We start from the raw sequence: 60,948 nt of genomic DNA, 5'->3' as shown, positions 1-60,948 counted from the left end.
TACTACTATTGCTATTAGTACTGTTGCTGCTGCTACGACTGCTACTGCTACTGCTATTATTGCTGCTGCTGCTGCTACCACTACTTCTATTACCTCATTTGTATAATTCTTTCATATTTACAACGTTCATTACAAATACTATCTAATTTTATCCTATCAACAACTGTAGGAAATAAGTGCTATTGTAATCCCCATTTTTACTGATGAAGAAACTGATGAAGACCAAGGGAGACTTGCCCATGACCCTATTAAGCTATTGTCTATTAAATCATAGCCAATAAGGGTCTTAGTCCAGATTTGAATTTACATCTTCCTGATTTCAGATCCATCACACTCTTAAATCTTTGCTTTCTTGTACCAATTGTTTTAGATATATCTAGGCAATGTAGTGGTTATGTGAGGTGAGGTAAAATGAGGTGTCAAGAATTAAAACAGAGTTTGTGCACCTGAGACATCACAGTACCCTTAGGGTCAATGGGGAAAATCAGAAGAAGAGTAGGTTTTTTGGGGAAAGACAACGATTTCTACATTGAATGTTGAATTTAAGATATCAACAGTACAACTAGTTTGCGAAATGTCCAATAGCTGTTGGTGATACAGCATTTGAAATCTCTCTAATTAGAAACTCCATGACATCAGGCACTATGACATATTTTTTCTGTATTCTATTTAATGTTTATCATGGTGTTGAATATATGGTCATCTACCGCATTAGATTGATGAGTTCAGCATGAACAAAGTTAATTATACATTATTATTTATTGTTATTTTTATTATTATCATTTTATGGAGCCAGCCTAACTACCCATTATCTTAGCATATTCCCAATATAATTGCTAAAAGGGAAATTTAAAATCTCAATAGAAACTGGCTGTTTCCCATTGACCTCTTTTAAAAACACTTGTCTTTTATATACCAGTATGTTTATTGCAAACCCTAGAATTAGAGGATTGCAGTTGCCTGCCACTCTTGCAAAGCCAAACAATATTGTCCTTATAAAACCAATAAAGTAACAAATACTCCCAGGTGTTTTGTGTGTAGTTTGGGAATTGGGGAAAGAAAAAGCCCTGTAAAGGATGAAGTGGAATCCTCAATCATTATAATGTGGAGAACTTTATAGATCATCTAATCCAATATCTTCTTTCCATAGATGAGGAGGCTTAAAGAAATTAGCAGCCTAGCAATGGTCACAAAGGGAGTTAATGACTAAATATAGATTAGAACTCAGGTATCTTGATTGGTCTGATAAATGGTCTTTTTTATTGTATCAGACAGCATCTGACAAATTGCCATTATAATTGATCCAACATTTTATCCACAAAGCAAAAGAGGCAAAAGGTCACCAACTACCACAATCTCTTATTTCCAGAGTTGGTTACAGGTTGCTATGAGTATTCACTGGGGCTTCTACAAATCCATGGCAAAAGGAAGAAGAAACCCATGAAGAGAACTTTCTCCTTTGCTATGTTCTCACCTAATCATAAGTAAGACTGGATTTTTTGCATATCTCTTAATCCTTTCATCCAATCTGAGGGTGAAGTACAGTGCTCCTAGAATGGATGGACATCTTTCTCCTTGCTTCTGATGTTCCTTCCTGCATAGATTTATATCTCCTAGGCACAACTAGTTCAACTCTCAGTGTCAGGCCCCTAGTACAAATTTAACAGGGCTTGCTCATAGAAAATAGATGTGATGAAGATGTTAGTATGAAGATTATAGGGAGATTATTATATTTAAGACAAGATTTTGGGCATATGCATGCTGGGATATCTGATTCCTGATAACTGCAGCAGGGAAAAGAACATAGGTGATGAATAATTGGATATACTATATTGAGGTTGGTATACCCTGCAAAAGACTCAGTTTTCTTGTCTCTTTAAAAATAACCAGGAAAAAATAAGCTCTGAATAAGCTGTTGGATCATAGCATTCTAAGGCCCGCCCTAGGAGCACATAAGACCCAATTTTCCTGGGATTTGATTTGACATCTGTCTAGAGAGCAAGGGGATTAGTCATTTGAAAACACCAGGAGTCTTATCTATTCTGATTGTGCTCTGTTTGTTGGCAGGAGGCAGAAGGTCTTCCCCCATGTCTTCATGGGCCTGAGACTAGATGACCCTATATTCTTTGTGGCTTTGAATTTCTGTGATTCTATGATTAAGTATCCTAACAACTAAATAGGAACATTTTTTTTTTCCCTCTCTTGGACTGATTAAAGAGGGAAGTGGAGGAATGGAAGCTTGGGAAGCCTAGAGCTTTGTAACAAAGCAAAATTACCGAATAGTGTGTATGGGTGTTAGAATTTAAAAAGCAATGTTTAATTGGTGAGGAGGGACTGTTAGATTTTTGTATTTTATCTTTGTTCAGACTGAGTTAGATTTGGGATCTTCCTGAGCTAATAACCACTTGCAAAGACATAACCAAGATTCCCACATAATAAATAAGCTTGATATATGAGGCAATTTAAACCCATCCTGCCGGAGGAGGGAAATTATCCTTTGCTTAGTGTGACTGGCAGCAGAGATGACCAAACCAGGGGGCCATTTGTTGGAGCTCATTATGTGTCATATTGCTCTGTTCAACTGTGTAGACAAAGATGCCCAAGGACAATTTACTTGTCTGCCCATCACTAAACTGACATGCCATATCCGTGTCTGTGTGGCTCTGAGAAAAACAATGTGTCCTGAGAATGTGCGGTAGTTGTTTGTGATGTCACCTCTAGAATGTTCTGAGTGCTTGGGAGACCAATACCTACAAAGAAGATGCACCTGGAATTTCACTTTGGTATGATATTATCTTTCATTTTGAAAAAAAAATATTATTTAAAATATAAGCATGTAGGCACCAAGATAGTTGCTCCAAAATATTATATAGGTATAGGAAAAAAATTAAGTCCACTGGCATTTTCCAAATCACATACTATGGAACCCTAGTGTTCTGACTAAAGGGAACTATTAGAGGGTCATAGAAAAATAGTATTTTTTCTTTTAAAATATGAAATATAAAATTATATATTAAAATAGTAATTTTTTTTGGAAAAAATATTGGATTAACACCCAACTTTCCTCAAGCTTTGCCTTTTTTCTTGGAAGGGGGAGGTGGATAATTCCATTTTGACACACCCCATTCCCACACTTCTTCCTGGGTCTCCTGGAATAGCTTTGATTTGAATTCATATAGCTCATGCCTCCAAGCAGTTCATGGCAGAATCATTTTAGGAAATACTGTTCTAGATCATCTAGTTATTTAAAGCAAGAGTCTGGATGATGAGGTACAGTGATGTGCATGTTCTTTCATATTCAGATTTCCTTTCTTAGAAGACAAATACTTGAAAGTATAGAGGTAAGCAAAAGGGCAATATTTTTCTTTTGTGGGTTACTGAGGTTTGAATGCATATGTGGATGCAAAAGTAAATCACACTTTCTCCATTGAGCATCTTTCTTGGACAAATTAAAATCCAGAGGAAGATGGGTATAAGGGGAGGTGTCAAATCTGAGAAGCTTTTCCATTTCACTTATGATTGACAGATCCAAGAAAAATGCAGTATGTGGTTTTTAGTTGCACACACTTCTTTTTCAAAAATTACTATGTAGTATCATGGAAATAATTTTGGATTTCATCAGAATTTTGGGACTTCAGCCCTAACTCTTTCTGCCACTACTTTGTTTTATAACCTTGGGAAAGGGAGTAAATCTTTCTGATTCTGAGCTTCCTTATCTGTAAAATGAGGCAGATAGTTCAGATGACTGGTTTCCCAATATGTTGACCTCAAGGGAGTTGTGACTTGACCTTAAGGGGTGAGTTGATCAAAGAGTCAGCAGGTAAAATAATGGGTCCCATCCTTGTCTCCCCTCGTCTCCAGATAATGGTGCAATTTATCTCTAACACGGTCCAACCACTTCCTTTAAAAATTTTTTTGAGTAACTTTACTCTCCTCCTTGCAATCTGGTCTCAGATGATTGTACACAAATGTCTTGATCCTTCATGGAGGTTATAATATCATAACTTAAATCTAGGCATCAGTAGGCATCAGGCAGTTTCTGTGCTGGCAAAATTCCATCATTCCTTGTCACCCACTGCCTGCATCAGTTATCTTCTGAATTGTGAGCACTGCAGTCTTTGAGCTCTGGGAAAAGTAACTATGCACCATCACCCTTGCACAAACTTTTCATTTTTTAGTGGGAAAGATTAAGTAGTTTAGAATGAACAGATACAGTTGGATTACAATGATATTGCTCTTTTGAACTCCTGTATTCCCATCACCTTGATTCTCAACCTCCATCTTAGTCTTGATTTCTCATTAAATTAAAACTATTCTGTTCAAAGTTATCAGCAGTTTCTTAATTACCAAATCAGATGGTCTTTTTTCAGTCCTCCACCTTCTCTGTCTTCTATGACTATGTAATCATCCCTTTCCTTCTGGATAATATTCTCAATTCTTTGGGTTGTCTGAACAGTGCTATCTCTGTTTTCCTACCTCTATGACCCCTCCTTAATTTCCTTTACTTCATATCATACTACTTCCTAACAATAGGTATTTTCCTTCTCTCTCCGTCCCTCTTCCCCCCCTCCTCCGCCTGCCTCTCTCTCTCTCTCTCTCTCTCTCTCTCTCTCCTCTCTCTCTCTCTCTCTCTCTCTCTCTCTCTCCCGTTCCCTCTCCTTCCCTCCCTCCCTCTCTTTCCCTCCCTCTCTCTCCTTTCCTCTCTCTCTCTCTCTCTCTCTCTCTCTCTCTCTCTCTCTCTCTTCTCTCTCTCTTCTCTCTCTCTTCTTTCTCTCTCCTCTCTCTCTCTCTCTCTCTCTTCTTTCTCTCTCCTCTCTCTCTTCTCTCTTCTCTCTTCTTTCTCTCTCTCTCTCTCTCTCTCTCTCTCTCTCTCTCTCTCCCCTTTCTTTCTCTTTCTCCTTCTGTCTGTTTGTCTCTGCCTCTCTCTGTCTCTCCCCCACACACACACACATATGCACACACCTATTATATATCCAGTCATGATCTTTCTCCTGAACTACAGTCTTATGTCATGAAATACTGATGAAATATTTTAATGTATAATAGGCATTTCAGATAATAGGCATGTCCAAAAGAGAATTCATTATCTTTTTCCATGTCCATCCTCCCCCCTCAATCTACTTGTCTTCTGGACATCCCTATTTGTTTTGAGCATACAATCCCATTCATTTAGTCACTTAGGCTCTGCCCTGGTATTATTGATTTCTCCCTATTCTTTCTCACTCCAGATATTGAAATCCTGAATTTTTACATCCCTAACATCTCTTGTATTTTTCCTCTTCTCCCTAATAACACAACCATTACCTTAGCTCAATGCCTCATAATCTCTCACCTAAACTTAAATAAGTTTCCTAATTTAGTCTTGTTGCCTCAGGCCTATCCTTTTTCTAATAAAGCCCCGACACTGCAACCAAAGTGACTTATTCTTATTTCTTAAAGTGTAGATCTACCCATGTCACTTCCTTACTCTTCATTAACTCTACTGACTTCCTATTGATTTTAGGATCAAATGTTATTTTATCTGTCTCATTCCACATTCCCCTAAGATCACTTCCCTAGTGACATCCTTGACCTCTTGTTCTCTCTCAACCCACATATGAATCCAATGCCAAATCTTATTTTTTACCCTTGCAACAACACCTCTTATCGATTTCCTTTTCTTTTTATTCACACAGCTATCACCCTATATATAGGCTCTCATCACTTTGCTTGGATTATTACAATAGCTTCTAAATAGTCTCCCTATCTCCAATCACTTCTTAGTCCCACCCAGTCTTCATTCAGCTGCCAAAATGTTTTTCCTAAAGCTTCTAAGTCAGCCTGTGTGTGTGTCTCTCCCCTTCTTCCTTTCATTAAACTTCACCAGCTCCCTATTATTTCTGGGATCAAGTATAAAATCCTCCAACATTTTTAAAGCTATTCTTTACTTGCCCCTTCCTACATTTCTAGTCTTTTTTACACTTAATTCACTCCCCATTCTATGACCTATGTTGACCTATTCACACACAATACTTTATCTCTAAAGAATCTTTGTATTAGATGATTGATTCTTATCCATAGAGAGTTCTCCTTCCTCACCTCTAAATCTTGGCTTTTTCAAGATTCAGCACAACTTCCCTTCTCCAGATCTTTCCTGATCTCCTCAGCCATTAGTGCCTTCCCCTTTAATATAACCACATATTCTATATATGTCTTCTCTGTATACATATATGTACATTCATTTTTCCACATAAGAATCTGAACCCTCTGGGGCATGACAATTTTTGCCTTTCTTTATATCCTCAGTAAATGATTAATAAATGCTTTTTGATTAACTGGCTAGTGTATATAGTAACATGTATATAATTTATAAATGGTAATTACATAGAGGTATGTACAGAATTTTTTTTTTTTTTTTTTTTTACTGATGGAATAGTGCAATCAAAAAAGTTTGGAAATGACTGGACTAGATAACTTATTTTAAAATATAAATGTTTTATCCAGCAGTTTTTAAAATTAAAGGAGGTCTTCGTGACACCTCCTCAGTATAACTCTCCCTTGTAACAAAGAGCACAATTAAGCAAAACAAATCAACACAATATCCTTATGTAGACAGCACATCTGACATGCCTTATTGCTTACCCAGAATCCATCTTTTTTTTTGCTATTAGATGGAGCGATGTTTCCTTGGCTATAAAGATGATCTTTCTTTATAGTCCCCTGCCAGCTCTAAATTTCTAATCATACTATAAAGTGGTCTATCATCTCAAAACAGTTACCTGAAAACTTGAGTAAGGGGAGAGTCAAACTGGTCTTTTGCCTAACTTTTTGCCTAACTTTTGCCTAACTACAAAAGAATAAATATATGTGAAGACATTTTAGGAACACAAGGTAAAAGCTAATGTTAAAGGGACTCTCATTTTGATAAGTCAAGTCAAGTCACTATCTTCATGCCTACTTACCAAGATGAAGAAGGTGAGAGTTGCAGATTCTTTGGGAGCTATGGAGACATCAAAGTCTATTGAGCTGGTAAAAAAATATTTCTGGTTCCCAATTTACCAAAATACTCTCCATTTGGTTGCTGGTAGATGCCATCAGAGGTTTGGATTGTCTCCTGTTATTATGTCACAATGGGGGTTGCCTTATTCCTCTGCTGTTGCCCTCCACCCTGTTTGCAAAACCTTAGCCACTCAGGCTGAAATGTGGAATGAAGGAGTCAAACGAGGAGGTAAAGTTCAAAATGCTTGATATAGGAATGACCGGGGTCAAAACAGCTTTTCAGTGGGCAGAGAGTGACTTCTAAAGCTGACTCTCCCAAAGAATTTTCAGAAGACAGGTAGAAAATAGGAGGAAAATGATTGAAATTCTCTCTTAGTAGAAGCAATTGTAACAATTTGGGGCGAGTGTGACCAGTTGGATTGTACAACATACCAAGAGAGCATTGGCTATTCAGGACCCTCAGATTCAAATTATATTTGCCTTAAGATTCAGATTTTATTTACATTGACTATTCACATTGAATAGTTATCTATCAACTTCATGATCTGCTGATTAATCGGATTAATCTGTATCTCATCTCCTTTTGAGGAGATGCTGCTGCCTTTGGTGGTGGAATAACCATAATGGCTGTATGGAATGCGGGAAGATTTATGACTAGAATTTAAATACTGGTAATTTTTTTGTTTGTTTGTTTTGGAGAGCTGGCAAGCAGCTCCTGGAAGAATCTTGCTGTTGGTAGTTCACTCTTTGGGGTTCCTGTCTACTTACCCTATTTGATTTCTGCAATAATATTTGAGAAACATCATGATGCGATAAATACACTCAGCTTCAAAGTCAGGAAACTGGGTTCAAGTCCAGCTTGATTGATGATGTAATCCTACTCAAATCAGTTAACTGCTTAGTGTTGGCAGGAGAGCAATTCTCTGAAGTTGCTGACTTGCCTTAGTAGAGAAAGTCCTCTCAGATTTGGTAAAATACCCTCTTCCACCTTCCCCCACAACTTATTGACAGGTGACAAAAATGGAAGATGCTCATGGAAACCAGAAGAGAGAAGGAAGGGAAATGATATGATTTAGAAGAATTTTTACCTGAAAGAGCTATCCTGGATGGTAGCTACTTCTCTAACTTGGCAGCCAATTCACAGGAAGTAAGGATGAAGGATTTTGTAGATGTTTAGACAAACCGAAGAATGGGAGGTGGGGAATGTGTTGATCCTGTTCTTGGGGTAAAGGAAGTATTGATTTCTTTTCTCTATAGGATAGGAATCCATGGAGGATTAGGTGTGGAACTCTCAGAATGTTTTCTGGTGATATATGCTGAGAATAGGATTACATCTTCCCAAGGGCTCATTGACAAGGAGGACAGGGTAGTGTCCTGGGCATCTAACATTATTTTCCTTTGCTATTCACGTTCTTTTTCATGAAACTGGAGATAATCTGTCCTCTTGCTGTGTAAGGAATACTTCTAGGAGGAAGAGAGGTTACTTTTTTCTAAAATGCTTTGAATTACTATTGTGTTGTGTTAAGCAAAAAATTGCCTGATGTATAGAAAACAGCTGGAGTAGAATTTCTGGTCCTGGCTCCATCAATTACTAGTTATATGCCTTTGGGCACATCAGGTCATCTCAAAGACTTACAGCTCCTAATTTATAAAATGAAAGAGCTGGGTTAAATCAAGAACCAGCAATTTTTTTCAGGGGAAAAATTTATTTTGTAAGATGAATAAAATATATATATTTTTGAAGAGTTACACTCTTGTGGATATAAATCCTAGTCATAGATTTAGAACTAGGAGGGATCTTGTGCAATCTTTTATTTTATAAAGAAATTGAGATCTTTCGAAGTTAATGACAGCCCTCAAAATCACACAGGTTGCAGAGTATAAGATTCAAATCCATGATTCCAAATGCCAAATTATTGGGGTGTTTTTTTAATTGTCCCAAGCATGGTTCAGGTCAGAGGACACCTCTTTCCCGATTTTCCTAGTTAGTATGTATCTTTGCCACCTCAAATTATATTATATTTATTCATTGCTTTAAATTTTGAATCCATCCTTCCTCTCCTTTCACTGTCCAGTAAAATGTCAGCTCTGTGAAGTATGGGATGATTGTGCCTTTAATTTTTGCTTTATTTCTTTTAGGTAATTGAAATTAAGAGTCACACACATAATGAGTGTTTAAGTGTTTAGATCACATTTGAACTCAGATCCATCTGACTTTGGGGCTAGTATCCTATCCACTGAGGCATCTAGTTGATTCTGCCTTTAACTTTTTATTCCCAGATAGCAAACAATGGCTTGTACATAGTGGACACTTAATAAAGACTGTGCAAGAAAAATTAGACCAAAGGGGAAAAAACCACAACAATGAAAAAAACCAAAAAGGTGAAAATCCTATGCTTTGATTCATATTCAGTCTCCATAGTTCTTTCTCTGGATACAAATGGCATTTTCCATTCCAAGTCTATTGGAATTGTGTTGGATGATCACATTGCTGAAAAAAGCCAAATCTTTCACCTTTGATCATCACATAATCTTGCTGTTGCTGTGAACAATATTCTGTTTACTTCACTTAGCATCGGTCCATGTAAATCTTGCCCAGGCTTTTCTGAAATCAGCCTGCTCATCAATTTTTTTTAAAAAATTCATTTTACTAAAAAAAAAAAAAAAACAGACCAAAACAGAACATTTTCAAGTGCCCAGCAGAACATCAGGAAGGATTCAAAATATATAATAAATTACTAGTTCAAGAAAGAATAACAGTAGAAGAAATTATATTCATGAATGTCCACCTTTTCTTTGCTTCCTTGTAGGTTATTCTTTTGTTCTCTGCTATGCATTTTTTTTTTTACTTTATTCTTTTTCCTCCTTTTCATTTCTCCACCTCCCCCTTGCTTGGGGAGATATAGTTAAGCCCAGATATGTTATATATATGCACACACACCCCAAATACACAACAATATGTGTATCTTGTGTATATATGTGTATATATATATATATATATATGCATATATACATACACATTCACACTCACCCACAGACTGACTTACACACACACACACACACACACACACACATGCATACTGCTCTAAATATACTCAGACACATAAATATATATGCATTCATCTATATATAAATATGCATCTAAAACAAGATCAGTATGGCAGACATATAATATACATTTCTCTCTTGATTGAATCTTTAAGTTTGGCTTCTCCTTTTTTTTTTTTAATCCCTGCTAACTCTTTTGCTTTAATTCTGCTCCTTAGCTCACTTGCCTTGCTATTACTTAACTTCCTCCACCCATGGATCCCTTTGTCTTCTTCTGCCCACCTTTTGCTTCTACCTTCCCCTCCCCTCTTCCTTATTTCTTTGTAGATTTTGAAGGTGCTATACCCTTGATGGTATATATGTAGTGTTGCCTATTTAACACATTCCCCATGTGAGCAGGTTTTCAGAATCACAGGCCTTCCTTCCCCCTCTAATACTTCTGTCTATTCTTCTTCTGCACCTCATTTGTATAATATAATTATTACTTTTGCCTTTTTCTAGGCCTTTTTGCTTTTTAGAATCAGATTATACTCAACTCTGCCCCAATCTTTCTTTTGAGCTCTACCTAGTTGCTGGTGTCAATCTTAATCATATGATATACATTTTCATGTACAAAACATATACAATTTGTCCATGTTAAGTTCCTTGAAAGTGTTCTTTGATATTGGCTCTTATGTTAAATTTTCTATTGAATTCAAGTTTAGTTTAAAGGAAATCCTGAAATTCTGCAAGTTCATTGAATGTCCATTTTTCCATTCAATATTATGGATAATTTTGCTGGATATGATAATTTTTGACTGCAGGCTTAATTCTTCTGACTGCCAGTATATATGATTCCAGGACTGCTATATTATGACTGCTGATAAGTCCTATATAAATAGAATTGTAGCTCCAGCATATTTGAATTTTCTTATTTTTTTGCAGAAATTTCTCTTTGATATTTCAAAATTTGGCAATAATATTGCTATGTGTTTTTCATAAAGGATTTTTTTGGGGGTAGTGATAGGTAAATGTTTTCTTTTTCTGCTTTTCTCTCCTGTTCTATCACTCCAGGACAAATTTCTTGGATTATTTCTTGCATTGTTGTGTCAAAGTTCTTTTTGGGGGGTCACATCTTTCAGATACCCCAATTATTCCAATTATTTTTATATTTTTCTTCTTGATCTGTTCTTTCTGTTGTTTTTCTTATGTTTCACATTTTGTTCTTTTTTTTCCTTTTTAAATTCTGTTTTCTTATCTTTTGGTCTTTTGTAGCTTTATTGGCTTCCTCTTGCCCAATTCTAATTTTTAATTCTTTCAGCTTTAAAACTTTGTATCTCCTTTTCTAATTGACTTTTTCGTAGTCTTCTTGATTTTTTGGGATGGTTCTTATTTTTTTTCCCCTCAATGTCTCTCATTTGGTTTTTAAATTCTTTTTGGGTTCTCCTATAAATTCTCTCTGGCAAGGAGTCATTTAATGTTACTCTTTGGAGAAGAAGAAGCTTTTTTTTATTTCAGTGTCCTCCTCTGAAGTTGAACCCTGATCTTCCCTGTTCCCATGGTAACTTTCTATGGTTGGATTCTTCTGTGCTGCTTCATTTTTTTTTTAAATAAGAAATATTGGTTTAAGTACCTCTAATTCTGGGGAAGGGGATGGTTCCTCTAGCTTCACTTCAGCTCTCCTTATGCCCTGGAACTCCAAAGCAAAAGCTCCACCCTCCAGCAAGTGCCTGCAGCCAACAGTGTCCCTGCACCATTGCATTTGCACTCACTGGGTATGCTGGCTCCTTCTCGATCCAGGGCAACACAACTGGGCATGGTGTTCCTAATCAGCCAAGGTTCCTTCAGTCTTTCTGGACTCAGACTCCTGACTCCCCAAGCAGTTTAGGAGGTAGAAGTTCCTGTGGTTCCTGCTGAGGCTCCAGCCAAAACCAATTCTTCCAGGGCTTCCACTGGCTGTTTCTACAGAGCCAACACAGAGGTGTTTGTACTTCACATAGGTAAATCCTGGGCCTAGGTTTTATCAGGAGTACCCCTGTTCTTCTCCAACTCTTTCTAATTTTTCATCAGTCTGTGTTTGCCCTGAGGTACAAATTTGTTCTGTTTGTGAGGGAAATCTGGAGAGCTTGAGATTTGCTGACCTATTCCTACATATTCCCAGAATTCTCCCCCCATCATTTCTTATAGAACAATAATATTCCATTACATTTATATACCATAACTTATTCAGCCATTTCCCAGAAGATGAGCATGCACTCAATTTCCAGTTCCTTGCTACTACAAAAAGAGCTGCTACAAACATTTCCCTCCTTTAAGATCTCTTTGGGATACAAGCCCAGTAGGGACATTGCTGGATCAAAAGGTACGCACAGTTTGATAGCCCTTTGGGCATCTTTCCAAATTGCTCTAAGGGAGACCCTCCTATCTCACTCTGGTTAAATTTTCCTCTTCCTTAGTCATTGGTACTCTTCCACTTCAAAGTGTTTCCAGGATGTCAGGAAGTCAATATACCAACAGTGGGAAAAGCTTGGAATTTAAGGTTTGAAGTTCAGGGTTCAAATCCTACCTTGGCTATTATTGCCTTTGTGACTTTAGTTAAATTGCTAATTGCTGAAGACTTCAATTTTTTCACCTGTAAAATGCAGGGGTTGGGCAAACTGACCTCTGAGGTCCTGTCCAGCTTTAAAGCTATAGTCAGCCCAATGGAGCTTAGGAGGGTGAGAGTGTCCACTATTATGTCAACAGGATTTACAGGACTTGTGCTCCATTTCACTATACAAGCACCTCTGGGTCTACAGCACATCAGATCTTTTCTTTCTCCTCTATTACATTGCAAATTCACACAGTTTGCTATTTGTTATCACCTCTAGGTCTATTCAGTCTTTATTGATTTCCACTTTTTCTTTCTCACATTAAATATTTGTGTTTCTGATTTATTTCCCCCCAGTGCATTGACTCGCAGTATTTTTTTCCAAGCTGTCATTGTTATTTCTTGCCTGGATGCCTGACCTGTGAGTTCCCTTTGTAGAGAGCAGATTCAGTTCTCCCTGGTATTTGCAACATTTCCCAATTGGAGGAGGCTCTGCGAATTTCATTAAAGCATTGTTTACTCCTAGATCTTTAATGAAGATTCTAAATAAAACTGGAATGAACACAACCAGCTATTCCCTCCTAGACCGCTTCCTCACACATTTCCATTTCTCATTACCCTTTGTGTCTGTCCTTCAGACACCGTTGAGTCCCCATGACAGTACTCATATCCATGCCAATTTAAATAAATGTTTGGAGTAAGATTTCATGAGATTCTGTGTCAAATGCTTAACTAAAACTACAATCTATGACATCTCCTTTATCCTCTGGCTGCTTATGTTGTAACTCTGTGAAAAAACACACCCTGCAATCAAATTTGTCTTCCTGGGATTTATGAACATATGCTGTTTATTGCCGATTATCCTTCACTTGTCTGCAATTTTTTTTCTTCTGCTAATATATAGACTTGGTTATTGTACCTGGAGCCAAGTTAGATTTAAAGGCCTGTGTTAAGGGAAGATCTCTGTCTCTCTGTCTGTCTCATGTGTCTCTGTGTGTATGTGTCTCTGTCTCTCCCATTCTGTCTCTCTATGTCTGTCTCTTTAGTTCTCACTCTGTCTCTCTCGTTCTGTCTCTCTCTACTTTATCTCTCTACTTCTAACTCTGTCTCTCCCAGTTTCTGTGTCTCTGTCTCTTCCCTATCTTTCTCCTTTTCTCTCTTGTTTCTGTGTCCATTTTTTTTTTCTGTCACTCTATTTCTCTCATCTGATCATCTGTCTTTCTCTGTGTCTGTCTGTTCTGTCTTCCTGTCTCTTTTTGTCTCTTTCTTATTCTCTATTTCTCTTTCCAGAGTGAAAACTGATGCCATCTTTGGTTTTTCCTTCTGAGTTTTCAGCCTCTCTAGTTCTGCAATTTACTTTTATTCAGTTTAATAGACATGTATAAAACATATGTGGTATAATTAGAACTGGGAATGAAAAGATGAAAAACTATTCATGGTCTCTGCCTTCAAAAGGTTTGCAATCTAATGGGGAATGCAACATCTCCCCATTAGTTTATTACATAAGTATGATATTATAGAATCTTAGATTAGTAAGGGAATCTTGAAGGTCGTCTCATTCAAGGTGCTTTTTTAAAAATTAGGATTTGTGATTTCCTTGGCAAAGGTAGCTCGCTGTGAAGATAAAACTCTAGGCAAAGCAAATAAGCAACCTTTAAAATTTAGTCTACAAGAGTTTAACTATAGTTGAATAAAATCTCCTCTATAACGTTGCTGACAAATTCTCATTCAGGAGCCAGGTCAAGAAGATCTGAGTTCAAATTTTGTCTCAAACATTTACTTAGCTGTGTGACCCTGAGCAAGTCATTTAACGCTACTTGCCTAAGTGTTCTCATTTGTAAAGTAAAGAGGGAACTGGCAAATCAGTCCTGTACTTTGGAAACAAAAACAAGCCATCGCCAAACAAGCAAACAAACAAAACTAGAACTTGAAAAGGAATTAAGTGGGCCAAGAGGGCATTCTAGGCAAAAGTTATATGAACTGCATAAAGGCATGGAGAGGTAGATACTACTGATATCTGAGTGATATTGAATGGATTGCTGTGATCTTTATAATAATTCTAATTCATGATCTTATTTGAGGTTTTCTTGACAAAGATAATGGAGAGGTTTCCTATTTCCTTCTCCAGTTTATTTTATAGGTGAGGAAACTGAGATACACAGAGTGAAGGGACTAGCCAGGGTCACACAAGTTAGTAAGTATCCGAATTTTAGTGGGAACTTGGAATCCAAAAGAGTTGCCTGTATGATATGATTTGAAGGGGTTCCTTGAAAAGTTCCTCTGTCCAAACTCATTTGCACTAATGTTAATAACTTAATGACAACTCCCTCTTTATCTTATAAGATGACCCAAAGGAATGAATTCTTAATGGTGGATTTTCCAGCCCTTTCTAGAGTATGTGTGGGTTATGATTTTGACAGAGTACTTCTCAAATCACATCATTTAGGCAGCTCTTTCTGATTCCAAGTTCCCACTAAAACCCACAATTACATAATTCTGATTGGCTGAAAGCTGACTGGAGGTATGTCTGTTTCATGATGCAATCAAAATCCAGGTAGTAATCGATTTTATACACACACAGAGATACACACACCTATAGGTATACATATACCTATATAGATGTACACACGTGTATATCTACATACAAATTATACATATCTACTTGCACACATGTATGCATATATACATGTGTGTATGTATGTGTACATATGACTACATATTTAGAGATACATAGTTTTTATATATTTGACAACACCCCTCTTCTTCAAAATCCTATTCTTTTTTCTCCAAATTGGGGAATGTGTATTGAGCATTCATTCCCTTGTACAACATTTTGTTCAACACAGCCTTTTTCCCCTGTGAATTAGCTTTCCTTACCTCTAACAGAGAACATTGGTTCATCTAGCTTTAATTTTTTTTTGAAAATAATTAGTTCTAACTGCTTGAATATTTGATCAGTTGCTGCATGGGAACATTTGTGGTGAATGGACAGTCTGGTACTGTGACAGACCACAAAGCTTTTCTTGGGATTAAATGAATATCCAAAGTAAAACAACACCAACTGCAAAACATGTCCAGAGTTATCCCGTCTGCCAGAAATACACAAAATTAGTTGTTCACTCAAAGCCCAGGGCTAAGAGGTTTATCCTTGTGGCATTTATTCCAAACATTCTTTAATTTGTTGTGGCTATGGCTGTGCAGATGTCCCTATGAGCTATTGTAAAATGCTTTTTAGGATCTTTGACTTGCAAAAAAAAATCCAATGCAATTACACACACATCCTGTTCCAAAGTATTATGCCAGAGATTTTCCACTTTCTGAAGTACTAGAGCAGCTTTTTAAAAAATATTTTTCATCCTGAAATGCCATCCTAAGATATTCAAAGTAGCAGAATTATAGACTCAGAATAAATATATTTCCTGGAGTGCAGGTTCCTTTAAGGAACTCTCAAAATGTATATTTCATGAAATGAAGATAGAAAGCTACTGAAATATGAGACTGATAATGCAATGTTACTATTGTCATAATTTCTTAAGTATGTTTTGATATATGATGGGAAGTACACAAAATGAATGTAAACTCAAATGTAGCATAAAAATATTTTGAATTCTTCTTTCCATAATTTACTTTGCCTAGACTTTTTGAAGCCCCTGCTGGTGTGAAAAATTGACTTTTGGGAGCAGGAACACCAAAAACACAATATTTTAAAACATAGATTTCATTGATATGGGTATTCCCTTCATATAGTTGGATTATAATTTTACCATGCCATAATGGACAATTTTGTGAGTTGATGTGGGAAAATAAGTCATGTTCTGGACAATTTGGTGGGGCAGAGAGTGTAAACTATTCTATTCTTTCAAAAAACTTAGCTAGTCTGGTCCCCAGAGAAAAACTCATAATTCAGCCTGTACTCATTTTGAACCCTTTTCATTTTGGTAGTAAGACATGACAGATTTTGTGTTGTAATAGCCTTGAGCAATTCAGAGTTCCCAACCCACCCAATAAGGAATACACACATATGTTAGAACATATATAATTCTATATTATTATAACACATGAAAATGTCCATTTTATTTGATGCCTATTTAGTGCAGGATAAAAACAAAATTTAAAAGATTTTTTTGCCCTCAAGGGGTTGGTAATTTAATTGGGGAAGAAAAAATAAACATATGAGAGCAACAGTGGAAAGAATATTTTACTTAGAATCAAAAGGTCTGGTTTCAGATCCCATCTTTGCCACTTATTATCTGTGTGATCCTGAGCAAGGTTACCAACGTTTCAATATTCTATTAAAATGAGAATTGACATTATTTGACTATTATATATGAGACACTGTACTAGACGTTGGGAACATGAAAATAAAAACAAAACATCCCTGGCTTCAGTAATCTTCTCATTGTACCTTGTATCGTGTTTTACATATTGATAATATGTTTATATCAATGGCATTTGCTAAAAATTCAATTGTTTTTACTTTGCTCGATTGATGCTGTGCCTGGGATGCGTCTTAGAAAAGAGATATCCAGCACTCATTCTCTGTGCCACATGAGCCCCAAACCAGATGAAAATGTAATTGGAAACTATTTAACAAAATAAATAAAACTATAAAAAAGATAATCTTATTAGGTAGTCTTCTAAATCATTATGCAACCTTCAATGATCCTTAAATATGGTTTGTCCCTTTTTCTCTTTGCATTTGACACCATTATCTTAGAATCTTTGTTTTGATCTTCAAAGTAAGGAATCCAAGTTACAAATGCCATATGAAAAAAATTCTCCAAATCACTAATAATACAGAGCTAGGTAAATTAAAGTAATTTTGAAGTTCTACATTGTACTCATCAGATCGACAAAGATTCCCCAAATGGAAAATCACAATTGCTGAAGGGATTTCAAGAAAATAGGCATTTAATGGACTTTTGGTAGAGTGGTAAATCGATGCATTCATTTAAAAAAGCAAATTGAAACTATGTTCCTTTGAACATTACACTAAGTATACCCTTGGACTTAATGATTTCATTAGTAGCCCAGTAATCTAAGATCAAAAAAGGAGAAAAGGAACATACATCCAAAAATATTTATAGCAACTCTTTTCTAATGTCACAGAACAGAAAATTAAGAGATTGGCCAATTTATGTTACATGAATGAAATGGAATATTATTTTGCCATAAGAAATGATGGATGATGCAAAGCACAGTTTTAGAACAACCTGGGAAGAAGAGTTGTATGAATTGATGCGAAATGAAATGAGCAGAACCAGAAAACTAATTTACACAAATACAGCAACTTTGCAAAGACAAACAGCTTTAAAAGACTTAAAAATTCTGAACAATTCAACGACCAGTCATGATTCCAGAGGACTGATTATGAAGAAGGCTACCCACTTTTTGACAGAGAAGTAAAATACTTAAGATACTGAATAAGATAACATTTTCAGAAATGGCCTTTGTAGAAATTTGTTTAACTTTATTTTGCATATTTGTTGTGAGATTTTTGTTTGTATCTCCAATTTTTAGAGAAAGAATGTTAGGTCTAGTATTATCAAGAAAGAAAAATAAAAAGAAGATGGCCATTGAAGGATTTTTTAATACACAGAAGAGAATGAAAATATTCAGACAAGTAGGATGACTTTAAAAAGTTACATGTGAAATTTGTTCTATGTTTTAAAATAAAAGAAAGGGGTTTTTGTTTTAGTTTTAGTTTTCAGCATTCATTTTTGTAAGATTTTGAGTTCCAAATTTTTCTTCTTTCCTGATTTTTCTTCCCCACTCCTAAGATAGCAAGCAATCTGGTATGAAAATTATATGTGTACAATCATGTTAAACATATTCCCATATTAGTCATGTTTTGAAAGAAAAATCCAGAGAAAAGGGGAAAATGATAAGAAAGAAAAAAAAATCAAAATAGTATGTTTGATCTGCAATCATCTCCATAGTTCTTTCTCTGAATGTGGATGGCATTTTCCATCACAAATCTATGAAATTATCTTGGACCACTATATTGATGAAAAAAGCTAAGTAAGCTAAGTAAGGCTGATCATCACATATTGTTGCTATCACTGTGCACAATGTTCTCCTCACTGTTCACTTTCCTCAGCATCAGTTAACGTAAGTCTTTCCAGGTTTTTCTGAGATTTGCCTGCTCATCATTTGTTATAGCACAATGGGATGTATTCCATTACATTCTTATCCCACAATTTGTTCAGCCATTCCCCAATTGATTGACATCCGTTCAATTTCCAATTCTTCCAAAGAGAGCTTTAATTAAAGAATACTAGAACTAGAAGGAACCTTGAAATCATCCATATTGTTGCTCAGTCATTTTAGTCTCTCTATGACCCCATTTGGGATTTTTTGACAGAGATACTGGAATTGGTGTGCTATTTCCTTCTCCAGTTCATTTGTAATTCTCTCATTTTACATCTCTGAATGTAGATGGCATTTTTTCATTTCATACTGGAATTGGTGTGCTATTTCCTTCTCCAGTTCATTTGTAATTCTCTCATTTTACATCTCTGAATGTAGATGGCATTTTTTCATTTCAAGTCTCTTGGGACTGTCTTAGATTACTTAACTGCTGAGAAGAGCTAAATCTTATCATAGTTGATCATCACATAATCTTGTTACTTTATTTAATATTTTCCTGGTTCTACAGACTTCACTCAGCATCAGTTCATGTAAGTTTTTCCAGGTTTTTCTGAAATCCAGCTGCTATCCTTTCTTATTGCACAATTACACATATTCCACAACTTATCATTCTTCAATTGATGATCATCCCTTCAAATTCTAATTCCTTGCTACCAAAAAAAAAAAAAAAAAAACAACCCAACCCAAAAACAAACAAGCAAGTTGTTTGTAAAGGACATTTGCAGCTTTATGCACAATCCTTTTTTCAAATATACATATATATGTGTCAGACAAATATGTTAGAATATGTGGAAATATCCATTTTCTTTGATGTCTATTCAGTTCAGGATAAAAACAAAATTAATTTTTTTTAATAAAAAGTACTCTTTACATTGCAGAGAGCAATAATATAGAAAAGAACCTTGAATTGGAAGAGACTTTATAGGCTATTTAGTCCAAACTCCTGAGGCCTAGAGAGGTAAATGGCTTTGCCTAAGATCATAAGGAGCAAATGACCAATGCCCTTTCAACTTCCCACTATTGCTCCTCTAATATAAAAGAAGTTCCTGTCTTCTCTGGTCTATAGAGTCATTGGCTTTTCTTTTTTTCCAAATTATTTTTCTTTATACAACAATTTCTTAATACAACAAATAGAGGTACAGGATGAAATTGTATAGAGAGGATTGGCTTTGGGTATGGAGAAATCTGAATTCAAATGCAGCCTTTGACACTTTTCCAAGACTTTGAGCAACTCAATAATTAAACTCTCTTAAAACATGTCATAGCGAGGGACGCTACCATACCATACCAAGGAAATCACAGATTGCTGATATATTGTAAGAAAATAGACTATATGTCATTAGAAAAAATTTTTTAAAAATTTTGCACAACAGACTGTTCGTGAAATAGCATAAATAGGAAAGTATATTTAATTTTATTACCTTGGGACATAACTTATATTGTGACTGGGTCTGGCTGAGGGAGTCCTCATAGAACTTTATTAAATAAAGTCAGTATTATCTAGAGTTCAAATTAAAAAAGAAACAGATGAGTGAAAATACCCATTTATAAAGTTGTTTAAGTTATAAGATTATTCATCTTTAAAATGTATTTTTAATTCTAAATTTAAAATGAGCATTTTCATGTAAAAACTGGAACAGATAATTCTTTCCCATTTAAAAAACAATAATCATTTCCCCTGAGATTCTTGAGCTTCTCTTCCTTCACATAAATTTTGTCATTTTTTCTATCTCTAAAAATATTCCTTGAATAATTTGATTGGTATAGAACACCAAATAGATAATGAATTTAGAGTGGTATTGCTGTTTTTACTATATTGGCATAGCCTAATCATAAACAATTTATATTTTCAAATTCTTTAAGTCTGTTGTTGTTTCTGTAAAGGGAGTGTTATAGTTTTATGCATATAATGTTGTATATCTATTAGTAGGTAAATTCTGAAATATTTTATTCATTCTGTAGTTCTTTTGAATGAAATTTGAGAATTTTTTTCAAAGGAATAGACCTTTGGAATTGTGTTGGCAGTATATGGAAGAATTCATGATTTATGTGGGTTAATTTATATTGTTATTTTGCTGAAGTGTTGTGAATTACTTCATTTAAATTTTAGGTGATTTTTTAAGGTTCTCTAAATAGAACAATATCTGTAAAAATGTATTGTTTCCTTTTGATCTATGCTTATTCTCTCAATTTCTTTTTCCTGTCTTTATTTCTATAGTTAGTATTTGCAAAATTTGTCAGATAACAATGGTGATTATGGACAGCTTTGCTCTATGATTTTATTGGAATGATATTTCTCTATTTAATGGTGGCCCTTGCTTTTAAAAAGATAATTGCCATATTAAGGAAAGATCTGTTTATTCCTATGCTTTAAAAAATTTTTAAAATAGAAGCAGACATTGGATTTTTTCAGAAACTTTTCCAGTTTATATTTATATAAACATGTGATTTAATTACTTTGTCATTAAAATGGTCCATTATTTTTATAGTTTTTTTTATATTGAACCAACCTTATATTCCAAGTACAAATCCAAACCAATCCCAGTGAATAATTTTAAAAATATATCATTGTGGTTTCTAGGCTAATATTTTACTTAGTATTTTTGTATCATAGATCACTAGGTATATTGGCCTCTAGTTTTCTTTCCCTCTTTTTTCCTCTCCTTAAGTTTGGTTATCAAGACTAATTTGTTCATAGTTATTGCGTTATAAAATTTGTTAACATCCATCATTTGATACAGGGAATTAATTTTGTTTGGGAGTTGATTTATGGTTTGTTTAATTTCTTTTTTCTGAAATTAGATCTCTATTTGTTGTGAATTTTCTTTTTCTCATTTTTGATATCGACAATTCAATTTTCCTCCCTTTTAAAAATCAGATTAGTTGACAGTCTTATTTTTTTTAAGAGGGAATAGAAGGAAATAAGTATTTACTTAGTACCTACTGTGTACTAGATATTGTGCTAATACTATTTCAGTTGATCCTCATAACATCCCTGTGATGTAGGTGCTATTATTATCCTCGTTGTATATCTGAGAAAATGGCAGAAAATGGCTAGAACACTTCTGGTTCACATAATTAGTAGGATTTGAACTCACAGTTCTGATTTGAAGCCCAGGATTCTATCTGATGCTTTTTATTTATTAATTAAATGATGTCTCTGCCTTTTTGTTGTTAATCTGTTCTTTCTTCTTTGATTTTCAAGTTTTCTGGTTTTGTGTTTAGAAATTTTTTGTATATACTATTTCTTTTTAAGTTGCATTCTCAATTTATTAGTTTGTTTTTTCTCTGTTTTGTTAATGAAGGTGTTGTTTAATGATATGAAATTTCCTCTAAGGACTGCTATGACTACAATCCCCCAATTTTTGTATGTTGTCTCATTGTTGTCTTTTCTTTTTTGAGATTGAGTGTCCCTATCTTTTCCAGACTGGAAGAGCAGGAGCCAGTAATGAAGCTGATTCTACTATGATGAACACAGGAAATTTGACCTTCTGACTTGGGCTGGTTTAGCTTAAGTCCACTAGTGGCTCTCCAGTTCCTGGGGATTCACCATACTGATGTCAGACTGATTAGATTTTGTCCACTGAATATTTGAACTCCCAAACTCAAAAGATCCCCAGTAGCAGAGATCAGAGCTATGTGTCACTAAGCCTGACTGTTGTCATTTTTTTTATGAATAATCTGCTTCTATGATTTGTCCTTTGACCTACTAATTCTTTAGGCCCAATGTAGTCTCTGATTTTTAATCCTTTCTTCAAAGTGTTTTTATTAATATAATTTGTACTGCATTGTGGTCAGTCAAGAATTTGTTTAATGGATGTGTTTTTCTGCATTTGTGAAGTTTTTAATTTCCTGACATGGTCATTTTGTGTGTTTGGTACAAGTGCCATATACAACTTGATCTTGTTCTATTTCTAATTAGCAAAGCTCTATCATGTTCAAATTTTCTAAAATTCTATTTAGATTTTTAGTTTCTATTTCTTATTAAATTTGACTCTGAAAGGAGGTTCACAGAGATCTCTAATTATTAAAGGTTTACTATTTCTCCTGTTCAGTAGATTAACTTTTCTTTTGTATATTTAGATCGAAGTTCTGAACTCTTTTTAGGTCATGGAACCTTAAGTTTCTTCTTAGAATAGTATTTTAAAATGCTAAAAATAAAAAAATGTAACATTGAAAAGGAAACCAATTTTACTTGAAATACAATGATCAAAACACGCACTTTAAAAAAGGTTCATAGACCCCAAGTTAAAAACCCTTGATTTAGATCTTATGTCATTTCTCATTGTTTCATGGAATATTGATTTCAGTTGGGTTCATTCCAATTTTCAGACATTCTATTACTTGGATAAGATTTTCTACATCCTATCTGAAATAACTTATCTTTTTGATTTTTCTCCTTTAGATTTCTTATTTAATTTATAATACATTTTTAATCTCTTAATTTATCTCTTCCAGGAATTCTAATAAATATGGTGATCAAACCATATCTTTATCTGAAGCTCTGGCATAATGGCTATGGAGACATTTTCTTCCACCAGTTAGCGGTCCTGGGTGTTCCTCCATGCATAAACTTTATTTATCATTGATGTCTTGTGTTTTTTTCATATTCCAACTTTACTTCTTAAACTGGAATTCTTTTCTCCCAAGGACAGGATCCAACTAATCCTGTATTCTTAAGTGGAATAATGGTCCCTATTGGTTACTAGACACTCCCTTCTGCTAATGTCTGTTGTAGGTTAAGAGTTGAGAGATCCCTGGTTTGCCCATATCCTCTGAATACAAAGTATACTGAGCCCCTTGAAGGTCTTTCAAGGACTAGTTCATATCGGATTACTACAAATCCAGAATCATTAAGGTATATGGACTGGCTATTTCCTACTTGGCAGGAGCTTTGCCACTTGGCTCCAGTGGGGAACAGTGGGGAACAGTGGGGAACAGTGGGAAACACCAGAGTTCTATAGGGTCCCTTCTGGGGTTTGATTCCTGGAGCACTTTGAAGCTGTTGGAACTCAGACTTTTTAGCTCATATTTTCCCTAACAGGTTCCTCTTCCTGGACCTTGTTTCAAAGTCAGTTCTCCAAGGTCATAGTGAAGGGAAGTAATCCCTGTGTAGAGAAGGTTCATTTTCATTGCCATCAGCAACACCAGCTTCAGGTAAAATTCCAAGAAACCCAGGATCAGCAGCATACTAGAACATGAGTAGAAAGTCTAGTGTGGTCTCTCTCTCTCTCTCTCTCTCTCTCTCTCTCTCTCTCTGTCTCTTTGTCTCTTTCTCTCTCTCTCTCTCTTTCTATATATATATATATCAAATTTTTATTTAGTATTGCATTGTTAAGACAAAACTTAGGAATCAATTTGGGCACTAACCTTTGCTTTTTGTTTTTGTTTTTAAGAAACGAAATGATTGGATTTATTAGTGAGAAGTTAAAAAAATCATCTGTAACCTCTTTTTTGTCTTTGTTCTAGATACATTGATTCTATCCATGTTGAGAGCTCACTAGTGGGGAAACTCCTTTAACTCTACAATAAACTGCCCTTTAGGGTTTTACAGAGTTTTCTGCTACACTGATAGATTAAATGACTTTTCTTGGATCACAAAGCTAAGTATGTGCCAGAGGTATGACTTAAACCATAGTCTTCCTGATTCCAAGGCTTTTTTTCTCTCCACTACTCCATGTGACTTCTTAGTCATGGAGTTAGTCTTTTAGAGACCAGAAAAAAGATTGATAGACATAGTTATTTAATTCCTCTTCCATTCTCCTATATGACACGTGTAGAACTCTCCCATGCTTCGCTACGGCTCAAAATTCATCACAATATAGTCATCTTACTGATGATAAAACTCTCTACATTTAGTGGGAGGGAACAAGCATTTATTAAACACCTACTATATTCCAGACATTGTACTAAATACTTTACAAATAGTATCTCATTTGATCCTCACAAGTTTGGAAGGCAAGTGTTTATTATTATTCTCACTTTATTGTTAAGGAAATGGAGGCAGGCAAAGGTCTAGTAAATGTCGGAGGTCGTATTCAAACTCAGGACTTTCTGACTCTTTCCTGAACTTTTTCCACTGTACCACTTATCTGTCCTTGGACAACATAGCCTGACACCAACATCATATTCCAAATCATGTAAGTTTGAGACATCCTTCCAGAACTTGTGCTTGTTTCCATACAGCTAGGTATAGACTTCCCTGAGGCAAGGCTCGTTCCATCTTCCAAAACATTTTGCTCTTAGGATATTTTGCCTTGGAGATTTTTTCCATTAACATGGAAAGCATTGACTGAATTGACTCCAGTTGTACCTAATTTTGGAGGAATAACTATTATCATTGCAAAGATAAATGAAACCCATCTGGATTTGCTACTCATTAATCCTGGCCATTCTTCTCATCCCCTACCATCTCCCATCCCCATCATTAAAGAAAATATTTTTTAGAGAAGTTGACTTTGAGTTTCAATATGATGACATACTTTCATGACTGCAAAACCTATTGTGCATCTCACTGATTGTAAAGTCTGAAAAACATGAACGTTGAATTTATTTGAAGTAAATAAGATGCTGATTGCAGAATACCCTTTTTACCCTTGCTATTTGGAAGATTAAGTCTGTCGTTGCAAAGTTAATGACATTCTTTTATTGCAAAGTTAATGACATATTACAATGCTTTCTATTTATCTAGCACCTTTATTTCTAAATGATTCTAGAGAACTTTATATACCATGAAGTGTATACACACACACACACACACACACACACACACACAACTTCTACAGAGTAAAACTGCACTAAGACTTTTGGAATTTTATATTTTTATATATATAATGTGTGTGATATATTTAATGATAGATAATGATTCATTTCACATCTTTTCAATCTTTAAAATTGTTAAAGTAGTATAAGAAGCAAAGAATTGATATACAGAAAGTATTTCAATGTATCTAGATGAAATATATTAGGTATAAAGTAACAATAATTATTATCATTTCCTTATTTAAATATATTATAGCATTTATATTCTTTCCCCATCCTATTCCACCTGCTCAAACCTCTTTCAAATGCCTCTCAAAATCCTTTTGTCATTTAAATCCACTTAACTTAGGTCTATTCTTCTCCTAAGAATAAAATATTTCTATAGTACTCTGCAGATTACAAAGGGCTTTTCTCATGATAATCCCATCAGCAGACATCTCTATTTTAAAGAAAGATGAAGAATCAGATGTTCTGGGATATTAAGTGATTCACCCAAGTGATGCATGATCATAGCACATCAGAACTAAAGTGACAAATAACTGAGTTCAAATTCTGCCGAAGACATTCACTAGCTATCTCAGTGTAAGTCATTTAATATCTTTCAAACTCAGTTTTGTCATCTATAAAATGGGAATAATAGCTAATATTTATGTAGTTCCTACAAAGTACTTTATATATGTGTTAACTCACTAATACTGGAAACAAGTGCTATTATTTACCTCCCATTTTACAGATAATAAAACTGAGTCAGAAAGAGGTCAAGTGATTTGTCTCAAATCACAAAGTACTAGTATAGGTGTCTGATACAGGTTTTGAATTCAGGTCTTTCTGATTCTAAATTCAACACTTTATCCACTATAACCTCTGGTTCACAGAATCAACATAAGAATTAGAAGAGATAATACTTATAAATCTTGAAGTACCATATAAATACTGGCTATTATTATGAGCAGCTAAGTAATAATGTGGATTAAGTGCTGGGTCCGGAGTCAGGAAGATCCATCTTCCTGAGTTCAAATCTAGCCTCATCCAATGACTAGCTGTGTTTGATTTTGGATTAAATCACGTAATTAATCCTATTTCCCGTTTCCTCATCTGTCAAATGAGTTGCAGAAAGAAATGGCAAACTATTCTAGAATCTTTGCCGAGAGTACCCCAAATGAAGTCGGGAAGAGTTGGACACAACCTAACAACAATTATTATTAGTTGTTAAATAACAAGAAACAAGATTTTAAAATTAAATCTTCTGATGACCAGTCCAATGTTTATTTTACTGGGTCACCTAGTTATTTTGAACAAATTAGCTGATTTAAAGAAGGGTCATAATTTCTTAATGTGTGCCTAAATAAACTTAGAATATTCAAGAGTCACTAATCTAATATTTTTTTCTTCATAAGAATAAGTTCCTTGATTTTAGCAGATACAGAAGACAAAAGGTAAATGGGTAAATATGTATAAATATATATATAAATCAGGTGCTAAATGACCTTTTTTGAGGAAAGGAGACACTAGCATCTAGAGGACTAGGAAAAATCTCATGCGGAATGCAGAGATTGATTTGAGTATTGGAGGAAGCCAGGAATTCCAAATCATGGAGGTGAGAAGGGAGTACAAGTCAAGCCCGAAGGTTATTCAGCATGAAAATACATAGAAGGGCGAATAGAATATCTTGCATGAAGAACAGCAAAAAAAAAGGCCAGATTGACTGGAACATGCTGTTCATGGAAGGAAGTGTATATCTCATATGCAATGAAGTATAAGAAGACTAGAGAGGGATATTGTTATAAATTATAAGTTGAGTATAAGGGGAAACTGAGGACTTTCAGAATAGTCACTTGATAATTCCAGACCCAATTTCAAAGCTCTGCTATTCATTAAGAAGGCTCTAGGAAGGAGAACCAAAGACTTCATCTTCTAGTAGAGATATCTGAGGTGATCTCCTGGACCTTTACTTAACTACTTAAAGAAGAATCTAACTATTTAATGTCCTGGAGATATTCTAAGAGGTCTATAAACTGACTAATCTCTATTTTTTGATTGTGGAAGCCTGAGGTAAACTAAGTCTCCTTGATTATTCTAGCATAATGGAGTACTTGCCTCCAAACAAATCTCCTTATTGTGGGGGATTATATGGTTTCTTATAAAATTATTAACTAAGGTAGATGGAACCTATAACTTGAATTCAGTTTATCTGAGGGGTTTGGGAAAATGAAATAGGATGCTCATATTGGCTCAAGTTAACAGTTATAAATCTTGTGAAACTGATCACCATAAATCCATAAGCTTAGGAAAACACACCTGCACACAGTAAAACTGACCATACGGGCCTGACTGGAATTTGGCAAATTCGTGCCATTAAGCAGGAGCGAGAATTAATCGATGAGGGGGGTGTCAAAGATTCTTGTGGTTTGTGACTATATAATTCCTCTGACTTCTGAGGAGGTGACCTCCTCTTTACTGGGGAACCCCAGTTAGTGGATGTCTGCTGCTCATGAGATCCTAAATAAACACTTCTATTCTTCACCTGACATACCTGAGTATTTTTTAATTGGATTTCTCATACCACACATAAAGAACTTTAAATGCTAAACAGCAAAGTTTATATTTGATCTGATAGGTAATAGGGAAGCATCAGATTTTATTAAGAAGAATGATCATGGTCAGAGATGTATGGAGTATTCAGGGAAGACTTGATATCTCTGGTGTGAAGGCTTGCTGAGCCCTTTACAAGAGTGTTTATCCACCTTTGGCTTAGTTTCTCTCTTTTTAAAAAGCAATTATTTACTTTTAACTTTTTCTTTACATTTTAAGTTCCATATTTTTTTCCTCTCTTTAGCTCTGTTCCCTCACCCATTGAGAAGGTAAGTAATATGATATCAGTTCTAAATTTGAAGTCATGCAAAATATTTCCATATTAGCAATGTGGCAAAAGAAAGAAAAATAAAGTGAAAAAAAGCATGCTACATTCTGCACTCAAATTTTATCAGTTCTCTCTCTGGACATGGATAGCATTTTTTGCCATTGATCCTTTGAAAATATCTTGGATCATTGTATTGATTAGAGTAACTAAATCTTTCACAGGTGATCATCATTACAATATTGCCGTTATTGTGTGCAATGGTCTCCTGGTTCTTCTCACTTAATTTTCCATCGGTACACATAGGTCTTTCCAGATTTTTCTGAAACTATTCTCCTTATCCTTTCTTATAGCATAATAGTATTCCATCAAAATCATACATGACAACTTGTTCAATCATTTCTCAACTAATGGGCATTCCTTCAATTCTTTGCTATTGCAAAAAGAGCTTCTAGAAATATTTTTTAGTCTTTTTCTTAATGTGTGGACATCATGAATTGCCTATTAGACACTGCAAATTGTATATTGTTCCATCAGAATCTCAATCAACATATCCGAAATAGAACTCATTATCTTTTCCCACTTCTTTCTGAGTTCCTCTTATACTATCAAGGTAATTATCATCTTTCTAGTTATCAAGGTTTGTTACCTCTATCATTTCTCAGTTCTTCACTTTTCCTCACCACATATTCAGTCAAATTATCTAATTTTGTCCTTTCTATCTTTAATGACATTTATGGTTCACATAATTCAACTTTCTCCACTCACACAGCCACTTCTTAAATACAGGGTTTTATCACTTTTTTGATAGTTTCTTAAAAGCTAATTCTATTTCTTTTTTTGAAATTGGATAATTTGATTTTCTGTTAGTTTGGGTATTTTGTATCTTTGTAAACATCCTTCTATTTCTTTTATGTTTTCAATTTTAGTAGCAAATAATTATCCATAGTTAATTCTGATAATTTTTTTTTCATTTCTTCTGGTTTTGTAATGGTTTTGCTTTTTTTTGTTGTTGATTTGATTTACTACCATTTTTTATGAGCTAAAGTTCTTTTTATTTTTAATAATTATTTCTAGAGGTTCTTTTTTTGGGAGTAAGATGTTCTAGTATATCTATTTCTCCTCTAATTTTTAGCATCTTTTTCTTAGTGTTGATTTTAGGTTGGACTATTTGTTGGTTTTCTAATTTTTTTATATTACATATTTAATTCATTAATCTTTTCCTTCTCTATTTTGTTAATGTATGTTTTTCAGAATATAGCTTTTCCTCTGAGGGCTCCTTTAGCTGCAACTCAAAATTTGTGGTATGTTTAAATCATTATCAATGTTTTCCACATAATTATTGTTTTTTAAATTTTTTTTGACTCACTCTCATTACTTAATATTTCATTAAGTCTCCATTTGAGTCTGTGTCTTTTGTTTTTGTTTTCCTTATACAGCCAATTACTTTTTTTTTATTGTATTATGGTATCTATAGGATGTGTTTACTATTTCTGTCTTTTAACATTTATTTGCAATATCTCTATGCTAATTCATGGTCATTTTTTGTAAAAGATCCACATAGTGTTGGGAAATATATGCACATATACATGTTAAGGTTGGGAATGGGAACCTTAAAAGATTGGGCTTATATATAGCAAAGTGTCTCAAGAATTTGCAGACTTGAATTCATTTCCTAGTCAAGGGGCAAAGTTTATTATAATTGTAATGCCATTGCAAGTGGGCTGAATTCCAAAAGAAATTAGCAAAGTTCTAACGGAGAGGAGACCCCTTTATCCAGCTTTCTATCATTGACATGCTAATTCTATGGCCAAGAGGAGTGGTGTCTGGAATTTGGTTATTACTGACCAACAGATTATCTGTCTGACAGTCAGCAAAGAACTGAGAAGTGATGTATTCACTATTGTCTCAGGAGTTTGATTTATGGACTATCCTGAGGCCAGAAACTATTTGCCTGAAGAGTTAGTCTATTCAGAATCAGACAGATTGGGTATGGGAGTTTCCTGAGGCAGACTCTAAAACCAGAAGATTTAGGATTACTGATTTAACAGAAGCCCCCCTGAGAAGGGGACCACAAAATCATATTATATCATACATGCATTCTCACTCAACAGATCTCATAATTGTTTTAGTTTTAATTTTTCCAGCAATTTGCTCAATTCCATATTTTTTTGGTTAGATTTGCCCCAAACAAAAATTACATTATTGTATTACTATCTATTTTTTTTGTAACTGTTAGTTTTTCCTTTGTGAATTTAAGGAATTTGGAGCATGTAAGCTAAATATTTATATTGACTTGTTCTCTAGGGTTTCTTTTAGTATAACACTGTTTACTTCTCTTTTTCAGTCATGAATTGTTATTATTTTTTACTTTGATAACATAATTACAACTCCTGCTGTTTTTTGGCTTCACCTGGAGCATAGAAAATTTTGTGTTAAAATCTCATTTTTATTCTGTATATATCTTTACTTTTTAGATGTATTTATTGCAAGCAACAGATTATGGGGTTTTGTTTTTCTTATCCAATCTGTTACTTTTTTTATTTAATTAGATTGTTTAAGCCATTCATATTTAAACTTATGAGTTAGATTAAATTTTTCTTCCATTTGTCTCTAACATTTATTTCCTTCCTCCCCAAGTTAGTGTTTTCCCTCTTTTCCTTTGTAAAGAAAGCACTTTGTCCCTTCAGTTATTTTAGGCTAATTTACTTGAGGCTATTATTCCCAACGGCTTTCTTCTCCTTCCCCTATTTGTTACCTTTTCCCCTAGCTTTTGGAGTTTTGCTCAATTTATTTGTTCTTTTTTCCTTTATTCCTTTGATCTAGTTATTTAATTTCTTCCCTCTTTTTTTCCCTTCTTAGTTAAGTAGTCAAGTAAAATTATTTTGCCTCTTTTACCTTTCAATTTGTTTTGTTACTTTTTAAACTTTCATATTCTGTATCTTTTCCTCTTCATTGTTTTCATTCTTTGATTAATGATCCTAAACTTATTTATTCCTTCATTAGTCTTGCATTCTATGTGAAATTAAAGCTTCTAAGGTACCTCTCTTCTAAATAGTTTTGGCCTCTGGTTGCCCTTTTCTCTTGTGCATCACTCAGAAAAATCAGTTTCCACTTTTCTGCGCTCAAGTAGAAATGGGGCTCATTAACCCACATTTTAGGATTCCAATAGATCACACATTGACTTTTAGTAATCATATGTTAACATTATGTTCTATTGCATTTTTATTTCTTTTGTTAAATATTTACCGATAATATTTTGATTGGTTTAGGCTAATGGGCTAGGTCTTTGACACTTCTGACATAGAGGATAATGGGAGAGCTAGGTGGGACAGTGGAAAGAGTGCCAGGCTTAGAGTCAGGAAGACTCATGTTGATGAGTTCAAATTTAGTCTCAGAAATTTACTAGCTACATGGCCTGAATAAGTCACTTAACCCTATTTGTGCCTCAGTTTCCTCATCCATAAAATGAGATAGGAAATGATATGATAAACTAGTCCAGTATGATAACCCCCAAATGAGGTCATGAAGAAGTGGACAAGACTAAATGATTCAACCAGATATGAAGCATAAAAATATTGTCTCATGTTAGGAATTTCCCATGTCCCTGGCTGTGTGCTTCATTATTAGCTTTTCCCTTCTCCATGATAATCCCCCCACACCCCCCACACCCCCTCACACCCCTGCCTCCACCACACTCCTGCCTCCACCACATATACCATGTAATCTCCTCTCTGGATCAATTTTCCTTCCCATCTCCTTCTGTCTGTCAGTTGCCCCCAGATTTTCCTCCTCCTGCGATAGGTTTTAGAGTTCTCACTAGGTGCACTAGATTGCTGAAAAGTATATCAATTCCTTGGTCCATTTATGAAATATCTTTGCTATTTCATGGAAGCATATTTGGTGGGATTCCCTCCCACCACTGAAAGATTTTCCTGTTTTTTTTCTTCCATTTTTCAATCCAACTCTTTGCCTCCTCACCCATTCTCCTATAGATTCTCCTTCATGGAAGAATACAGACTCCCTCCATTGTTTACCTTTGACTCGATTAAATAACATCACATATTGTAATCTATGTTGTTTCCTTCTCTCTTTTTATATACCCTCCCATTCTGCAATTTAGTTCTCCTATAAACATTGATTCACTTGAAGGGGCAGTGTGTTATAGGTGTGAAGTTTAGTCCATGATGTTTTAGGATTGTTGCATAACCATTCTTTTATTTGACTTCTGCTATTACTCTAATCTCCTTCATATAATGCTAAAAAGAAATCTTTTAATCATCTCTCTGTGGTTTTTTATTCTTGTTTCTACTGTTGTAGTCAACCTCATCTATGACTTCCTTTTTAAAGTTCTTTTTTTTTCTTTTTCCCCCTGGGATAATTAATTTTGTTGTTTATGCTTTCTCTTTTCCTTTCTTGTATTTTTATTGTCTAGGGTGTTTGCAAAGCAAATTATCTGCTCAGATCTGTTTTTCTTTGTAGGAATGATTCAAATATCTGTTTTTATAGAACATCCATAATTTTTTTCATTAATGACCAGACTCAAGATGTCATCTTAGATTGAAAATTGAAAGCCCTTGCTCTATAGGAACTCATTTATCCATTCTCTCCAGTAACTTCTGGCAGGTGAAGATTAGTCTAGTGTCATTCACATTTCTTTTCCATCATCTCTGAATTTCTTTCTCCTGATTGTTAGTTGAATTTTTTATTTTATTCAATTTAACAACCAAATTGGAGATTGCAGCATAGAGGTTTCTTATTTTTATTATGTATTAATTATATAACTATATTACATTTAGAATAATAAATCGTGCATTTATTGTTATAATTATGTTTATTATTTTATTTGTATTTTTTATTTTCTGGAGGTAATCTGTGGATTTTTTTATTGGCACTTTGTTTTCTTTGTTCAGAAGTTCTGGGCGGTTTTCTCATTATTTCCTGCATTGTGCCATTCAGGTTTTTTGAGTTGTGTTTATGTATCTTGCCTTCTAAATCATTGTTTTTATTGATACACAGATCATATTTTCTTTCTAAATTACTACTTTATGCTTTTTTTACTTTCAAACTATTTTTTCACTTTTGTGTATTTGAAATATTAACCAATTATTCTTTCTTTTATTTCTCTTGTAAGGCTTCTCACCATGACTTTTAAGTTTTTCTCTTATGTTGATTTCTGCTTTAAGGGCTATAAATACTGATTTTACAATTATTATTTCTTTAAAAAATTCAGAACATTCTTTATTGGTTCTGAATTTTTTTTTTTTGGGAATCCATGTCTTTATCTCATCAGATACTGATTCATTTCCTTTTCAGAAAGAATCAGAAAGATGGATCTCAAAGCTATCTGAGTCTTCTCCCATGATAAAGAATTCATATTTCACCAGCTTCTGTCTCTGCCTCAAGTGACTTTTGCAGATACAGAACTGGTCCTGGAAGGGATAGTGAGCCTCTTTCCATCCCCAACTGGCTTTTTGTTCCAATTCCTTCTGTTCTTCAGACCTCTCAATAAGTACTGGTACAACACAAAACATTGCCATACAGCCATCCCAGTTAAAACAAACTATTGGCTTTTGGCTTTGTGTAGCATCAAGATGAGGAATGGGGCAGAATTGAGTTCTATGGCAAGCAATGAATTACCTGATGCAGCTTTGTCTGTGTGATTGCTAGTGAGGAAAGGAGTAGCTATGGTTTTAAGGATTAGCCTTTTCTACTGTTAGCTCATTGAGATGTTACCTTCTTGGGTTTCTTGATGTCTTAGACTATGGAGAAAGCCAAAATTGTTTTGTTTCTTATACATAATTCCTGTTTAAGAGGTTTGAAAGGTTATAAGGATGGAAGAAAGTGTTTTCCTTCTTAGTAATGGGCACATGACCAAGAATTCTCATTACCTCTGGCCTGGATCATTGCATAACTTTCTGTTTGGTCTCCCTGCCTCAAATCACTTCCTACTTCCAATATATCTTCAAAAAGATCACCAAAGTATTTTTCATAATATCCATGCTTGACCATGTTATTACCTTTCTCAATAAACTCACTGACTTTTTATTACCTCTAGGATCATATATGAACGCCTCTGTCAGTAAGATCAGTCCTTTCTTCTGGCTGACCTCTTCCTGTCTCATCTCTAGACTTTCAAAACCCAAGGTCTCAAACTCAAGCAAACCCTATTCAGGCTTGCCCTAGACAAGACTAGGAAAACATCAATCCTGTCTTCTCAGTAGACTTCTAAATAATCCTTCCTACCCTCTATTACCCAACCCCAAATGAATGGGGCATTATCAGGATACAGTATCAGTTAGTCATTTCTACTGTGAAATAAATTTGTAGAACACAGCATACCAGTCGTTTGAATAATAAAGGTCTGTGTGAAACCAGAAAATCTAATCGCCAGCTTTTTTCAGAGACCTCACTAATACTCTACCTGATCTCATTTCCCAGAGGTTAGAGAAATCCTATCCCTTTTATTCTTTTCTCAACCTAGTGATACCAAATCCGTGACTTGCTAAAGAATAAATCCCTCATGGAAAATGCCATCCACATCCAGAGAAATAATTATGGAAACTGAATATGGATCAAAGCTTATTATTTCCAATTTTTTGTTTTGTTTTGTCTTTATTCCCCTCTCATGGTTTTCCCTTTTTGCTCTGATTTTTCTTTCCCAACATGACTCATATGGAAATATATTTAAATGATTGTACATGTATAACTAAAAAAAAGAATAAATCCTTCTCCAAATCCCAGTTGCCATTTCCTTCATTTCCACCTACCTCAACCTTTCCTGAAGTCCTACTCCAGATCTCTCTGCTCTTTCCACAGTACTCTCTGGTGCACCATAATTAGAAAATTGCATATAGGATTTCTTCTATTGCTCCTCTTTCTGGAATTCACTGAGACCTGGCTTCCTTCTTCCCTCAATTACTTTTATGTTATATCTCTCCTCTCTTCTCAACTAAACCCCTTGGAAAATCTATTCTATTTTGTACCTCCATTTTCTCTTTGTGCATCCCTCTCATATACATTCTGCATTCTGGTTTTTGACCTCATTCAATTGAAACTTCTGTCTCTTAAGCTAGTAATGATCTCTTCTCTTTCTTCTAATTCTTGACATCTCTTGGGACTTGACACTGATGAATGTCTTTACCCCCAAGATACTCTCTCCCCTCTGAGTTTTCATGCCTTCTACTTATTTAATCACTTGTCAATCTTCTTTGATGCATCCATATTTATGTCAAGCTGCACTCACTGGTTGATCCTCTAGGCTCTGCTCTGCTTTTATTCCATACTATCTAGTTTTGTGATCTTATTAGTTCCCATAGGATCAATGGCCATCTCTATGCATATGACTCCCAGATCTACATATTTAGCTCTAGTTTCTTATTTTCTATTTCCTATATGAAATGTTCATGTTTCCAGTGGCATATCAGACATTTTGAACTAAAGGGCCTTAGGTATCTTAATTTCAACATTTCCAAAAGATAATTCATTATTTTTTTTTTTTTGTAAAATCTACTTCTCCTGAATTTCCTTGTTTTTCCTCTCCTCCCCAAATTTCCTTACTTCTGCTGAAGAGCCATGACCATCCTTCCAGTCCTCAGTATCACCTTTGACTCTTCACTTTCACACATCGCCTATACCTAATTAATTATAGCTATTATAGTTTCTTTGTCAACAGTAACTTTCACATCCATCCCCTTTCCTTTATTCTTACAACCATCTTGCTAGCTCTATGTCCCATCATCTCTGGATGGACTATAGCAACAGCTTTGCTATTGAACTCCCTGCCACACATCTCTTACCCTCTCAAACCAACCTCTATTATTCTGCCAAAATGATTTTTCTCAAAGCGTAGACCTATGTTGATGACTGTCCCTCCTCCCCAATCAATAAATTCCAATAATTCCCATTATCTTTGGGATCAAATGTAAACTGTTACATTTGGGATTCAAAGCTCTTCACAACTTGGAACCTTTCTATATATTTCCAGCCTTTTTACATAGTACTCCATTTCATGAACTCTACAATCCAGCTATATGTGACCTATTTGCTGTTGATCACCTGTAACACTCCATCTCTTTTCTTTGTGACTTTGCAATTTCCATACTCTCTCTCTCTCTCTCTCTCTCTGTCTCTCTCTCTCTCTCTCTCTCTCTCTCTGTCTCTGTCTCTCTCTTTCCCCCCTCTCCATTCTCTTCCCCTTCTCTCTCTCTCTCTCTCCCCCCTTCTCCCCCCTCTCTCCATTCTCTTCCCCCCCTCTGTCTCTCTCCTCTCCATTCTCTTCCCCTTCTCTCTCTCTCCCCTCTCTGTTCTCTTCCCCTTCTCTCTCTCTCTCTCCCCCTCTCCCCCCTCTCTCCATTCTCTTCCCCTTCTCTCTCTCTCTCTCTCTCTCTCTCTCTCTCTCTCTTTCTCTCTCTCTCTTTCTCTCTCTCTCTCTCTCTTTCTCTCTTTCTCTCTCTCTCTGACTCTCTCTCTCTCTGACTCTGTCTCTGTCTCTCTTTTTCCCTGGTTTCTTTCAAAATTCACCTTAAGATTAAGCATTACATCCCACCGAAAACTGCCCTTCTGCAAATGATGATTTTTATATACTTTCACAATATTCTTATAGTTTGTAGATATTAAACTTCTTCAAGGTCATCATGATTTGATATAGCATGAATCTGGGGACTTCGCTCCCTGCAACTAGACCTGAAAAGAACAAATAAAACAAACCAAAATCTCAAATCCATTTCTTGGGTCTATAGGATCTAAAAGGAAGGAGAAGGTAGCCTTTTATCCTACCCAACTAGCATGTGTTGTGCAGCTGCATAAGACCAAATGTTTATTCCTGGATTTCACTGGGTAGGGAGGAAAATGAGAGACAGACAGACAAAGGCAGAGGAAGATAACAGAGTCAGGAGACAGCAAGAGAAAAAGATGGAGATAAACACACACACACACACACACAGGAGAGAGAGACAGAGACAGAGACACACATGGAGAGACAGACACACAGAGACACATACACACAGAAACAGACACACACATTCACACACACACACACACACACACACACACAGAGAGAGAGAGAGAGAGAGAGAGAGAGAGAGAGAGAGAGAGAGAGAGAGAGAGACAGAGAGAGAGAGAGAGACAGAGAGAGAGAGGCAGTTTTAGTTATATAGCCAATAGAAAGGGGCTACTCTCATTCAAGTGATATGATTTTGAAATGCAGAAATCCAAGAAGCAAGTGCTGGAGTCTCCAATGTGGGTACTTCCATCTAAGGTGATATCAACATGCAACAAAGCCCTGTTTGACTTAATTGTATAAGAATGCATCATATGTGTATATAGATGTATGTTAATATTATTTTCTATATGAAAATGTAAGTTTCTTGAGGGCAGGGACTGTTAAATTTTTTTCTTTGTAGCACCCTCAAGTTTTGGCTCAGTGTGATATATTTCAGATTCCCATTCAGTGCTTATTGGGTAACTGAATTCAGTTCTCTCCTACCCAAAAAGCATTATTAAGTACCCACTACATGTACTGGAGATGCAAAGACAAAACCCCCAAGCAGTCCTTACCAACCAAAAGCATACTTTCTATTGAAGGTTTCAGATTTGCTTTTCACTATGTACAAAGCATTGTGCTAAGTAAGCTCTTGCCTTCAGGGAGTTTACAATAATTGGGTAGTAGTGATGGTTGACCATAATCACTAATAATTATAACATATATTAGAATTAGGTATTTTTAAAAGTGCATAGGAGTGAAACCAAATCATTAAAGATTCAAGGAGGGAGAAGCCTCTTGTAGTTAGGGAAATTAGGGAAGTCTTTTGAGTCAGTTTTAAAGGAAGAGGAGGATTGCAACAGGGAAGAGTTTATTCCAAAATTGAAGGACAGCAAAATCATGCTGGTGGGCAAGGGAAAGATGAGATCAGGGGGACATAAGGAGTTCCATTTGCTAGAATGCAGAATGCAAGAGAGGAGAGTGCAGTGATGGGTACAAATCTGGGAAGTAAAATGGAGCTATAAGATGTGGGGTTTCCCCAGTACCTTCTTAGATGTCACAGGAAATGCAATGCAAAAGGTGAGTATCTCCTGGCTAAGGCTCAGTTCCTGTTCAAGACAACTTAGACTTAATTTAAAGTGAAGTGAGGAAGAAAATGAGAAAGTAGTGGGTAGGACCAAGTATCTGTATTCAGTTTTCTCATCTGTTAAAAGAAATGTTGTTTGTCCTTCCTTCTTCGAAGAGAGGACCATGATATCAGGGAGGTGTGATGTGAATTGGTGAGGGAGGCTGCAAGATCACTTTCCCCTCCAAAGCCAACTAAGTCCAGTCCAGATTGCACTAAATAAGCTCAAAGGACCCTTCCAGCCCGAAGTCAGATTTCCTCCCAAAGCTTCATATGTCCCTTTATTCTGTTCCACATTGGGTCTCAGTTGAGCCTTTTCTCCAGATCCATAATTTGTACTCCGGACAAAGGTGCTCAGTACTTTCCCCTCCAAAGCCAACTGGGTCCAGTGGCAAGATATCAGATTTCACTAAATAAGCTCAAAGGACCCTTCCAGGGCAAGTTCTAAGGGTCTGAACTGGGACTGAAACTCCCAGATCTTCAGCGTTTTAGAGTCCAGCTCTCCTCCCCTTCCTCTTAAGTGTCTTTCCTTTATCTGGGTACGTCAGTCAGTTCTGGGTGGGTCAGATTTCCACACCAAAGCCTTATGTGTCCCTTTATTCTGCTCCACAGCGGGGCTCAGTTGAGCCTTTTCTCCAGATCCATAATTTGTACTCCGTGCCAAGGTGCCCAGTACAGGCCTCCGCGCCAAGAGGAAGCCGAAGAACTGCAAGCCAACACTCATACCCACTGAACCGATTCTCCTCTGCTCCCATCTGTGACGGCATGGAGCACCCCACATCACAGGCAGAGCTGGACGTGGACTACAACCTGCCACGGGTTCAGCTGAGCGACGAGATGTTCGTCTTCCAGGACGGGAGATGGGTGAATGAGAACTGCCGCTTGCAATCGCCGCATTTCTCCCCCACCTCGTCTTTCCATCATAAGCTGCATCACAAGAGGCTGGCCAAGGAATACATCCTGCAGGAGGAGAACAAGTCCCTCCGCGAGGAGAACAAGTCCCTCCGCGAGGAGAACAAAGTCTTGCGTAAGGAGAACAAAATTCTGCAGGCCTTCTGGGAGGAGAACAGGGAAGAGAACAAAGGTGAGCTGGGGAGGGCGGCCGGAGCGGCTTCATCCGTTCTGATCCAAAAGGACAACACGGCGCTCCAGGTCCTGAAGAAGGACAGTACAGCGATGCAGGTGCACAAGAAGGAAAGCGCCACTCTGCAGTTTCTCCGGGAGGAGAACAGAGCCCTGCAGCTCCTCTTAGAACAGCGAAAGGCTCACTGGCCGCACCCGGAGCAAAAGACAAACCCCCAGGAGGAAACGAAGGGCCCCCCAACTCCTCACGACGAGGTCCACAGTGCTTCGAGGCAGGCGGGGGAGAGCACCATCCCTCCGTGCGAAGAACCCAAAGGGCCGCCGACCCTCCACGATGACAGCAAAGCCCTTCGAGCCCTTAGGGAGCTGGTCAACAACCTCTCCATCCCTCTCGAGGACATCAAGGCTGTGCCGGGCCTCCAGGAAGAGGCCCAGTCTCTGCAGCTCCTTCGGGAAATGAACCAAGCCCTGCAAGCGCTTCGGGAGGAGAATCAGAGCCTGCACGCCTTGAGGGAGGAGAACCGGATCCTGCACGAGGAGAACCGGACCCTCCAGCTCCTGAGAGAGGAGCATCGGGCCTTTCAAGAGGAGAACAAGGCCCTGTGGGAGAACAACAAGCTGAAACTGCAGCAGAAGCTGGTGATCGACACGGTGACAGAAGTCACTGCGAGGATGGAGATGCTCGTGGAAGAGTTATATGCCTTCATGCCCTCCAAGAACAAGGAGCCCAAGAAGCCTGGCAGGGTGTGAGGGCTGGAAGGCCCCAAGGCCCAGAGCTCGGGGCGCCCACTTAATAGAGCTTCACTTGAAAACTTCTTCCCCTTTCCCGGCCCCTTTCCCTCTGGAGTTCGTGCCTATGGAAAGAGCATATTATTGGCCCCATTGATGCCAGAGAAATAATAAAGGCATGAGGAAGAGTTTGGGAGACTGGCCTGAGAGAGTTATTTCACTAGTAGAGTTGTAACGAGCGTTTCTCTCACTTGGGGTAAACTTCACAAAATGACCCCCAGAGTCCCTCTGGGATGTTCTATGGAGAGGAAGTGGAGGAGGTGGAAAGAGGAGACTCTCCTAGGAGAGAGCAGCAGGAGTAGAAAATGAGCCACCTGGGAGCTTCCTTTTTTATAATAATGTATAATATATTTATAAATAAATTTATATAATTATATACTTTTATATATTAAATTTATATATAAATATAAATATTATAAATAAATTTATAGTATAATAATTTAAAATAATTCTTGCCAAGTAAATCCTTTTTGTGCTCCAGAGAATATTGTCGGCTCTCTCCACAGCCCCAGTTGTCCTGTCTTAGTTAGAACTCTGCTATTTAATCACGTTTTTGCCTCCTTTTTTTGTCCCATCTTGTCCTCTTGAATACCACTAGCCCCTATGCCAGGGCATTTTCATTGTGGGCTCACTGGGAGGAGGAGGGTACAAGCCTTGGAATAAACAAGCAATCCAGCAGAGATGCTTTTGGAGGGTGCCTGGAAGCACAGTTAACTATTCAGCAAACAACAGAATTTACAAAAATTAATTGGGATAATGCAGAAGAGTGTTGGACTTGGAATTAGGAATATTTGCATTCAAGTTTTACCTTTGATGCTTTTGTTAGCTGTGTGACCTTGGACATGGCACTTTCCTCAGACCCTCAGTTTCCTCTTTTGTAAAAATGGAGGGATAATAGCACTTACTTTTGTTGTGAGGGATTGAATGAGACAATTTACACAATGCACTTTTGCAAATCTTAAGGCTCTATGTAAACGTGAGCTAAGTTTACAAGCATAGAAATTATAGGGTCCAATAAACTGGGAGGCACCCTTGAAAGTTTAGGAAGAAAAAGACAAAGGAAGAAAGTCTAAATTTCTAATTCCTACTTCAATATTCCATCTGCTAAAATGATGGGAATAAGCAGATGGACAGTAGTAAGAAAGATTACTAGAAATGTAGAAGCATGGATTTGAATCTAGAAGGGATGGGAGGGACCATTTAATCCCCATATTTTGTTTTGTTTTTAAAATCTGAACTTAAAAAATACCAAATAAAACTGGCATTTCCGTATGCAGAACAGAACAGAAAAAGAAAATATTGCAGCTCTCTGTTAGGGAAAATTTGCTTCTTGGGGAAGTATTTAATATGCTCAGCCCCATAGCTTTCAAAGCTGTTCTACCTGTTTGTGCTTAAGAGTAATAATGATGATAGGTAATATTTATCTAATGCTTTAAGGTTTGCAAAACTCTTTGAACTTTAGTTCATTTGATCATCACAGTTCTATGAGAGAGCTGGTATTAATATTCCCCTTTTTATTAATTACAATACCGAGGCACAGAGGTTAAGGGACTTGCTGGGAATCACAAAGCTAGTAAGTGTCTGCAGCTGCATTTGAACTCCTGTCTTCTTTACTCCCAAATCCTGGTCTGTCTTCTCTGAATTAAAAAAAAAAGCCTGAATAACTCATTGTTCCTCCCTCCCTTCCCTCCCTTCCTCCCTTTCCTCATTCTTCCTTCCCTCCCTTCCTTCTTTCCTTCTTCCCTCCCTCCCTTCCTTCCCTCCTTCCTTCTTTCCTCCCCTCCTTCCTTCTTTCCTCCCTCCTCTCCTTTATTTTCTTTCTTTCTTTCTTTTTCTTTCTCTCTTTCTCTCTCTTTCTCTTTTCTTTCTCTCTTTCTTTCATCCCTTCTTTTTTTCCTTTCTTCCTATATCTGCTTTTCCTCTTCCCCCATAAGAAAAAAAAACACAAATCCCTTTAAATAAACATTTACAATCAGGAAAACAAATTCCCATGTTGGCTGTATCTGAGAAATATCTATATCTTCTTCTGCATCTTGAGTTCATTGCCTCTCTTTCAAAAAAGTAGGTGCATATTTCAACATCAGTCATCTGGAATCATTGGTACCAATCCCTCCATTTTATATATGAGACAACAGAAGCCCAGAGAGGTGATTTGAATGGTTCAAAATCACATAGGTTGGTAAATGGCAGAACTAGGACTGAGAATTCAGATCCTTTAATTCCATTGTGTGTCATTTCCATTTTACAAATGAGGAAACCAAGTAACAGAGGTGAAGACTGAAATCTAGATATCCTTACTCTTAGTTCAGAGCCAAGACTAAGGATAGATAAAGATAATTATCCTTTAAGATGCTAAATGTAGGGAATTCCCAATGAGGGGCATTTTTAAATGTTACTTTTTACAAATATTTAGATTTTTAAATGTCAGAAAAATCACTCACTGTATCTTGCAGATATTTTTCCAGAAGTCATCACTTGTGTTTACAATAAAGTTTTTCAAAGCCTCTGTTGAACAATAACCCACAAGGGAATGACCACAGATGTCAGACCTTCCATAGAATACGGAGTCCATCACCCCAGCTCTTTCTTTAGCCTCTTCTGATTTTCTATTAACCCATGTTCTCTTAAAATGGTAAGTCAAAAAGGCAGCTAGCTATGCCAGATAAATACTTTTTCAAAAAGCAAAAATGGAAAATTCAAGCATTAAGAGATGGCATCTTTGGGTGTGGATAAATGCTATTGAGCTCAGAAAGCATTTTATTTGAGATGTAACTGCTCCAACCAGTCACACCGTCTGCTTCTCCCTTGCTCCACAGATCACTATCCTGGGCTGCTTCATTTCTGAGTTTATCAGATCTGATCTAAAGCCAGCTAGTAACTCTGAATGAGGGATGGTAAGCTGAAAAGGGATCGTTTCTTTTGGCAAGTCCATGACTCTGAAAGACAAATCTTCCCCCATTGGTCCATTTACTCTTGCCACAGGTATAGGGAATGAGTGATGTACACACAGAGCCCCAGTCATTTGTTTCCACATTGCTCTAGCAATCTGAACAAATAGGATTAATTCCAGTTTGCTGCTAGCAGGTCGCTGTCCCTTTGTAGGGTTTCCTTTCTCAAATTTGGTAAATGCACCTGGTTCAAAATGTCACTGCAATACAAACACCTCTATTTAAGGCAATTTAGTAACCCCAGGGATGTTGGTTTGCCCAGTTTTGTGATGAAAGCAAATTGACTTCAGTGTTTTCCAGACAGCTGAGCAGACGGAAGACTCAATATCCAGAATTTGGTGTTACAAATATTTATCTAACTCAAATTAATCTACATAATAGCAGCCAGACACTTTCTCAGCAAGCCTCAGGAGCTCAGAGATGCAACTCCTATTTCACAGTGTCAACTTTCTGTGTCAGGCAGTATCTAAGCAGGTGAAAAATTAGTTAGATAAGCTATAAATGTCACCCTTATGGACTAGGTGGATTTATTTCAAAACAATCTCTTATTGTATGGTTCAACTTGTATACATTAACTGCCTTTGGCATGGGAGAGGGGGATGAGTAGCTAATCTTTTGTAGGACAGAGTGAAATTTATTTCTCTTTCTTTTTTAAAAGTGGGTCTTTCTACAGTGAATTATGTTCATTTAAAAAATTCGTCATCTTTTCTTCCTTCTCCCCCGGCCCAGATCAAATATCACAATCTCCTACAGCACTTTATTCAGATACTGAGGATATTGACTGAGTCAGTTTGAGACTGACTACAGAGCAGTACTTGGTCCTTTTTAGAAGGAAGGTCCCAGGCATCTGGCTATCAATCTGTCATTCATGTTCACCTAGAATTCATAATAAATCCCTTGTGCCTCTCTCCAACACTCAGACTAGCTGGCTGTCCCATGCCCACTGATTGCACCCTTTTATGGGTGATAGAACTCTTCATTTATCTGGCTCCTCTTCTTATTCCTTGGTTGTGATTTTTTAAAGATCCTTACAAGGCATTTTTCTATAAAAGATTTACTTAGAATGATAGAATGGACCAAAATAGGTCAACCCAAGTAGCAAAGTATAGTTATTCCCAATCTTGTAAATAATAGCTTCCATCCCCAGTAACTTGGTAAGTCAGAATCACTGGAGGTTGGTCACCCTAACCACTATGGGAAATCAGTGTGGGGTACTTTTGGGATTCTGACTTGCCAGCTCCTGAGGTTTGATACTATTGATCACTTGTCCACTGAACACATAGGATAGACACATTTTTGTTAATCTACTTTGATTCATTTCTGCCAGTCTGAATAAAACTTGGATGTAAATATTTGTATGACTCAGTGTAATGCTATTGATCTCTCCTATAACTGCCAAGGTTTCATTGTTAGTGTCTCCATTTCTCAAGCCCCCCATAGCTATTGGGTACATAATCTAATTTGTGTCTTATCTTTAATAAGACTAAAGTGGGAAAGGGCTTTCCCTAATCACAGGATACAAGTTGTATTGCTACTATAGTCCATTCAAAGCAACTAGAAAGGGGAAAGTCACCAGCTCTTGCAATCAAGATATCATTTACCCAGTTTCACTACCCACATTCCAATCTATTCCTGTTAAATCATTTATCCCTCAACTTCCTCTCAAAACCATGTAGCTGTGCACACCTCTCAACTCTATTCTCCCCTAGAGTTTTGTACTGCTGGGACCCTGGATAGACCATGGTTTCTGCCAATTAGCCTGTTCTATCATCTTGATTTTTGGATGCAGTTGGCATAAATTACACTTTCCTACAGAGTTGATGTAGTATTTTTTGACCATCTTTCAAAAAATAAGTTATGCTTTGCTCTGCCCAAGGCTAAATTGGGGGGGGGCAGGACAGAGAATTTTCATCTTTTTAAAAATGGTTATGTCATATTCTAAATGTTCAAACGTATCAGAGAGAGACAGAGACAGAGAGACAGAGAGAGAAGAGAGAGAGAGAAAGACAGAGACAGAGACAGGGAGACACACACACACATACACAGAGGAGAGAAGAGACAGAGAAGAGAGAGAGAAGGGGGGTGGAGAGAGAGAGAGAGAGAGAGGAGAGAGAGAGAGACAGAGAGAGACAGAGAGAGACAGAGAGAGACAGAGACAGAGACAGACAGAGAAAAGAGAGAGAGACACAGAGAGAAACAGGAAGAGGGAGAGTGACAGAGAGGGAAAGAGAGACAGAGACAGAGGGATAGATACAGAAAGACAAAGAGAGAGAAGAGAGACAGAGTGAAGAAAGAGGAGAGAGAGAGAGAAAGAGATAGAAGGGGGGGAAGAGAGAGAGAGAGAGGGGGGGGGGGAGGGGGGGGCAGACAATGTGCTTAATTTTTAGTCCTTCTCAAGACAAAAGCTCTAGCATCCAGAGAAAAAATTCTCTAGGTCCCAAACTTTGTGACTTTGAATTGTGAAAATTGGAGGAATACAAAAACAAGAGTTGCCCCCCAGTTTAGTTCAGAAAGTGAATTCTTAAAGCAAAACCATATTTTAATGTTCTCATAGTCATCTCTACCAAATTCTTGCTCCATTGGAGAAAAGAGCTGAATCTGCATTCTCTAAAGCTCTGAGCTGCTTAAATTTTTTTCACTTACGACTCCTTTTCACCAGAGAAATTTTTACATGACCCTGACTATATAGATATATAAAATAGGCATACAGAACAAACATTAAATAATAAATAATAATTTCACATACATTCAGTTATGCAAGCTCATATGGAGTCATAAACCACAACTTTAAAAGCTTTCCCAAAAGCTATGACAGCAAAAGAAAAGTTTTAACAAGTCCTCCCAAATATCCAGGTTTCTACTATAGATATTATCTGAGGATTGGTCTAAACAAATGGTGATAACATAATTTATCACACAAAATTTGGACCACAAAATACTTCACTTCCTTCATTGCAACAATACATAGAGACTATCTACTAAGATAGAAAGGGGCCACAATCTATACAAGCAGAAGATGGTGAAAAAAATTGTTTAAATATCAGAAGTATATTTAGATTCATATATGCTCTATTTTAAGAGTAGACCAGAAGGTTGCTCAACACAACACAAATAAAAACTGACTAGTGCAATATGGCACACATCACCAATATAGGCCTGGAAGGGCCTGAGGTCCAGAGAGGTTATGGGACTTGCCTAATAGTATACAGGTACCACGTGGGAGATTTGTGGATTGTGAACTGAGGTCCTTTGATCCAAATCAGATTTTCTTTCCACTTTACCGTACTACCTCCCACACTGTAAATACTGAGGGTTTCTTAGACTCTCATTCCCTTGTCAGTATTGGTGGTAATATGCCACATTTCACAAAGAAAGTACAATTTATATACTGATAGTTATGTCAAATGGCCAAAAAGGTGTCTGGTCACAAGGAAAGAACCACTCCAATATCTGAAGAGAGACAACAATATGACACCCTGTGACATCTTCCTCAGAAACTACCGATTTTAAGCAAGAGCATATTGGAGGCAGATCCTATCAGTTAAGTTTTCACTGTGAGCATTTATACCTCAGAAGTGTACATATGCTATGAATCATGGTTTGATTTATTACTTTGTTGATGTTCTCGACTTAAAGTGATGAAAAAAATTTTAGTAATATAAATTAAATTTTAAACTGTCATGGGTACATTTTCTCCTGGAAAGCTGGTTGTCAAACATTTACCAATATACCTTTGTCTTTAAGCCATGAGAGCTGGGATGATGTCCCAGTCTAATGATATCAGAGAATCATAAATCTAGTTCTGGAAGGGACCTCAAAGTCTATCTAGTCCAATTTCATCCCTTCTCCCTCGCTCTTATTTTATTTTATTTTACAAATAAGGAAATTAAAATCCAGGACTGACATTCCCCCATGCTTGGAATGTTCTCCTTTTCCACTTCAGCTACTGACTTTCTTGGCTTCTTGTAACAATTGAAGTCCACTTCCTACAGTAAGCCTTCCCCAGCTCTCTTAATTCCAGTGCCTTTCCTCCATTAATTATTTCCTATATTTATTTCCATGCTGCCTCTCCCATTAGATTGCAAACACCTGGAGGAGAGGGGCTGGCTTTTGCCTTTTTTTTGTACCTCCAGTGTGTAGCATGTGCCTAGCACATAGAAGGCACTTGATAACTATTTATTGAATTGAATTGAATTACTTGCCCAAGGTCACAGAAATAGTTAATATCAGAGACAGGATTTGAACCCACTTCTTGTGCTTCCCAAACAAGTAGCTTACTCTGACATTCTCAAAAGTATAGATCATATGGAAAGCTATTGAGGACCCTTTTCCAATAGATTCATATTTGGGTGACTCAAGATAAGAGTCAGTCCTCATTTTCAATCTCAAATCCCAGTTGCTCGAAGCTCAGACAATTTTTGTACTTGGAACTGCCCAATCTTTCTCTCTCTCTCATTCACATGCCTGTGTAAACAGTTCCTTCCAATGTTTTACCTCCTTTGTTCAATCAAACAATGGCTTTTGTCTCCAAGAACAAAGTTAAGCACTGGTGACAGATTATTTTTAATGCAATCAAGACCAATCAACTATTTAATTTGAATTCTGGCATTTTCTCCCTTTCCATCTCATTTTAATCCTTGCAGATAGCAGATCCCCGACTGAGCTCTGGCTAAAAATCTTTGGGAAAGAATCTAAGACTAAATCAATTAGTATAGCATCCATTTGATCTCTCATTTACTTCAGCAAGGCCAAATGAAAGAAAGAAGTTTTTAATAATACATTTTATTGATATCTTTTGTTTTTAATATTACTAGATTTCCTCGAAGGGGAACTTTTAATTCCTTACTTTCCTGTGAATCACACAGAATCTGGAGTCAGAGGTTTGCATCCTGCTTTTAATACTTTCTTTCTTATTGCGAACATATTTAAATCACTTAATTTCTCAAGTTACCTTACTTGTTCCTTGGCATGTCAAGAGACAGCCTGGAAAAATGAATAGTTATAAGCAAAGAACCCTGAGTATGAAGCCTGATTTAGACACTTAATATTTGCATAAGCCTGAGGAAAGCTTCGAATCCTTTTTAGCCTCAGTTTTCCCATTTATAAAATGAGGATAGTAGTGTCATTTACTTCACAAAATTGTGAGGATAAAATAAGATTGTACTTATAAAATGCATTGCCTATGAATAAATAAAAAAGACATTTATTAAATACTGTGTTAAGTGTTAGGGCTACAAATACAAAAGTAATGATATATCATTTATTCTAATACATTGAGGGAAAACAATACATTGAGGAATGGTGTTGAGGAGAGGGGCTATGCTTTTAAAGGGTGGAAGAGGGGAAAGGAGGGAATGTATGCATGACACATTTTTATGTTTAATCTACATACTTTCTGAAGTCTAAGCAATCTACAAAATGACAAATTAAACCCTGATTTGTAGTTCATTTTCAAGCTGTAAATGCTTACACTGAAAATTTAATTGAAGAAGATTTGAGATGATTCCAGCACATCCTTGCTCTGGTCCAGAGATTTGCAAAGATAATCATTGGGAGCCATAGGGAAGAAGATGGATAAATTCCATTAAGGGACAATGGTGGAGTTGCTTTGATCAAGATATGTGGAATAGTAGAATAGTACCTCTCTCCTCTACCATTGCCTCAAGCCTCCACCGAGTTGTGTTTCCCCATTGTAGGAAGCCAATGACTAGTACCTCAGTTTCATTTAACCATTTACTATCAGCTAACTTTAACAGAGAGGTATTTACTTTGCTGATTTAGCAAGAACAAAGTAGAGACATTTTCTCTCCAATACCTTGTGGCATAATTTCTCCTATGCCATTGGGGTTTCCAAGAGAGGTTAAAATTTCATCTGGGTTCCTAGATGGCTCAATCCTACCAAGTTATATCCAAAGATGGAGCCATTACCAGATGAGACTTCACTGTGTATAGGTCTAGAGACTTCTTGGGTATTGATGCTGGGGTGATTGAAAAATCTGGTTTGAAATACTTGGATACTGAGATGTCTGGAGTGTTCTGAAACACATAAGTTTGTGGAGACACTATTCTTTTCACCTAGAATGAAGGCCATTTGATCTTTACAGCATGGTCACTCCAGCTGACACAAGCTGAATCATTAACGGAATTGAAGAGAGGCAGAGGGCTGGTAGAAGCCATTAAAACCTTTAAAATCCCTCTGTAGTCAAAGAGACTCCCACTCATTATGTAATTAGCCAGCTGGAACTAATTACAAAATGGCCATGCATACTCCACAATCTCTCCAAGGCATTTCCCTTACATGTCATCATGATTCTCCCGACAACAAGTTTCTCCACGTGGGGGAGAGGTCACACCAGGTACTCTAAATAATGAATGTGTGCCATGAACAATGGTTTATGGTTTCAGAAATATCAAGAGTATGCATGTAATTAGTTTTTGTTATTATGCATGACAGTTTTTCAAATATAGAATAACAGCTACCCAAATCATCCCTAAACCTTTTATTCAGGATGGTATTTCAAGTTCCTTTAGTAATTTTTCTGGTGAAGTGGGTTTGAGATCCCTCACCATTTTGTTTGTTTTCTCCTAGAAGCATACGCGCTAGTTTATCAATGTCCACAAAATGAACTGAATACAATACTTTTGAGTATTGTCTGACTACTACCTAACACAGTAAAGATGTTATTCTCCTTGTCTTAGATGCTATGATTCTGATAAGATAACATTAATTTCTGGGCTTACCACAGAAAACCACTGAGACCGTAAAGCAAAACAAACAAACAATCCTTCTTATAGTCAACATTGCCTAGTCATTGGATGTAAACTAGAGATTGCAACTGGTAATTGGTTCAGCAAAATACATTAGACAAGACAAAAATTATGTAATCCCCTATCTTGGCAAATATTCGCTATATTCTAACTATTCCTGTCCTTAGAGCTTTCATTTTTCTCCTTAAAAATAAAATTAAACAAATCCCTTGATTACAAAATCACAGAATTTCAGTTGGAAGGGATCCTAGCAGCCATTTGGTCCACCCATACCTAAAAATAATTTACAACATTCAGCAAGAAGACAACCAGGCTCTATTTGTAGCCCAATAGCAAAAGACATTCTCTCTTCCATTCCCTTTTTGAATGACCCATTGGTTGGGATGTTTTATCTAAAATCAATCCTGAAGTTATCTCTTATCAGTGACCTGCCTAGGTGCTTCATAATACAACAGGTTTCAATTCCAAATGTAATTTCAGCAAGGCTTTGTGAATATGTGGTGGGTTTCCTGAGGGTAAGCTTTGATAGTACTTTTTTTAGAGTGCCAATCTGAAGTTTAAGCTTTATTAAACTTAGACCTGGTACATCACTTCTGGAATCATGGACCTCAGCATTGGAAAGGACTGAATCATTTAATAATGTATATTTTAAGAATATAAGGGCATCTAGGTATCTCAGTGGCTATAACACTAGGTTTGGAATTTGGAAGACTCATCTTTATGAGTTCAAATGTCATCTCAGATACTTTCTAATTATGTGATACCAGGTAAGTCACTGAATTCTATTTGTCTCGGTTTCTTACCTTTAAACAAGCTGGAGAATGAAATGGCAAATCACTCCAATGTCTCTGTCAAGAAAACCTCAAATGGGATCATGAAAAGGCAGATATAATTGAAATGACTAAACAACAAACAACAACTTTAAGAATGTACTCAGTTGATGATCAACTATGAAAGACTTGGTTCTTTTCAGTGGGTCAGTGATCCAAAGCAATCCCAATAGATCATGGACAGAAAATGCCATCTGCATCCAGAAAAAGACCTATGGAGATTTGTATGTAAATCAATGCATGCTGTGTTCACTTCTTTTTTCTTTTTTTTTCTCTCCCATGGTTTTCCCCTTTTGTTATCATTTTCTCTCCCGATATGATTCATAAATCAATGTGTATTAAAATAAGTTAATTAATTAAATAAAAAAAAGTAATAGGGAAGTTTGTGAGGAGAAAAGGTTTTATGGGAAAAATGACTTGTTTCAGATAAGAGTTTCAGAAATCTAAAGATATCTTAATAAAAACTTATTTTATTGTTATTATTAACATTATAGATACTACTATTACTCTTAAAAAAGAATATACCTATCTTCTAAGGTGTAGCAGAAACTAGAATTAGTCAGAAGGCTTGGATTTGAATCCAGATTCTGTCATTTACTATGTATATGACATTGAGGGAAAGTTATGCTGGAATCAACTTGAACAGGTTCAAGAGAACCAATTGCTATATTTTCAATGTGAGTATACCTCAATCAGGTATCAATCAGGACTTAATTTGTTGTTTCTTTGATTGTCTAGATTAAGAAAGTGATGAAGAAAATGTTGATAAGGCAGATTTAATATAAAAGTGCATTTGTTGTTCTATATTTCCCCCCAGAAAATCAGTGTTAAACGTTTGTCAGCATACTATTGCCTTGGGGCCTTTGTTTATCTATAAAACGAGCAATTAGATGATCTCTACGGTACCTTCTCATTCTATCATCATATAATCTTTATTATCTATTCTTTCCCCTGACTTCATCCTTGCCAACAATGATAGGCTACATAGTGGAGTCAGAAGGAAATCCACTGTTTTCATATTTCCTTCTAATTCTCTCCTTTTATCTCTCTCCATGTCAATTTTCCTTTCCCTTTCTTTCTCCCTTTTTCTTTCTTTTTATCTCTCCCCTTTTCTAGTCCTTTCATCCTTTCTGCTATCTGTTCTATCTTTTCTTCATTTGTCTCTTCTTTCATTATGCTCAAGTTCATCACTCCTTTCTTGATGGTGTACTGGTGAATTTGGACTTGGATCGCTCCCCCATGTCTCTGTTTCTCTCTTTCTCTGTCTCTCTCTGTCTCTGTCTCCATCTCTCTGTCTCTTGTCTCTCTCTTTGTTTCTGTCTCTTTCTCTGTCTCTCTTTTCTTTTTGTCTCTCTGTCTCTCATCATATCTATTCCCCTTTCTCCATGTCTTCTTTCAAAGGATGAATCCCTAGCTTGATTTCTGGCATGATAATGTTCTCTCTCAGAATATCCACTTCTAGATTCCTAACTTGCATATTGTAGTTTCTATTACTACTATGCCCATCAACTTGAAATCTTTTTGTTCTTCTTTTTTTGAAGTACTTCTGGACCTTTGTCTCTATCTCTGCCCATCAGGCCACTCCCATTTTCATTTTGAGATTTATTTCTAGACTCCTTTCTTGTTTCAACTCAAAACTTCTCTTCTCTATCATGATTTCTTCCATAACTTCAAATCTTCTTGATACATGTCTTCCTTTCAGTAAGGATCTTAACTTTCACACCCTTATAATCATGGGTATCTCTTGTGGAACTCCAGTCTCTCTTCATGATTTCTTTGTATCTCTCTTGTAATCTCTTATATCCCTGGAGTCTCAAGAATTTCTGGAGTCTTTCAGATCCTTTTGGTCTTTAGTACCCTTGGTTTCTCTCTGAACTTGGATATCTCAAGATTCTCTGTCATCTCTGTGATCTCTAGAAGAGTTCTGGTCCTGATTATACTCCTCTCAGATATCTATCTCTATTATTCTTTTTGTCTCTAGTATCCTCCTCTTTTCATGGTATCCATCATATGACTGTGAGGCTCACTGATGATCATGCTTTCCATTTTCATGCCCTGGAGATAAATGTTGTGATGGTTTTCTCTTTTTTTCTGAGGAAAAAAACTAAGACTGTGGTGGGTAAGGAGAAGGAGGAGCCTTGCTGATAGAGAAGGTATCATGATGTAATACAGTGGTCCTCAAAGTGTAGTCCAAAGAATTGTTGGGGTCTCTGAAACCCTTTCAGAGGGTCTACAAATTCAAAATTATTTTTTATTTCTAATATAGTAAATAGCTATAAATATAACCCATGTGAACAAAAACTCTTTGAACAGATCCTCGATAGTTTTTTTAAACAACATGCAGATACTGGGAACAAAAGTTTGAGAACCACTGGTGTAATAGTATGGGGAAGGAATGCATTTCATCAAGATGAATGTTTTAGAATGAATAGTCTTGATTGTGATTAAGATGAGTGACACCTGGAAGATAAGGGAGAATGATACTTGCTTATTAGGGAGGCAGACCTCTGCTCCTCTTTTATTCTTTGTTTTTCAATATCCCTTTTTCTATCTTTCCCTTCACTTGGCTTTTCTTCAACCTGTTCTTTAACTTTGTTTTTGTTTCCCCCACTCCCTGCAACAGTTTTTTCTGTATAGAAGGAGATAGGCTAGGAGAATGAAATCCTTTCTTTTTGCCTTAGTTGCTTTTAGAACTACTCTGACGGTCCAAGAGAGGAAAAAAACAGTACAAATATATCTCATTATCTTTATTGCTAGCTGAAGATGATGACTTTGATTTTCACTTTGGAGACTTATATTTTCTTAGAGAAAGAGATGAAGAAAATTTTGATCCAACCAGAAACCTGAAAATGAATGTAGATATTCTAGCTGTCCTAAAAAGATTGATGTTTTGGGAGAGACCAACTGAAGTAGATAAATATTGCATTTTATCTTCTACTTGATAATCTTTCAAATCCTAAAATAATCAATCTTGTCCTGCTTCAGTTTTCTCTTCTCCAGGTAAAGCATGTTCTCCTTGCAAAGCATATTTTGAGTTTTCTTTTCAGCATTCACTTGAGCTTGTCAATAGTTTTCTGAAAGGGGTACATCCAGAACTGGATATAATATTCCAGATTTGGTTTGACCAATGGAAGAATCCAAAGGGATCATTAATAAATCCATCATTCTGCATACTAAAAGAATATAAGCATTTTTGGATAGTCCATCAAAACAGTAGACTCAGTGAGCTTGTAGTCCACTAAAGCCTCTGTGTGTGTGTGTGTGTGTGTGTGTGTGCGCGCATGGGTATATTTATATAATCTCCATCTTTTCTTATCCTTTTTACATAAAGTTGGTTTCTGAACTCCAGTGCAATTCCCATTCCACTCCATCTGGTTACATTTGTCCTATTATTCTACCAAGTAGAGGTTTTATTAGGTCTTATTTCATCCATAAAGTATATTCATCTTTCCAGTTTCCTGACATCTTCACACTTTATGAGCACTCTGTCTTACATCTGATATATGCAACATATGCAAGCGTAGTGAATTCAGACAGCTTGTGTCTGCAAATTGTTCAACAACATGTTCAATAAATGTTCAGCTTTTGTTATTTGCAGAGCATTATATTGGGATGTTGGTGGGAAATTGTAAGAGTAAATTGTAACATAATTCTTGACCTCATGGAACTAACAATTGGTGTGTATATAAACGAATTGTATATATATGTGTAGATATACACAAAATATCTATCAGCAATGATTATTCAAAATTCCAAATGGCAAATATGCAGAAGAAGGAAAGAAAAAAAAAAGGACCATGTCATAGATTGATTGTGTCATTCTTTGACTACATAAGGATCTTCGGATTTTCTGTAGAGAATGAGAGGAACATAACTAAACTACTAGTCTCTCTTGTATCTAAAATTCTATGAGTGTGCAAATCATTTTGTTTTTCAACTACCTCATATTCATGCTGAAATTGGAATTTTCTATAACGTTGAAGTAAATTACCTAATCCACCAATTAGCTAGTATGAGTGACAGAAGACTAAAATGTCACATTATAGGGGGAAAAGATAAATTCCTAAATCAATGAGTAGAACAAAAGCAAGGATTTGAAATGCCATCATATTACTAATTAGATGGAAAATCTCAACATCAGCTTGAGTTTAAACATGCATATACTCGTGAAAGATAGCTCACTAGATCTTATCCCACTGGAATACCCAGATGTGTGGAGATTGCCTTCTGTATACTAATTATTCTGATGAGTAAAATAATTTTCTAAAAATGTTTTTACTAGAACTACAGTAATACATTATTAATGTATTAGATACCACTAAAATTTTTTAGAAGATTATTTTACTCATCAGAATAGTCTAGTCAGAAGAATAACTTGCCAAAGATAGTTCATCTTTCCAGTAAGAGATTCACAAGGGAAAATATGTGGTAAACTACTAATGATTTTCAAGTAAATTAAAGCAATATAACATCTATGGTAGCTGTGAGTAGGTCCATGACTTGATGAGGCAGCTGAATCAGACGGAAGTTCAGTGGACCTTCTCCATGACCACAATTGGACATTCTGGCCTACATTTGGATAAGTAATAGAAAACGACACAATATATATACAGAAGTTTTGGGAAATTAAATTAAATCTTATAGATATTTAGACTTGATATAAGAGAAAACTTCTTAATAACTAGAACTATTCAAAAGTAGAATCAACTGTATTACAAGGTAGTGGGTTAGATGACCTCTAGTCAGATATACCAGACTGTGCAGCTTTCTGTGGAAAAGTTGCCTATGAAGCCCCTCCAGCTGAAATTCTATGATCTTCAGTGATGCTGTGAAATAGTCAACTTTCTGATCTTCAGCATTTTAACTGCTAGATTTGGGACAGACTTCCCCAGACCTTCTCTGATAATCAGTTTTTCTTATTCAAGCCCCCTGTGCTCAGTATATATCTTGATCATTCAGACCCGGCCTTTTATTTGACTTTTTTCTCTTTTCACCTTCACTCTTCTTTCTCTTCCCTAGATGGGAACAATTTTTCTTTTTCTCCAAGAACTTGCCTAATCACAGGTATATGTTGATTCTGTTTTGGGGATAATGTGAAAAGAGATGCTCAAATGTCTTTTCCATCCTTTTGTCATCCTTTAAGGTTGTCTAGCAGAGTAACTGAGGGAGTCATGGTCTTCCTTTCTGGTACTGATCATCTCAGGTCAAAATAGATTCTCAGGCAGAGCACTGAACAGTTTGAAAGGAACTCAGCATCCATTGAGTTCAATTCCCTCCCTTTACAGATAAGGAAATTGAGATCTAGAAAAGTAAAGTGACTTGCCCACATGGATATTAAGCAGAACAAATGATATCTCAATCTGAGTCCTATACTTTCAAATATAATATTCTTTCCACTGTAACTTTTAATGAAAACTCATATTTATGTAGAACTTTTAAGTTTCTAAAATGCTTTCCTCATACTCATCTGGATCTTTCAGGTAAAATATCTCTCCTTTCTCCCCAAATTGTGGAATAAATGAATGAATGAAATATCTAGATAATTACCTTGGGAATCCTCTTCACTTTTTCTTTGTGGTTTGTTCAGACTAGTTTAAAGGATCCTGAGTGCTGGCATTTCTATTTCTTCTCTGAAGAAATCATTTCAGAGACTTATTTTAGTCCTTCCAGTCAAATACTCAGTCTGAATGGTTCTTTTCTCATTTTTATTCCATTATTCCTACCCCCTTATTATGTTAAATCTTTCTTCCTGGGCTAATCCCCTTCAAGTTTTCTAGGTAATTGTAACATTCTTTTGATCATTTTTCAGGCTCTGTAGACTTAGATTTTTTTTCAGTTTTCCTTATAGTTCAGTCTCTCTATTGCTTCAATAAACTGAATCAAAATTCTTTCCAGTCTCACTGTTTTGATCTGATAGTGCAGTGTACAAAATAGAGGCCAGTGCTGTCATCTGTTCTAGGTGAGGACTCTGCAAGTTTCCTGAAAAACATCACTTCTCTGTCTTCTCAGACAATGGACCTTACTCTCCTGACCAGGAGTTGTCAGCAAAGACTGGTTCACGTGTGGACAAAATAGGCAGAGGAAGCCAGCAAAGATTGGGTCACTTTATGTTACATTAGTTTATACAAATCTTCATAAGTTTACTATCTTACATTTCTAACATCAGACACAAAGCCTTTGAATCAGGGATGAATAGGAAAGGGAAGGCTTTAGAGGATTTGTCAGATGCTTAGAGATACTCTGCCCAAGAGCACAAGTCTCATGTTTCTATTAGTATTTTTTTGTTTCAATATCCATAGTACTTAATAAGCCCCAAGGTCTATGAGTACTAAAGCCTGTCTTGTCTAAATCATCTATCTCTTCAAATACTAAGCACAAGATTGGATATAATTGAACTTGATACATTTTACTAATTGGTTTACCTCTGAAGGCCAAGATAGAAAAAACTCCCCAAAACTACTCCTTAAAGGACACATCCAATTGGCGAGGGTATATGTAGGTGAAGTTGCAGAGATAAGTTGAAAAAAAGCTCTGGGTTTGAAGTCAGATCAGAGAAAGTCTTCTATAGAAGGCAGATTTTGAAGTGAGCCTTGGGGAAACTTAGCAGATCTTATATGTCATAACTCCTACTTCTGGCTCTGGTTAGGGATGATGAGAAATAAGAGAATGTATATTCGATCTACAGTAGAAAGGGAATACAAACACACTGATGGCGCCTGATGGCGTAGGCAATCCATCAAGAAACTCAGAGAAGACATACTTTTTAATATAAGTCCTTCCATTATTTCTTCTTTCTTCCCTTCCTCCTTCTCTTCATCCCTCTGTCCCTTCCTCCCTCCCTTCTTTTCTTCCTTCCTCCTTTCCTCCCTCCCTCTTTCTAGTCCTCTCTTCATCCTTTCTTCTCTCCAGCCCTCCTTCTTTTCCTCTCTTCCTTTCTTCTTTCCTCAGTGACCAGAACAGTCCTTAATATATAATAGGAACCCAATAAATAATTATAGAATTCAATTGAATGGTGCCCAGGTAAAATAGAAAATAGTATCAAGGGAGTGTGGAAGAGAGGCTAAAAAAAAAGAGGAACAGGAATTGACAGCCTAAGACCAAGAAATATTTGTCCCCAGGAGTTTAAAAGCCAATATCAAGACATCCTACTAGTACATGATGTGTTCTGGTTGTCAATGGATTTATTTTGGTGTGAGGAGGTATCAGAATGAAAATGCTCTAAACTTTTTGGTTTTAGGGAAAATAATATATGACAGAAATGGTTTCCAAATGCAAATTGAACATCTTTCTTTTGATCCTGGGCTATGCCACGGAGTTAACGTGCCTCTTTGATCCTACAGCAATGTCTAGAGAAATTAGGGGCCTCTAAGATGGGATAATAGATTCTCATCAAGACTTCTAGCTCTAGGAAATTGTTTAATCTCCATTCTCAGTGGCTGTTTCTTTGAGGCAGCTGTGACTGAAAGGTCCCAAGTGCTACTGAGAACAGCTCGTCAGTTCAGAACAAAGCTGATTATGTAAATGGCACATTAAGATTCAGCTCCAATTTAATTTTATTCTGTAAATAAATATCCCATTAACATCCATCTGTTAAAAGTCAGGTAAGATACTCTCGAAGACTGCATTATTATAGCACAAGAGAATGTCCCATGAATACTGGCAGAGAGAGGATTAGGATACTGAAGGGTAGAATAGGCAGTGGGCTTTTATTTTTTTTTTAATGGCAAGTCAGCTGTAAATCAATTTAGAGCAGACATGAGCTTATGATTGGCCAAAAAAGACACTGAGTCTATTTCTGGCACTGCTGTTTGGTGGGTGTAGGAAAGCTTTCTCTGATTGCTGTCATAGGAATCAATAATAATTATAGTCCATGAATTCCCTCCAAAAATAAAAAGCATTTCAACTGATGAGAAGGTGAACACTAAATTAGCACCAAGTCCCTTTCTCCTGAGGTAATTTATTTATCAAAATTCTCCTTGTGAGTGTTAGCAGGAGTTGACTTGGCCTCCCTGAATAAAGCTATAAACTAAAAACACCTAGAAATAAGAACAAATCAAAATGTGGCTATGAAGTAGGACCTACTTTCCCTTAAAAAGTTCATCCACTATGGCTCAGTGCCTGAAATTCCATCATTAGAGACTCAATCTGTAGGTCCTAATATATTTTTATTTCATTCAAAATTCAGGAATCTCTGAGTGACTTAATATTTAAATCCAAGGAAATAACTGAGAGGGGAAGAAAGTTAGGGAAAGGGGAAGATGTCCAAACCCAGTGCTGAGGTAATATGCCAAATTCTACCTGCTTTCCTTTCCTTTTTCCATAGCCGTAGAGAATGGGTCATGCTGGGAAAATATAGCCCCAAGTTATAACATAGATAAGATTATATGTGTTATGGAAAATAAGAAAAAAAATGATTCTTGCTCTCAAGGAGCTTACAATCTAAAGAGGGAAAACAACATACAAAAAGAATCTATAAAGGTGGGGTTGGGGGTGGTTTGGCCATTAGATCCAGGTGGAGTTTAAAACCAAGCAGAGTTTCATATGGAAAATACAGTTATCTGAAAAATGCAGCTTTCAGTCCTTTATAAAGGAAAGCTTTAGGAGGAATTTATATCTCCTATCCCACCTATCAGAACAGAGAGGAGGCTGAGAGAATTGAGAAGGTGGTGAGTATTCAAAGCAAAATTAACAGATTCATTTCTGTATGGAGAAGAGGAGAGCAATGTCTACCTGAGACAAGCTCTGTCTCCTGATTTAGGAGGTCTTACTATGTCTAAGCAAACCTTCATTTGTCAATTGTTAAATGATTGATCCATGAGCATCTCATGTCATTCTGCTCTCTGACCTGTACAAACAAAACAGCCTGTGTTAGGCTTGGCATTTTACAGTCCCAGAAGGCAGAAATAAGAGAAATGAGTGAAAAATTACAAAAAAGACTTGAGGGAAGGAAAAACTTCCTAAAAGAGCTATCTAGAAGAGGAATATATTACTGGGATAGCTAGTGGCGCCACCCTCACTTGAGATTTTCAAGAAAAGGTTAGATGATCTCTTGTCAGAAGTGTTTTATTAGGGATTTTTTAAACATTTGACTTAAACTAGATGTTTAATTTCACTTTGAAATTCTGTGATTCTGTGTCTTGGAGATTAGGGGATCAATAAGATTTAGTTCCTGCCCATGAGAAATTTATGCATGTAGTAAGAGATTAAGAATAGAGGGTGTTATGGAGTATTCAAGGAGGATTAGCACCTCTGGTGTCAGGGCTTGCTAGACCCTTTTCAGGGCTGTACATCACCATTAGTGTCCACTTTCACTCAGCTCTCACCTGTGGCTCCAAGAAGCTGTAGCACGTGCTGTTGATAAGTCATCTCATGTTGAAGGTAACTGCCTCAAACCCATCACTGAGTAAGGAGAATGTCTGTCTCAAGGATGTAAAGACTCCTCTTCCCTCAAGATTGATGTAAAGATGAGTAGGATATCAATAGGTGTGAATGCTATATACAACAACTTTACAATTTAGCTCATTTGTGAGAGAAGATAAAACTGCTGAATTAATTGTTTTTCCAAGTATACAAAGGCAATGATAATGAATCGGGGAATCTGGATTCTAGTGTGAATTCTGCTACTAACTAGCTATCTGACATTGACAAAATGATTGTCTTCTCTGGGTCTGAATTTCATCATTGGTAAAATCAAGGAGGTTGGACTTAAAGGTCCCCAAGCTGCCAATCTGTGAATATTTACAATTCTCTGTAAGAACTAATCATATATCCCTGTGTCAGATACTTAGCAAGGGCACTTTCATTTTTGTTATTTGCCATACAATTTTAATAATAAAATATCTTATTTCCATACAGAACTTGATTATGTTATTTGATCCTCACAATATGAATCAAGTTCTATAGATATTATAATTTACAGATGAGAAATCTGAGGCTCAGGTAAAGTGATTTGCTCACAATCCCTTAGACATACTAGTAGAAAGTGCCCAAGCCAGGATCAGACCTTCTGAATGTAGTCAAAACTCTTTCTACAATGACATGTAGCTCTGAACAGCTC

At 36.3% G+C, this 60,948-nt stretch overlaps 1 protein-coding gene across 5 annotated transcripts; it reads left to right on the top strand.

Annotated features, from left to right (window-relative positions):
- The first annotated feature begins 2,619 nt into the window (after positions 1-2,619).
- Positions 2,620-40,476, top strand: CBY2 (chibby family member 2). Of its 5 annotated transcripts, none has more exons than XM_051983830.1 (3): positions 2,620-2,783; positions 3,303-3,341; positions 39,086-40,476. In XM_051983830.1, exons 1-3 carry the CDS (start codon positions 2,709-2,711, stop codon positions 40,304-40,306), a joined length of 1,335 nt encoding a protein of 444 aa, XP_051839790.1. In that variant the 5' UTR covers positions 2,620-2,708; the 3' UTR covers positions 40,307-40,476. The 5 variants fall into 5 exon arrangements, with proteins under 5 accessions (XP_051839790.1, XP_051839792.1, XP_051839793.1 ...); XM_051983833.1 differs by lacking the exon at positions 3,303-3,341 and adding an exon at positions 29,619-29,668 and having other exon boundaries at positions 2,645-2,783; XM_051983831.1 differs by lacking the exons at positions 2,620-2,783; positions 3,303-3,341 and adding exons at positions 7,165-7,207; positions 29,619-29,668.
- The last annotated feature ends 20,472 nt before the right edge of the window (positions 40,477-60,948 follow it).

This window comes from Antechinus flavipes, chromosome 3 (assembly GCF_016432865.1).
Source record: "Antechinus flavipes isolate AdamAnt ecotype Samford, QLD, Australia chromosome 3, AdamAnt_v2, whole genome shotgun sequence".
Lineage (NCBI taxonomy): Eukaryota > Metazoa > Chordata > Mammalia > Dasyuromorphia > Dasyuridae > Antechinus > Antechinus flavipes.
This window is presented reverse-complemented; position numbering and strand designations above follow the sequence as displayed.

Bases quoted from the DNA above. Each gene is read 5' to 3' on its own strand.
- CBY2 (XM_051983830.1), top strand. From the start codon at position 2,709: ATGTCACCTCTAGAATGTTCTGAGTGCTTGGGAGACCAATACCTACAA. The intron at 2,784-3,302 runs GTATGATATTAT...TTTCATATTCAG, and splicing joins GCACCTGGAATTTCACTTTG to ATTTCCTTTCTTAGAAGACA. The intron at 3,342-39,085 runs GTAAGCAAAAGG...TCTGCTCCACAG, and splicing joins AAATACTTGAAAGTATAGAG to CGGGGCTCAGTTGAGCCTTT.